The following is a 55605-nucleotide window of genomic DNA, read 5'->3' as shown; positions in this document are numbered from 1 at the left end:
CACTTAATTAATCAATAATACATGTAACCCCCCAGATCGGTCGATCCGTCTTCTTTCCACAATATCACTTCACTTAATTAATAATAACCTCATGCTGTGACCCCACACTAACACACACCACAACCCGTTATAGTCTCAGAGATGAAATAAGTACAAGTCTTTGAATCCACAATTTAAAATTATTACAACCCAAAATGATTACTTGATAATTTACAGTTAATTGCCATTATCTGCCACAAGTTATAATTATACATAATTTGATTCTCAAAAGTAGATGGTCTGAACTACAATGGATCTACCTCTGCAGCTATAGCAGCTACAACATCATCGGGAAGACGCGGGACGCTTCCCACGCGCTTGCGCTGGGTCTGCTGGAGTCTGGCCATCTCTCCTAACTGTTGTTGTGTGATGAAGAAATAAAGCAAGAGTGAGCCTTACAGCTCGCAAGATAATATGTAGTGATAACAATAATACAAGTATCTAAATGGATACTTACTAGAATCTTTATCGTGTAAGATAATTACTTACTAGATATAAGTAAAAACAAGGAATGAAGTTACCAATACTTCCCCACACTTATATCATTTATAAAGCTACTTGAACTATCACCGTTCAAAGTATTATAAGATTCACGAGGTCATCCTAGATGAGACCACAAATAAAACTTGAAAATATTTGATCTTTGAAATATTTTGAAAAGAGATGAAGTTACGAGATACTTCATTCAATGGATACACCAATAAAAATGTTTGACCCTGTCAATGCTTCGGCAACCACCCATTAGTAGCCTTTCGATCGAAATGCTACGGGTAGTGTTGCAGAATTATCCAAATGGATGATGAACTCATTACGGGAGTTTACCGCGCCAGGAAGACCACTTACGATGATCAGTCGTAGTAGTACAACCCCACCATTTTCTACATGTAGAGGAGAACCTGTCGGATTTACTTGTCAACCGAACACTGAACTCCTAAGGAATGGACCGCCTTAGCGGAACTTCCAGGCCATTTGGGCCAATATAATAAGGCTGGGCCGGCGCTACTCGACCACTTACGCCACTCCTAGTTCAGATGAAATCCATGACTCTGAAACGTAAAGCGCGTTTCCCCCCCCGTCCTTCCCAAGTAGAAACTTGTTGATACGGCTCCACCAAGAAGTCGTACCTAGTTGGAAAGGAAAACGCACCGATATTTTCCCCAGGGCGATGCCTGTTAATGGCATTAACTTGTTCCAAGAATTTTACTTCCCGAATATTGGGTAAGTATCAAAAACTCTTTTACCCAAGACAGCAACCTTGTTGCGAATATAAACACACCACCGAGCCGGATACCCCAGTTTTGAGCGAGTATTTAAATCCCCTTTTTAAAAGGAAGATATTAAATAGAAAAATAGTTTTGGGATCCGCTCTAACTTTGAAATCATTTTAAAGGACCTCGAAAACACTTTAAGAGTGTTTGGAGTAAAACTGATTTAAATGAAGTAAATCAGTCCCCAGAATATTTAGAAAAGGTCTGAATATTATTATTTAAATAATAGTCCCATAAAAAAAATAATCTTTATAAAATCATTGAAGTAGAAGTATTAAAACTTATACTTGAAATGAATAGCAAATAATCAAGATATACTCATACGAAAGTAATATCTTTATTTGAATAATCAAAATAAGTTTGATTATCGACACCTTATTCTTTAATAAATAAGAATATATCTCAGCAAATAATCCGGAGTCATAGATCCTCAAATGAATATTCAAATAATATTCAATAAATAAATAAGCTGAGTCATAATACCTCGAATGAATATTATAAATAATATTCATTAAATAAAATAAAGGAGTCATACATCCTCAAATGAATATTCAAATATATTCAATAAATAATGCAAAGGAGTCATACGCCTTCGAATAATATTCGGAATAATATTCAAATAATAAAATAAAAGGAGTCATAAGTCCTCGAATGAATATTCGTAATAATATTCATTAAATAAATAAAGTTATCGAATAAACTTATTCGGTTAATAGTTTTGGAAAAACTATAACCATATATATATATAAATATATATATATATATATCCATATCCATATATACAAAAATCTACTCGGGATCCTCGACTCCCGGTTTTAGAAAATATTTTCACCTTTGGGTCCCTATACTAAGGGTATATGCAAGTTACCGCTATCCTCTAGCATAGGTATTATCAACTGAACCAACAGATATATATTTCAAGAATATGAAACAGGCATGCATATATACCATATCACATGCTACAATATATCGCAAGAATTTGCTAAATAACCAATATGCATTTATCGCAAGATCATGCATATACAAATGTATACATCACAACAACAGTATAACGGATAGAATACTTGCCTGAGCGACTTGGGGGTGAGAAAGGCTCGGGACGAGTCTGGTAACCTATAAACAACAAGTAAGTTGGAATTAAACCAAAATCACTTGTAAATCTATACTTTAACTAACTTAGACTCTAACGCTTGTTTTGCGCTCACCGATTCGCTTAAGTCACTCGGGTACCCTCGGCTCCACCATTTTTAATAATTTAACCTTTACGAGTTTTAAAGCGATTCCTTCGCGAATGTCTTACCAACTGCCTAACACACTTACCATAAAATGTTCATACATTAATTAACCCTTTTTGGTCTTTAACCTACATTTCAAAGTAAGGTGAGGGAAAAAGTTTCGTTCGCGAACGCCGTTACTTGAAACGGTCGTTTCTCCTAAACCGTGCATCGGAATCGAACGAACTACATATCAAAACGAAGCTCGTAACATGAGCTATCTAAACATGGCAGTGGTCATAATCTAGCAGGGGGTTCTCGGGTCCTAATGCTATGCACAAAAACAGTCCAAAGAAAATCGGACGTTACGACGGCTATGTTTACGCGATTTCCAAATTTAAACCATACAAAACCAACCACAAACCAACCTCAAATCCAACACACAACAAACATCCATCCTTATCACATCATAACAACCCCAACCAATTCAATTTAATCATTCATACTTATGCTTAAACTTAACTTTAATCATACTTAAGTTCCTTTAAATCAAAACCACAACAATTACCATTCCATTTCACTACCATTCCAAATCCCAAACTCTAAATCATAACAACAAACTACAATATCAACCCACTAATCAAAATCATCTTATAATATATAGGAATCTAGGGTTTGGAGATGGTATACCTTCCTTGAAGTGGTGGGTGGAGCTAGGAAGCCTTAAGAAGCTTTGAGAAGTCTTAAGAATGCTTGGATCTTCAAGAAAAACAAGAAAAAAGTTCAAGTTAAAAACTTGAAAACACTATTCATTGTCTTCTTCTTTGATTAAATGAAGAAGATATGAGAAAGAATTAATGGCTTAAACTCATGATATAGTCCTAACTAAGCATGAAGATGATTAGGGAATTATCTTACCAATTTAGGAAGCTTGGATCTTGGATTTTGAATTTCTCTTGCCTTTTGAATAGTGAAAAGCCGTGAGCAATGAAGAACAAAGCCTTGGTTGCTTTTGATTTTTGATGAAAATGATTTTACTTGGCTTGGTTGATTGGTTTTGTGCTTGCTTTAGTCAATTACCTTCTTGCCCTTGGATTTGTGTGGTTACAAAGCCACCACACCTCCTTCCTTCCCATGTCATGCTTATGTCATCCTCATGATGTCATCCTCACTTCCTTGTCCTCTTTCTATTGGTTGGATGACATCATTCCCCCTAATCCCTTTGATTAACTTCCTAATCGTTTGCCTAATGACCGCTGATCTGTTATACGGTTCGCTTAACTTTCGTTCTCGTTTATCGTTTGAAGGATCATACCCGGGATCTTATTACTTAGGTTCCCTTAACCTTTCTCAATACATTATATTCCTTTTTATGATCCTCTATTATAATCCTTTAATTTAAATCCTTTTTATCCTGTTACCTTATACTCAATTCTCTCCGTATCTTGTGGATTTCCGGGAAAAACCAAAGTGTTCGGAATTGGATTCTGACGATCTTTACATACACTTATATACTTCATAGAGTACTAATAATATCCCAGAATATCCATAACAGAACCCCTACATAGTGTGGCATGAAAAGTTTCTTCATTCAGCTAAAACACTATTCACAAGGGTTACAAAAAGTTGAAAATTTTGGGGTTATTACAGTCTCCCCTCCTTAAAAGGATTCCGTCCCGGAATCAAACAGAAAATAAATGGGGGTACTTTTCTAGCATTGTGCTCTCTAGTTCCCAAGTTGATTCTTCCACATTATGATTCTGCCATAGTACTCTGACTAGCTTGATCACTTTGTTCCGAAGCACCTGCTCCTTCTTATCCATAATCCTTACTGGCTTCTCCACGTAAGTTAGATCTGGCTGCATATCCACCTGCTCGTACTCCACTATGTGCCTGGCATCCCGATGATACCTCCTTAGCATTGACACATGGAACACATTATGAACTTGTTGCAAATTAGGGGGTAGGGCTAGCTCGTAAGCTAACTTTCCAATCCGTCTTAATATCTCAAAAGGTCCAATGTATCTTGGGCTTAGTTTTCCTTTCTTTCCGAACCTCATTAATCCCTTCCAAGGGGATACTTTCAACAGTACTAAGTCCCCTACTTCATATTCCTTGTCCTTTCGGGCTAGGTCTGCGTATTTCTTTTGTCTGTCTTGGGCTGCTACAAGTCGCCCTCTGATAAGATCCACTATATCTTTGGTCCTTTGGACCACTTCGGGTCCGAGCATCTTCCGCTCTCCTACTTCATCCCAGTATAAGGGAGATCGACACCTTCTTCCGTACAGAGCCTCATAAGGCGGCATTCCGATGCTAGCATGAAAGCTATTATTATAAGAAAACTCGATCCAACGGCAAGTGATCATCCCAACTTCCTTTAAAGTCTATTGCACAGACTCTCAACATATCCTCTAGTGTCTGGATGGTCCTTTCACTCTGTCCATCCGTTTGGGGATGGTACGCGGTACTCATATTTAACTTGGTCCCCGCACATTCCTGAAAGCTCCTCCAAAATCTGGAGTTGAACCTGGGGTCTCGGTCTGAGACAATGGACGCTGGGACTCCATGTCGCGTCACTATTTCCTTAAGGTAAATGTCCACCAGTCTATCGACTGTGTATCTCTCATTGATAGGAATGAAATGAGCTGACTTTGTCAGTCGGTCTATAATTACCCAAATGGCGTCGTGATTGGCTTTCGTCCTTGGCAAGCCTACAACAAAATCCATCGCTATATGTTCCCATTTCCATTCGGGAATCTCCAGGGGTCGCAAAAGTCCACTGGGTCTCTGGTGCTCTGCCTTTACTCTTTGGCAAGTCAAACACTTGTTTACCCATTCTGCTACGTCCCTCTTCATGTTGGGCCACCAGTAATATTCCTTCAAATCCCTATACATCTTGGTACTTCCCGGGTGAATGGAATACCTTGAACTATGGCTTTCATCCAAAATCTCATCTTTAAGTTCTTGAACATTCGGAACCCAAATTCGGTAGGAGTACCTCATTATCCCTTTATCATCTTTCTCAGTATGGATCTCCTCTCCAGTCATTGACTCTCTGCCTTCATTCATTATTTTCTCCTGGCACAATCTGATCTTTTCCAATAACTCTGGCTGCATCGAGATCTCAAAAAGCTTTTCAGTTTCGGTTCCGGTTACCTTTACTTCTATTTCCATTCTCTCAAAATCCCTTATCAACTCTTCCGAAGTCGTTATCATTCTGAGTCTTTCCTTTCTACTAAGGGCATCAGCCACCACATTGGCTTTCCCTGGATGATAGAGAATCTCACAATCATAGTCCTTGATTAGTTCTAACCATCTCCTCTGGCGCATGTTGAGCTCTTTCTGCGTAAATATGTACTTGAGGCTCTTATGGTCTGTGAAAATCTCGCACTTCTCTCCATACAAGTAGTGCCTCCAAATTTTTAAAGCAAATACTATTGCCGCGAGCTCAAGGTCATGAGTAGGATATCTAACCTCGTATTCCTTCAGTTGTCTCGACGCATACGCAATAACTTTACCGTGCTGCATAAGCACACATCCTAATCCTTTGTGCGACGCGTCACTATATATCACAAAATCTCCTTTTCCGTCCGGCAATGCCAATACCGGAGCCGTTATCAACCTTTTCTTTAATTCCTGAAAACTGTTCTCGCATTTCTCCGTCCATTCAAACTTCTCTGTCTTACGAGTAAGTCGTGTCAAAGGGGCTGCGATCTTCGCAAAGTCCTGTACAAATCTACGATAGTAGCCGGCCAATCCTATGAAACTCCTTACCTCTGTGGGTGTGGTTGGCCTTTCCCAATTTGAGACCGCCTCTATCTTGGAGGGGTCGACCAATACTCCTTCTTTATTGATCACATGTCCTAAAAACTGTACTTCATTCCGCCAGAATTCACACTTCGAGAATTTGGCATATAACTGCTCCTCTCTGAGTATTCCTAGAGCTATCCTCAAATGCTCTGCATGTTCTGCCTCAGTCCTTGAGTAGATCAAAATATCATCGATAAAAACTATCACACACTTGTCCAAGTACTTCTTAAATACTCTATTCATTAAATCCATGAAAGCCGCTGGGGCGTTGGTTAATCCAAAGGACATTACCAAGAACTCATAATGCCCATACCTGGTACGGAACGCTGTCTTGGAAATATCTTCGGGTTTAATCTTTAGTTGGTGATATCCAGTTCTCAGGTCAATCTTGGAAAAATAAACAGCATCCTTTAGCTGGTCGAACAGATCGTCTATTCTAGGCAATGGGTACCTGTTCTTTATGGTTAGCTTGTTCAACTCTCGATAGTCTATGCACAACCTCATGCTCCCATCTTTCTTCTTAACAAATAAAACTGGTGCTCCCCACGGAGACACACTGGGTCTTATCATACCCTTATCCAAGAGTTCCTGCAATTGGATAGCTAATTCCTTCATTTCTAACGGGGCTAACCGGTAAGGTGCTTTTGAAACTGGCGCCGTCCCTGGGGCCAACTCAATAGCAAATTCAATCACTCTATCGGGTGGTAATCCCGGAAGGTCTTGGGGGAATACATCTTCAAATTCGTTGACTACTGGAATATCTTGTAAGTTGGGCACCTCCTTCTGCGTGTCCACCACATAGGCTAGGTAAGCCTCACTTCCTTTTCGTAGCATCCTTTTGGCCTGGGCCATAGTCAAAAATTTCTGCGTCTGCCTCTTTCCTCTAAATATAACTTCTTTCTTCCCTGGGACATTTAACTTAACTTTCTTCCCTTTACAGTCTATCTGAGCATCGTTGCTAGATAGCCAGTCCATTCCCAAAATCACATCAAACTCCCCTAATTTAAAAGGAATCAGATCAACACTGAAAGATTGCTCCCCTATGCCTATCTCACAGGCGGGGTGAATCTGGTTAACAGGAATAATTTCATGATTGGCTATTTCTACTTGTAAGGGTTCTATCAAGGGTTTAGCCTTAAGTCTTAACTTACGCGCAAAGTCCCTTGATATAAAAGATTTAGTTGCTCCCGAATCAAATAAAACATTTGCACTGACTGAATTTAGAGAAAGGGTACCTGCTATCACATCTGAATCTTTCATAGCATCCTGGACTTGTCATGTTGAAAGTCCTCGCAGTAGGTGGCTTATTAGAAGCAGCCCTGCTTGCTCCCGAAGCTGCTGGTTTGTTCATTGGGCATTCTCTCTTCCAATGACCTGGGCGTCCGCACTGATGACAAGTGGTGGTTGGAATGACGGCAGGGGCTGGCGAAGGGCATTTGTGAGAATAGTGGCCCACTTGCCCACACTTAAAGCAGGTTACTGGCTTTCCTTTACACTCCCCAGTGTGATTCCTTCCACATATGTTACAGGCTGGCAATGGGGGTCGAGACTGGTTGGAATAGGACATTCTTGACTTCTGACCGCCCTGGCTCACACTCACACTCATTGGTCGCTTAAACCCAGTGTTCCTTCCTGGCAGGGACACTGCTCCTCGATTAAATCTAGTTGGGAAGCTCCTTCCTGCGGAACCTCCACCCATGCTCATACTTTTCCTCTTTATTCCTTTCTTCTCTCTTTCCTTCTGCATCTGTTCACTTCCGACTTCTACAATCATTGCCTTTTGCACCAGAGTGGCATAGTCCGTAAGCTCAAGGATTGCCACCCTATTCTGAATCCATGGTTTCAGTCCCTGCTGAAACCTCCTAGCTTTCTTTTCCTCGGTGCTTACAAACTCCGGCATAAACCTTGATAACTCAGTAAATTTCGCTTCGTACTCTGCTACAGACAAGTTATTCTGCTTTAGATCCAAGAACTTGAGCTCCATCTAGTTTTCCATAAACCTCGGGAAATACTTTCCCAGAAACAACTGACTAAATCTCTCCCAGGTTATAATAGCATCTGTCTCCATGTTTTTCTTGGCCTCCCACCAGTAGTTAGCTTCTCCTTTCAGAAGGTAGGTAGCAAATACAGTTTTCTGTGCCTCATCGATACTCAAAATCTCAAAAGATTTCTCCATCTCCTTTAACCATGCCCTTGCCTCAACTGGGTCGGCTGATCCGTGGAACTCAGGGGGCTTAAGGGACTTAAAAGCCCTGAAAGAGTTTGCCACAGCATTGTTACTTCCTTGAGGGGGTGGGTTGGGTTGACGTTCCAAATTCTGCCTTAGGAGTTGCATGAACTGGCTCATGGGATCCATGCCTGGGTTTGGTACTGGTTGCTCAACCTCGGTTTCTCCTTCTTCAGCCTCTATCTCAAATCCCTCAACATCATATGTTTCCTCTTCCTCTTCATACAGGGAGTCATCCTGTTCCACATAATCCTCATCTTCCTCTTCACTGTGTTCTTGGTTTCTATTGTCCTGATTATGGCTTCCCTGGTCCTCAGATCCAGGGTTCGCCCTAGTTCCGATCTTTCTTGGCGGCATGATTCTGATAATAATAAAAACAATTATTGGGAAAATTCAACGTTAGGTCACAATCATATACAACATTGTGCCTTGCACAGCTCTTATAATGGGGAGAACGTATATCGCAATTCTATTATTTTAAGAAAGTTCTAATACGAAGTGCAGTAATAATAATGATAAAACAGTGATCCCGTCACTATGGAACTGAACCGAAAGGAAACAAATATATACATAATGCGAGAAATACATAGTTTGATCTGGTCAAAAGTACAACAGTGCTACAGTCATCTATCCCAAAAGTGATACACAAGAGTCTATCTGTCTAGTCAGAAAAAGGGATGCTATATACAAGTCAACTATCCCGGAAAATTGGCTCTTACTAAGGCCTCGGCTAACTAGACAACTAGACTATTCCATCATCAATCCTGAATCACACACCGGAGCGGGTCAGCTCCCAAACCCTTTCCATCGCACGACGGAAGATATAGTCGGCCTGCCGCCTGGAGATCCTACCATGCCTGTCCCCCTGGAGCGCTCTGAGCCTCGCTCGGGATGTGAGCTTGATCCCCGTAAGCTCCCTCCTCAAGGATCGGGGTATAGAAGCCCTGGTCTCATAAGCTCGGGTACGCCTACCCGCCCTCTCTGCATCCAACTCCCTCCTGGCCTCATCTAGTCGGCCCTCGGCAACAGCCACTCGGGTCCTCAATACATCCTGAACATATCCATGAGCTAACGAAGACTGCCTGTGGGCAGGGTCAAGAGGTGGTGAATCCGGAGCCGCTGAGGGTGCCTCCTCGGTCTGCCTAGGCTCGGAAGTATGGGTCTCTGAGCTGTCATCATCAGGAATCCAAGATAGTGGTGGAGGGGTAGGGGCTCTGACCACCGGAAGTGTGGGTAAAGGGATACCAGCATACACTACCATAGATCCAACACGCTCCTCAGCTACTGGGACCTCATCCGGGTCCTCCTCATCTGGAATAGCAATAACCTCTGTCTCTGACTCCTCTGAGGGGTCCTCCTCATCTGAAACAGCAATGACCTCCGTCTCAGGCTCCTCTGAGGGGTCCTCCTCATCCTCCTCCATCTCAGGCTCCTCCTGATCCTCAACATCTAGCAATGCCTCATCATGCTCACGCTCGAACATCTCTGGGTCCTCTATCTCAGGCGCCTACACATTAAACGAGCTAAGTTACTATCATGATACTCATAAGGGTTCCCGTAAGGGTTTTAACTGTCAGCACTACTTTAAGTAGTCCGACCATGAACTTGGCAAGAGTTCTTATTATCTTTGTGAGTTTATTATTATATCGTCGCATCATCTCTGAGGTTTATAACGCTTAGCTCTGATACCATTTCTGTAACACCCCCAGATCCGGGGTCGGGGATCCGGGTTGTCACGGTCTTTCTTTCCACAATATCACTTCACTTAATTAATAATAAATAACCTCATGCTGTGACCCCACACTAACACACACCACAACCCGTTATAGTCTCAGAGATGAAATAAGTACAAGTCTTTGAATCCACAATTTAAAATTATTACAACCCAAAATGATTACTTGATAATTTACAGTTAATTGCCATTATCTGCCACAAGTTATAATTATACATAATTTGATTCTCAAAAGTAGATGGTCTGAACTACAATGGATCTACCTCTGCAGCTATAGCAGCTACAACATCATCGGGAAGACGCGGGACGCTTCCCACGCGCTTGCGCTGGGTCTGCTGGAGTCTGGCCATCTCTCCTAACTGTTGTTGTGTGATGAAGAAATAAAGCAAGAGTGAGCCTTACAGCTCGCAAGATAATATGTAGTGATAACAATAATACAAGTATCTAAATGGATACTTACTAGAATCTTTATCGTTTGTAAGATAATTACTTACTAGATATAAGTAAAAACAAGGAATGAAGTTACCAATACTTCCCCACACTTATATCATTTATAAAGCTACTTGAACTATCACCGTTCAAAGTATTATAAGATTCACGAGGTCATCCTATAGATGAGACCACAAATAAAACTTGAAAATATTTGATCTTTGAAATATTTTGAAAAGAGATGAAGTTACGAGATACTTCATTCAATGGATACACCAATAAAAATGTTTGACCCTGTCAATGCTTCGGCAACCACCCATTAGTAGCCTTTCGATCGAAATGCTACGGGTAGTGTTGCAGAATTATCCAAATGGATGATGAACTCATTACGGGAGTTTACCGCGCCAGGAAGACCACTTACGATGATCAGTCGTAGTAGTACAACCCCACCATTTTCTACATGTAGAGGAGAACCTGTCGGATTTACTTGTCAACCGAACACTGAACTCCTAAGGAATGGACCGCCTTAGCGGAACTTCCAGGCCATTTGGGCCAATATAATAAGGCTGGGCCGGCGCTACTCGACCACTTACGCCACTCCTAGTTCAGATGAAATCCATGACTCTGAAACGTAAAGCTCGTTTCCCCCTTTCCCCAAGTAGAAACTTGTTGATACGGCTCCACCAAGAAGTCGTACCTAGTTGGAAAGGAAAACTCACCGATATTTCCCAGGCGATGCCTGTTAATGGATTAACTTGTTCCAAGAATTTTACTTCCCGAATATTGGGTAAGTAATCAAAAACTCTTTTACCAAGACAGCAACCTTGTTGCGAATATAAAACACACCACCGAGCCGGATCCCCCAGGTTTTGAGCGAGTATTTAAATCCCCTTTTTAAAAGGAAGATCTTAAATAGAAAAATAGTTTTGGGATCCGCTCTAACTTTTGAAAATCATTTTAAAGACTCGAAAACACTTTAAAGAGTGTTTGGAGTAAAACTGATTTAATGAAGTAAATCAGTCCCCAGAATATTTAGAAAATGTCTGAATATTATTATTTAAATAATATTCCCATAAAAAAAATAATCTTTATAAAATAATTGAAGTAGAAGTATTAAAACTTATACTTGAAATGAATAGCAAATAATCAAAGATATACTCATACGAAAGTAATATCTTTATTTGAATAATCAAAAATAAGTTTGATTATCGACACCTTATTCTTTAATAAAATAAAGAATATATCTCAGCAAATAATCGGAGTCATAGATCCTCAAATGAATATTCAAATAATATTCAATAAATAAAATAAGCTGAGTCATAATACCTCGAATGAATATTATAAATAATATTCATTAAATAAAATAAAGGAGTCATACATCCTCAAATGAATATTCAAATAATATTCAATAAATAATGCAAAGGAGTCATACGCCTTCGAATAATATTCGGAATAATATTCAAATAATAAAATAAAAGGAGTCATAAGTCCTCGAATGAATATTCGTAATAATATTCATTAAATAAAATAAAGTTATCGAATAAACCTTATTCGGTTAATAGTTTGGAAAAACTATAACCATATATATATATAAATATATATATATATATATCCATATCCATATATACAAAAATCTACTCGGGATCCTCGACTCCCGGTTTTAGAAAATATTTTCACCTTTGGGTCCCTATACTAAGGGTATATGCAAGTTACCGCTATCCTCTAGCATAGGTATTATCAACTGAACCAACAGATATATATTTCAAGAATATGAAACAGGCATGCATATATACCATATCACATGCTACAATATATCGCAAGAATTTGCTAAATAACCAATATGCATTTATCGCAAGATCATGCATATACAAATGTATACATCACAACAACAGTATAACGGATAGAATACTTGCCTGAGCGACTTGGGGGTGAGAAAGGCTCGGGACGAGTCTGGTAACCTATAAACAACAAGTAAGTTGGAATTAAACCAAAATCACTTGTAAATCTATACTTTAACTAACTTAGACTCTAACGCTTGTTTTGCGCTCACCGATTCGCTTAAGTCACTCGGGTACCCTCGGCTCCACCATTTTTAATAATTTAACCTTTACGAGTTTTAAAGCGATTCCTTCGCGAGTGTCTTACCAACTGCCTAACACACTTACCATAAATGTTTCATACATTAATTAACCCTTTTTGGTCTTTAACCTACATGTTCAAAGTAAGGCGAGGGAAAAAGTTTCGTTCGCGAAACGCCGTTACTTGAAACGGTCGTTTCTCCTAAACCGTGCATCGGAATCGAACGAACTACATATCAAAACGAAGCTCGTAACATGAGCTATCTAAACATGGCAGTGGTCATAATCTAGCAGGGGGTTCTCGGGTCCTAATGCTATGCACAAAAACAGTCCAAAGAAAATCGGACGTTACGACGGCTATGTTTACGCGATTTCCAAATTTTAAACCATACAAAACCAACCACAAACCAACCTCAAATCCAACACACAACAAACATCCATCCTTATCACATCATAACAACCCCAACCAATTCAATTTAAGTCATTCATACTTATGCTTAAACTTAACTTTAATCATACTTAAGTTCCTTTAAATCAAAACCACAACAATTACCATTCCATTTCACTACCATTCCAAATCCCAAACTCTAAATCATAACAACAAACTACAATATCAACCCACTAATCAAAATCATCTTATAATATATAGGAATCTAGGGTTTGGAGATGGTATACCTTCCTTGAAGTGGTGGGTGGAGCTAGGAAGCCTTAAGAAGCTTTGAGAAGTCTTAAGAATGCTTGGATCTTCAAGAAAAACAAGAAAAAGTTCAAGTTAAAAACTTGAAAACACTATTCATTGTCTTCTTCTTTGATTAAATGAAGAAGATTGAGAAAGAATTAATGGCTTAAACTCATGATATAGTCCTAACTAAGCATGAAGATGATTAGGGAATTATCTTACCAATTTAGGAAGCTTGGATCTTGGATTTTGAATTTCTCTTGCCTTTTGAATAGTGAAAAGCCGTGAGCAATGAAGAACAAAGCCTTGGTTGCTTTTGATTTTTGATGAAAATGATTTTACTTGGCTTGGTTGATTGGTTTTTGTGCTTGCTTTAGTCAATTACCTTCTTGCCCTTGGATTTGTGTGGTTATAAAGCTACCACACCTCCTTCCTTCCCATGTCATGCTTATGTCATCCTCATGATGTCATCCTCCCTTCCTTGTCCTCTTTCTATTGGTTGGATGACATCTTTCCCCCTAATCCCTTTGATTAACTTCCTAATCGTTTGCCTAATGACCGCTGATCTGTTATACGGTTTGCTTAACTTTCATTCTCGTTTATCGTTTGAAGGATCATACCCGGGATCTTATTACTTAGGTTCCCTTAACCTTTCTCAATACATTATATTCCTTTTTATGATCCTCTATTATAATCCTTTAATTTAAATCCTTTTTATCCTGTTACCTTATACTCAATTCTCTCCGTATCTTGTGGATTTCCGGGAAAAACCAAAGTGTTCGGAATTGGATTCTGACGATCTTTACATACACTTATATACTTCATAGAGTACTAATAATATCCCAGAATATCCATAACAGAACCCCTACATAGTGTGGCATGAAAAGTTTCTTCATTCAGCTAAAACACTATTCACAAGGGTTACAAAAAGTTGAAAATTTTGGGGTTATTACAGTACACACACTGTGCAAACTGGTGCTAAAGACACAGTCACTGCACCTTTACAAATTCAGCTTGATGTGACTCCAATAAATGTGGAGTCACAGCCAAAATCTCTAGTAATAGAAGCACCTCAAACACCAAACTCACCCACAAACTCACTGGATGTGGATATGATAAACACATCAATTCCTGATTCCCCTTCTTTAACTTTGTTGGGGAAGCCAAAATCTAATGCAAGTGAGCATCATCTTTTAGTTGATTTGTTGGCTCACTTGCCCATTCTTTCAGGAACCGTTGAATCATTTGTGCCCAAAATATCTTCAATCAGCACAGAGTCCACAATAGTTTCCATTCCTAGTTCATTCATTTCTACTCTCTCGATGGATATTGCTCATCCAACGAGTAGTGATTGTATCCCGACGGATAAGCTTAACAGCAGTTATCCGTCGGATAGCAAAACCACTCACCCGATGGATATCACTCATCCGTCGAGTATCTCTGCACAGCTTCAAACTTCATTTATTTCAAGTACAGAAGAATTAGTGGTTGTACAGTCACTATTAGGATTAAGACAGAAGAGTGTTTTGAGTGAGAGTCTGGGTTGCTCCTAGGAAAAAGGAGAGGAAATGAGTGAAATTATGCAATCCATTTCTTCAGGATTGGCAAAAGAAAGTGAGAGGAGTCCCACCTTAGAAGGTGAAGGTGAGGGTGTGAGGGTGGGGAGCCAGGGTGAGACCCTGATGCAATAAAAGAGCGAAAACGAGAGAAATGCAGGTACTGGAGCTATAAGGATGGATGTCATTGCTAGTGAGTTAATGAATGTCTAGGATGCAGACAGGGAGGGACTATCTCAGCAACCTAAAGCTGTTATAGATTCCACCTCCCTTGATGTTGAGGCATTTACTCACCCTGTTCCAGCTTATCAACTTCTAGCTGAACAGGACAATGACAATGCAGAAAGGATGCTCAATCTGGTACATACCACACAGTCTATGATAAGAGCTAAGGATGCCATCACAGCTTTGCCCTCTACAGCTGGTGATGTGGATTATGAGACTGGTGGCTCAGCTGATTTCTTTGGTGATGCAAGTGGGGATAGTGAAGATGAAGCAATGGACATAGGGGGAGAAGTAGGTTCCAGTTCAAGATCAGGTATGCCATCATGGGCATTTTCAAATCACTGTGATGAGCACTACTTCAAGACAACCCTGATCCAACTCATTAATCAGACCAATACTGCTCTTCAAACCACTTCAAATGCCAGCACCAAGAAGCTCCTTCAGGCACATCTAGCCTCTCTGCAACTTCAACAAATTCAAGGCTTCCAACATGCTAAGGATGTAAACACCATCAAGGGTGATATTGAGGAGATGAAGAAGGCCATTTCAGATAAAATGGACTCTAAGCTTCTAGAAGCTACAATGCTTGACATCAAGAGGCAATTAAGGAAAAATTCTGATCTTGTAACCAAGATAGATACATTGGATACAAGAATGTCAGCCATGGAAGCATCTTTAACAACCATTCATCTTAATCAAGCCCAACAGACAGATTTACTTCAAAAACTGGTGGTTGCTCAAACCCCATCCTCTACTCAACTTGATGATAACAAAAAGGGGGAGAAAGGACCAAGTGAGGGGGAGAAACTTCAAAATCTAATCAGTAAAGTAATTGTGCCTTCAATTACTATCTCAAAGCCACCAGTTACAAACAGTATAGATCTGATAAATGAAGCAGCAGCCAACATTAGAGCAGCTGAGATGAAGCAGTTGAAACCAATCAACTGGGAGAAGATTGATGAGGATATACAAAAGAAGTTTGGACTAGTCAAAGAGCCAGTAAAGTCAGCCATCCATCACTCTCAAGTCAAGCAAATTTCTGTGAATGAGATGAGCATGGACTATCTGGAAAGGGGACAGTCATCCTGCATCAAATCTCCAAAGGCTGAAATAATTTTGAAACCAAGGGTAAATTATCCAAAATTATCACTGAAGAACCCTTTGGATACTGTGTATGAGACACCTAAGCCTGATAAAAAGAAGCTTCTATCAAGGTCAATTATTTTCTACAAAGATCCAGCTGATTCAGCTTCCAAAAAGAGAATTGCTAAAATTTTCAGGAATGGGAAAGAAATTATGTGGTGGCTGGACATCCTCAATTTGCTCAAGCAAAGAGAGAAGAAAAGGCTAGATTGAAGCAGGAAAAGAAGCAAGCTGCTCTAGATGCTAAAAAGGCTAAACAAAAAAGAGCAAATTGTTATCTTGGCCAAGCTACATGCTGTAAATTCATCACAACAAATTCCTGCTCAGCCATCTGAAATCATTAAATCTCAAGATCCAAAGAAGCAAGTTGAACAACAGAAGAAGTCTCCAAGAATCAAGGAATTGGCTAAAAGAACCAAAAGGAAACTGGACATTATTTATAAGGAATTGGAGAATCAGTTTCCCAAGGAGTCCACTTCAACTACAACTCAAGCATCAAAACCCTCTATGGTATTTGAAGATATCAAGCTGGTGGATCCTTACAGGAACATTCATGGTGAACCTATTGTGCCTAAGGATGAGTCAATAGATTGGGAAAACATGCCAATTCCTGAATACAATTTATCAATCCTCGGCAAGCCAAAAAGAACAAAGTCAAGAGCAGTCAAGAAAGTGAAGTTGTCACCTCTCAAATCCAAATCTCTAGTTAAAGCTCAATCTAAAGTCAACAAAGGAGATCATATGTACTTGTGTGACATCAAGGAGATTTCTGATCTAAATCTCTTTCTAGATGAACTAGAAGAAGTGAGAGGAATTGATGCATACAGAAACCTACCTGAAAGGTTAGTGTTCAAGTACAAGGGAGGAAAGGAGATTCAGTGGCCACTTCACAGGATCCTTCAAGAAAGCCAAGTTGTACTGATTAAGGTTTATTCATCTTTCAAGAAGAACTTTGGGTTCAATGTTACTGAAAGAAGATTGGTTCTAAAGAAGATTGAAGAACTAAAGAGTGTTAGAGCTAAAAATGCACTCCCAAAGACTCTAATTATCCCTTACATAGGGAGAATAGTGCATCTAAGGCCCTACTGGCTGATGGAGTTCATGGATGACAAAGGAGTGAGAAGATTTTTCAGATTAGAAGACCAATTGAGCATCTCTAGCAATGAGACTCTCTTGGAAATGTAAGAAAGGCTAAATCTATCAGAATCTGATGAACTGGAATTCCACAGGAAGCTCCAAAATCAGATTGAAGGAAACAACAGAAAGCTTGGAAAGAGATCCAGACCTTCAAGAAACTAGATAAATCTGCCCAGGCTAGAGGAGCATCTTGAAAATGACTGTGAGCAAAACTTTGTACATTTTGTTAATTGAAGCACTTTTCAGTATTATCTACTGTCTTTTAAAGTTGTATTTTTAGGGTGTTTTGTTATCATCAAGTATCTCTTAATTTATGGCTACAATTCCAGTAGACATAAATTGGGGGAGATTGTTGTGTATATGTTGTGTACTTGATGATTTCATGAACAAAACACCTTGGTAGATTTTACTTAGTGAAAATGTAGCACTCGACGGATAAGGATTATAGTCCCGACGGATAACTCATTTCAGTCCCGACGGATGATGACTTATTATCCATCGAGTGAGTAGCTTATGTAATAATAAGTATGTAGCACATTTCTGCATACATATTGTTTAGAATCTGTAGTAGTACTAAAGTCATTTTGATTTTAACTAGATATGCAGAATAGGTTGATTAATTGTACATAGATGATGTCTTGTAATTCTGCATAAATGAAATGAAGTCAAGTGCATGGTTGCTACCCGACGGATAATCAACAACGAATTCGACGGATGATCAACAACCCGACGGATGATCAATAACTCGACAGATGATCATGAACCCGACGGATAAAGACTTCAAATATCTGTTGACAGCGACAACACGGTCACATGCGTCGAGTGGATGCAAATGGAATGTGGTAGCCTATTCAACTGGGTTTTCGAGAACAAAGAAGCATTGCCATTTCCATGCTACTATGAAGATATTCAAAGATGCTGGAATAGAGTAATGAAGTAGCATTGTAATATACTAGATAGTTTTTATTTTATTATCTTGTCTTATTACTTTGTAATCTTGGTAATATATAAACCAAGTAGTAGCAACTAAGACACTATCGATCTAAGAAAGAAAGCAGAGAAACATTTGTAAGCAGGATTCTTAGCAGTTCTCTGTAGTCTTAGAAGTTCAATTGTTGTAAGCAGCTGTGAGCATTTCTGCACACAGAGTTCTCTCGATATATAATATATATCTCTGGTGGAATCATTCAAATCCACCAGAAAGTTTTTTAAAGACTCTTGTTTTTAATTACTTGTGTTTTGATTCACTTAAGTTTTTATTCCGCATTGTGCTAATCAATACATTTATATTTATATTTGAGTTAGAACATTTTATTTCAAGAAAAAGTTTCAAGAATTCCATTCAACCCCCCTTCTGTAATTCTTGTCATATTGTTAAGGGACTAAAAATTGGTATCAGAGCAAGCTCTTAACTTACAAAGAGTTTAAAGATCAAAACAATACAGCAAGATGAACAAGAAGGATGTTGGAGTCAAGATCCCATTTCTGGATAAAGATAATTACCATCATTGGAAGGTAAAGATGCATCTTCATTTGCTTTCTCAGGATGAGGCCTATGTTGACTGCATAGAAAGAGGCCCTCATGTTCCAATGAGAGCAGCAACAGGAAACGAGCCATCAGTCCCCAAGCCAAGGCATGAATGGTCTGATCCTGACATTGAACAAGTCAGGAAGGATAAAAAGGCCATGAACATCCTGTTTAATGGAGTTGATGGATATATGTTTGACAACATTATCAACTGCAAAACTGCCAAGGATATTTGGGATACAATACAGATAATCTGTGATGGCATTGAGCAAGTTAGAGAAAACAAGATGCAGCTCTTGATTCAGCAATATAAGCATTTTCACAATGAAGAAAGTGAGTCTTTCACTGACATTTTTAGTAGGTTTTAGAAACTACTAAATGCTCTAAAGTTGCATGGAAGGATCTATCAAACAAAAGACTCCAATCTGAAATTCCTTAGATCTCTTCCAAAGGAATGGAAACCAATGACAGTCTCATTAAGAAACTCACAGGATTATAAGAGTTTACTTTGGAGAGACTGTATGGCATCCTAAAAACCTATGAGCTTGAAATAGAGCAGGATGAAAGGATGGAGAGAGGAAAGAAGAAAGGAGGATCCATTGCACTAGTTGCTGAGTTAGAAAAGGAGAAGGAAGTAAAGATGAAAGCTGTTGAATCAACTTCAAGGGTTTGTGAGAACAAGGGCAAGGGGCTTGCAGTAGAAAGTGAAGATTCTTTGAGCCAAGATGACATGGAGGACATTGATGAACTCCTAGCATTTCTTTCCAGGAGATTTTCCAAACTCAAGTTCAAGAAGAACTTTGGAGCAGCCAAGCCAAATAGAAACATGGTGGATAAATTAAAATTCAAATGTTTCAAATGTGGCTTGGCAGGGCATTTTGCCAGTGAGTGTAGGAAGTCAGATTCCAGTAAGAAAAAGTTTGAGACAGTGGATTATAAGCAAAAATACTTTGAGCTGCTCAAATAAAAAGAAAGGGCTTTCAAAACACAAGAGAATGACTGGGCAGCAGATGGTCTGGATGAAGATGAAGATGTCAGCTATGTCAATCTAGCCCTAATGGCCAAGTCTGATGAGACAAAAACAAGTTCTTCAAGTAATCAGGTAAGTTACTACAAACCTTGCACAATTATCTAAAGCTGAGTGTAATGATGCCATAAATGACATGTCTACAGAGTTATATCATTTGTGTGTTACACTTAAGTCTCTTACTAAAGAAAATGCTAAAATCAAATAAAACAATTTGTTTTTGAGTGAGAAAAATAATGTGCTTGAGTCTCAGTTTATTGATTTTGAAAAATTAAGAATTGAGTGTAAAATTGCCAAGGAGGAATTAACTGAGTCCTTGAAGAAAGAGGAAATTTTAAAGAAGCAGCTCGAGCGTGAACAAGAGGTGATTAAAGCATGGAAAACATCCAGGGATGTCCATGCTCAAATCACCAAAGTTCAAAGAATTGAGTCTTTCTGTGATGCAGCCTGGAAAAAGAACAAAGAGAAACTAAAACCTAATTTGGTAGATGGAGTGCTTACAGATGTACACTCGACGGATGATGAGGATCATTCGTCGGATAACAAAAATGTTATTCGTCGAATGATGAAAATCCTCATCCGTCGATTGTGAGCAAGCCTATCAGTAAAGCCAAACTTGTTAAGCTGAATGAGAAGTATGGGTCTGTTTCCAAGAACTTTGTTTTAGGAGAATCGAGTCAAGTTAAGAAAGGGAAAAAGGCTAATGTTGGTCACATGACTGTCAAACAGTTATGTGACAGACTTGAAAAGATTGAGGTAAAAACAGAGACCAAAAAGAAAAACAAAGGGAATGGTAAAGTAGGGATTAACAAACACAATAACTACACACCTGATAAATATGCTCCTAGAAAAATCTGTGTCAAGTGTGGTAGTGTAAATCATTTATCTGTTAATTGCAAATCTGCCATGCCTACTTCCATGTCTGTGCAACCTCAATTTCCTAACATGAATGTCATGCCTCCCATGCCTGTTAATGATATGTCTACACAGAACATGAATGCACAGTTTGCTAATATGTCATTTGCACTTAATCCTTATTATGCTGCATATAGTATGCCATAAATGCCATTTAGCATGCCTTACTGGAACAACATGTTTACACATAGCATGTTATTTCCTGTTAGTCATAATATGCATGATAATTCTGTTGCAATGGATGGTTTCAAAGGCACAACTCAAATGACTAAGGATGAATCTGAAATTCCTAAGTCAAATGAGATAAAGCCTAAGAAACAGAAAAAGAAAGCTAACAAGGCAGGATCCAAGGAAACTTGGGTACCAAAATCAACTTGATTTGATTTTGATGTGTGCAGGGAAATAGAAAGAATCTTTGGTACTTGGATAGTGGTTGTTCAAGACACATGACTGGTGATTCTACCCTGCTCACAGAGTTTAAGGAGAGAGCTGGCCCAAGTATTACTTTTGGAGATGACATCAAGGGTTATACTGTGGGATATGGCTTGATTTCAAAGGACAATGTCATCATTAAACACAACTTGTTGAGTATCAGCCAGCTTTGTGATAAAGACAACTCAGTAACCTTCAATTCAGAAGCATGTGTTGTGACTAATAAAAGAAGCAACAAAGTGGTTCTCACTGGTGTGAGAAAAGGAAATGTGTACCTAGCTGATTTTAACTCATCTAATTCAGAATCTGTAACTTGTCTTCTCAGTAAAGCAAGTCAGGATGAAAGTTGGCTATGGCACAAGAAGCTATCCCATTTAAACTTCAAGACCATGAATGAGCTAGTGAAGAAAGAACTGGTTAGAGGCATTCCTCTAGTGGAGTTTTTTAAGGATGGACTGTGTGATGCCTGCCAAAAGGGAAAGCAGATTAAAGCATCATTCAGGAAGAAACTTGATTTAACAATTGAAGAGCCTTTGCAACTGTTTCACATGGATTTGTTTGGACCAGTCAATGTGTTGTCCATCTCTAGAAAAAGATTTTGCCTAGTAATTGTAGATTATTTTTCAAAGTTCTCTTGGACATATTTCCTAAAGTCTAAAGTTGAGGCTAGTGAAATCATCATCAATCACATAAATAATCATCCTGATTTCAAGGTTAGAAGAATCAGGAGTGACAATGAAACTGAGTTCAAGAATTATGTCATGAGAGCATTTTGTGAGGAAAATGGGATTCTGCATGAGTTTTCAGCAGCAAGGACTCCACAACAGAATGGAGTGGTGGAAAGGAAGAACAGATCACTTATTGAAGCTGCAAGGATAATGCTTGAAGAATCTAAACTGCCAACATATTTCTGGGCTGAAGCTGTAAATACTGCATGCTACACTCGGAATATTTTTTTGGTTAATCAAGCCAGATGCATGACTCCCTATCAATTGTTCAAGAATAAGAAGCCAACTCTAAATTTTCTTCATGTCTTTGGCTGCAAGTGCTATATTCTGAGAAATCAAACTGATCAAAATGGAAAGTTTGATGCTAAAGCAGATGAAGGAATTTTTGTTGGATATGCTGTTGGTAAAGCATATAGAGTCTACAATCTAAGAACAAACATTATTGTGGAATCAATACATGTTGTGTTTGATGATAAAAAGATTGAAGGACTGAAAGATGGAGATTACCGTGAGAGCCTCAAATTCGACAATGTGGAGATGGTTAGTGATGACAGTGATGATGAGAGTGATCAAGAAACAGTATCTAAGGATAATGCAGATAAATCTACTACCAATGAAGCATAAAACTCAACATATGTCGAGTTGCATAATGCTTCATCCGTCGGAAGGCAATCTGCGTTATCCGTCGGGAGACAACCAGCTTCATCCGTCGGTAGTCAAAATTCGCCATCCGTCTGGTTATCAAAAGGAGCAGGAAGTCAAGATAGATCACCTATAGAAAGTTCCCATTTCTCAAATCAAAGATCCACAAACTCAGGGGGAGTTTCTAACAATCAAAACTCAATCACACATCAAGACAACAATGAGGTTTCTTCATCTAGAGCTAATCTACCTCAACAAAGGAAATGGGCATTCAGAAACAAGATGGATGAAAATGGCATAGTAGTCAAACAAAGCTAGATTAGTTGCTAAGGGCTATTGTCAGCAAGAAGGAATAGATTTTGATGAAACATTTGCTCCTGTTGCAAGACTTGAAGCCAACAGAATCTTCTTAGCCTATGCAACCCATGCCAATTTCAAGGTCTATCAAATGGATGTTAAAAGTGCCTTTCTGAATGGAGATTTGGAGGAAGAAGTTTATGTCAGTCAACCTCCTGGCTTTGAAGATACAAATTTTCCAAAACATGTCTATTATCTTTTGAAAGCACTTTATGGATTGAAGCAAGTACCTAGAGCCTGGTATGACACTTTATCAAAGTTCCTTTTAGAAAATCACTTCACAAGAGGTACTGTAGATAAAACTTTATTTTTCAGAAATGTTAATGGCTCTAGTATACTTGTTCAAATTTATGTAGATGATATTATTTTTGGCTCTACAGATGAGAAACTTTGCAAAAAGTTTGCCAAATTGATGCAAAGTAAGTATGAAATGAGTATGATGGGAGAACTAACTTACTTTCTTGGCTTACAAGTTAAGCAAGTTAGTGATGGAATATTCATTAGTCAAACTAAATATATTTTTGATCTTTTAAAGAAGTTTGATCTAATGGATTGCACATCTGCAAAAACTCCCATGGCCACTGCAACTAAAATTAAATTAAACACTACTGAAAAGTCTGTGGATATTTCAAGTTATAGGGGCATGGTTGGCTCACTTCTGTACTTAACAACTAGTAAGCCAGATATAATATTTGCTACATGTTTATGTGCTATATTTCAGGCTAATCCTAGAGAATCTCACTTAATAGCTATTAAGAGAATTTTCAGATATCTCAAGGGAACACCAAATCTTGGCATTTGGTACCCTAGAGATTCTGGTTTTGATCTAACTGGTTATTCAGATGCAGATTATACAGGTTACAGAATTGATAGAAAAAGTACAACAGGAACCTGTCAATTTTTAGAAAACAAGCTTGTGTCCTGGTTCAGTAAAAAGCAAAATTCAGTTTCTACTTCTACAGCTGAAGCTGAATATATTGTTGTTGGTAGTTGCTGTGCACAGATCTTATGGATGAAAAATCAATTGCTAGACTATGGTTTGTATGTTGAAAGGATTCCTATTTTCTGTGATAACACAAGTGCAATTGCCACCACTGAAAATCAAGTACAACATTCAAGTACAAAGCATATAGATATCAAATACCATTTCATAAGGGAACATGTAATGAATGGTACTGTGGAACTTCATTTTGTTCCAAGTGAGAATCAGCTTGCAGATATCTTTACCAAGCCACTGGATGAATCCACCTTTTCAAGGTTGGTAAGTGAGTTAGTATGCTTAATTACTCTTAAATTTATCTGAGTTAATTTGCAAGTTGAAATGCAGCCAGAAACTTAATTGATTTTTCAGTCTTAAATGAAATTTTGGCTAAGTCAAAATTTACATCTCGACGAATGATCTTTATCCATCAAGTTTGATCATCCGTCGATATACTATTTGCTAACAAAAATCAATTATGTTTCTGGATTATTTTATGTCTCGACGGATAACAGTTTATCCTCATTCGTCGAATTATCTTAATCTCAGCCGTTAATTCCCTGTACATTATCCATCGAGTATACTTACAGTTTGTAAGCATAACACGACGGATAATGGGTGGAATTTTTACAGTTTATTTTTAAACGGCTATTTTAGGCAATTCCTATTGGTTACTTTATTTTACTTTATTATTTTTATCAGTTATTTTTTAGATAGTATAAAAGCTTCTTTCATCGCAATTGCTTTTCTTTTATCATTCTCAATTCAACTGCTCTAATTTCATTCTCTCTCAAAGCACTTACTCTCTTTCTCTTCAAGCTTTTATCCTCTAACAATGGCACATGTTGTAAAGATTATGTCTCAAATTGGGTTCATTTATGAGAAGAACAATTTCACCGCACTAGTGAATAAGGGTATTCAGCAATCTGGAGACTATCACAAGATGATGGACTTTGTGAAGAGTTGCAAGCTCAACTATGCCATGCTGGAATCACCCACAATCTTCTGTGAAGTTGTTGAAGAGATGTGGACCACTGCTACCTACAGCTCTACAGATAAGACCATCACTCTAACCATTAAAGGTAAAGAATTTTGTATCAATAGTGATGTGATAAAAGCATGTTTCAAAATTCCTGATAACAATGTGACTTCACCACACACTGACACTGATATAATCAATATGCTTAATTTCATGCACTATGCACTTCCTACTTCTAAACTGAGTGATATTAGGAGAATGGGTCTTAGGAAAGAGTTGAATTTCTTATGTGATGTAGTTACAAAAGTTTTCTCAGGAAAGGTCAGTAATTTTGATTCAGTGAATATTTACATGCTCTACATGATAGTTACAGATAAATTCTACAATTTCAGTGACCTTGTCTTGTTTAAGTTAGATTTTAAACTAGAAGAGTTAAATAAAAGAGGTAAGAATGTGTATTATGCTAGATTTCTTATGTTATTAGCTAACCACCTCTGTGAAGAGATTGTTCTTGAGAACCCTAACAACAAACTAGATTGTTGGGTTCAAGAGAGAAGGCTCATTGCAGATTTGAACAGGGCCAACCATCACAAGGATGTGACAATGTTCTATTTTCCTGTAATACAAGCACTTCAGGTAAGTGAGGTAAGTTCATCTATCCCTATAACTATTCCAACCTCCACAATTTCTTTGAGTTCAATTGTGGCTATGGCAACTGTGTCAATGACCAAACAGTTGCCTACCAAAGCTGCCAAACCTTCAATTATTTCAAAATCCAAATCAAAGAAAGCCCCCTCTGGTATCTCCCAAAAGATGCTAGTTGAAAAATCCACAAAAGCCAAAGAGGGGAGTGTGAAGGAGGGTAAGTTAGGTGAGGGAAGGGGTGAACATAAAAGAAACCCCAAGAATAAGGTTGGAGAGTTGAGTGAATCCCAGCCTAGCCACACTGCAGTTTCCCAACAAACTGCAGTGCTTAAAAAGGACAAAAGCTCATTTCTAGCTGCATCCTCCCAAAAGGATGTAGCTATTGAACAAAGCTCTCAACCAAGAGCACTGGCCAAGAGGGTTAGGGACACAAGCTCACCCCAAACTTATGCCAGAAAGAAGAAATCTAAAACATTTGGGGATGCACAGGGTACACACACTGTGTAAACTGGTGCTAAAGACACAGTCACTGCTCCTTCACAAATTCAGTTTGATGTGGCTCCAACAAATGTGGAGTCACAGCCAAAATCTCTAGTTATAGAAGCACCTTAAACACCAAACTCACCAACAAATTCTCTGGATGTGGATATGATAAACACATCAATTCTCGATTCCCCTTCTTTAACTCTGTTGGGGAAGCCAAAATCTAGTACAAGTGAGCATCATCTTTTAGATGATTTGATGGCTCACTTGCCAATTTTTTATGGAACTGTTGTGACATATGTGCCTAAAATATCTTCAATCAGCACAGAGTCAACAATAGTTTTTATTCCCAGCTCATTCATTTCTATTCTCTCGACGGATATTGCTCATCCGTCGAGTAGTGATTGTATCCCGACGGATAAGCCTAACAGCAATTATTCGTCGGATAGCAAAACCACCCACTCGATGGATATCACTCATCCTTCGAGTATCTCTGCACAATTTCAAACTTTAATTATTTCAAGTGCAGAAGATTTAGTGGTTGTACAGTCACTCTTAGGATTGAGAGAAAAGAGTGTTTTGAGTTAGAGTCTAGGTTGCTCCCAGGAAAAAGGAGAGGAAATGAGTGAAAATCTGCAATCCATTTCTTCAGGATTGGCAAAAGAGAGTGAGAGGAGTCCCACCTTAGTAGGTGAAGGTGAGGGTGTGAGGGTGGGGAGCCAGGGTGAGACCCTGATGCAACAAAAGAGAGAAAATGAGAGAAATGCAGGTACTGGAGCAATAAGGATGGATGTCATTTCTAGTGAGTCAATGAATGTCCAGGATGCAGACAGGGAAGGACTATTTCAGCATCCTAAAGTTGTTATAGATTCCACTTCCCTTGATGCTGAGGCATTTACTCACCCTGTTCCAGCTTATCAACTTCTAGCTGAATATAGCAATGACAATGCAGAGAGGATGCTGAATTTGGTACATACCACACAGTCTCTAATGAGGGCTAAGGATGCCATCACAGCTTTGCCTTCTACAGCTGGTGATGAGGACTATGAGACTGGTGGTTCAGCTGATTTCTTTGGAGATGGGAGTGGGGATAGTGAAGATGAAGCAATGGACATAGGGGGAGAAGTAGGCTCAAGTTCAAGGTCAGGTATGTCATCATGGGCATTCTCAAAGCACTGTGATGAGCATTACTTCAAGACAACCCTGATCTAATTAATCAATCATACCAATACTGCTCTTCAAACCACTACCAATGTCAGCACTAAGAAGCTCCTTCAGGCACATCTAGCCTCCCTGCAACTTCAACAAATCCAGGGCTTCCAGCATGCTAGAGATGTGAATACTATGAAGAATGATATTGAGGAGATGAAAAAGGCTATTTCAGACAGGATAGATTCTAAACTTCCAGAAGCTACAATGCTTGACATCAAGAGGCAATTAAGAAAAAATTCTGATCTGTCAACCAAGATAGATGCCTTGGACACAAGAATGTCAGCCATGGAAACATCTTTAACTGCCATTCATCTCCATCAAGCCCAATAGACTGATCTACTTCAAAAACTGGTGGCTGCTCAGACCCCCTCCTCTGCTCAACTTGATGATAAAAAAAGGGGAGAAAGGATCAAGTGAGGGGGAGAGGCTTCAAATTCACATCAGTAAAGTAATTGTACCTTCAATTATTATCTCAAAGCCATCAGTTATAGATAGCATAGATCTGATCAATGCAGCAGCAGCCAACTTAAGAGCAGCTGATAAGGACAAGTTGAGTTTAGTCAACTGGGAGAAGATTGATGAGGAAATACAGAAAAAGTTTAAACTTGTCAAGGAGCCAGTTAAGTCAGCCATCCATCACTCTCAAGTCAAGCAAATCAGTGTGAATGAGATGAGCATGAATTATTTGTAAAGAGGACAACCTTCCTGCATCAAATCTCCAAAGGCTGAAACAATTCTGAAACCAAGGGTAAACTACTCAAAATCATCATTGAAGAACCCTTTGGACACTGTGTATGAGACACCCAAGCCTAATGAGAATAAGCTTTTATCAAGGTCAATAGCTTTGTACAAAGATCCAGCTGATTCAGCTTCCAAAAGGAGAATTGCCAAGATTTTCAAAAATGGGAAAGAAATTTGTGTGGTGGCTGGACATTCTCAATTTTCTCAAGCAAAGAGAGAAGAAAATGCTAGATTGAAGCAAGAAAAGAAGCAAGCTACTCTAGATGCTAAAAAGACTAAATAAAAGAAAGAGCAGATTGCTATCTTGGCCAAGCTACATGCTGTAAATTCATCACAATAAATTCCTTCTCAACCATCTTAAGCCATTGAATCAAAGAAACAAGTTGAACAACAGAAGAATTCTCCAAGAAAGAAGGAATTGGCTAAAAGAACTAAAAGGAAGCTGGATATTGTTGACAAGAAGTTGGAAGATCAATTTCCTAAGGAATCCACACCATCTACAACTCAAGCATCAAAGCCCTCAGTGGTATTTGAAGATATCAGGGTGGTGGATCCCTACAGGAATATTCATGGTGAACCTATCATGCCCAAGGATGAGCCAATAGAATGGGAGAACATACCAATTCTTGACTTCAATCTACCAATCTTCAGCAAGCCAAAAAGAACAAAGTCAAGAGCAGTCAAGAAAGTGAAGTTGTCACCCCTCAAATCCAAGTCTCAAGTCAAAGCTCAATCTAAAGTCAGTAAGGGAGACTATATGTACTTGTGTGACATCAAAGAATTTTCTAATTTAAACCTCTATATGGATTAGCTAGATGAAGTGAGAGGGATTGATGCATACAGAAACCTACCTGAAAGGTTAGTGTTCAAGTACAAAGGAGGAAAGGAGATTCAGTGGCCTCTTCACAGAATCCTTCAAGAAAGCCAAGCTGTACTGATTAAAGTTTATTCATCCTTCAAGAAGAACTTTGGGTTCAACATTACTGCAAGAAGATTGGTATTGAAGAAGATTGAAGAACTAAAGAGTGTTAGAGCTAAAGATGCACTCCCAAAGACTCTAATCATCCCTTACACAGGGAGAAGAGTGCATCTAAGGCCCTACTGGCTGATGGAGTTCATGGATGACAAAGGTGTGAGAAGATTCTTCAGATTGGAAGACCAATTGACTATCTATAGCAATGAGACTCTTTTGGAAATGCATGGAAAGCTAAATCTCTCTGAATCTGATGAACTGAAATTCCACAGGCAACTCCAAAATCAGATTGAGGAAAACAACAGAAAGCTTGGAAAGAGATCCAGACCTTCAAGAAACTAGACAAATCTGCTCAGGCTAGAGGAGCATCTTGAAAAATGACTATGAGCAAAACTTTGTATATTTTTATTAATTGAAGCACTTTTCAGTAACATCTACTTTCTCTTAAAGTTATATTTTTAGGGTGTTTTGTTATCACCAAGTATCTCTTAATTTATGGCTACAATTCCAGTAGACATAAATTGGGGGAGATTGTTGTGTATATGTTGTGTACTTGATGATTTCATGATCAAAACACCTTAGTAGATTTTACTTAGTGAAATAATGTAGCACTTGACGGATAAGATATGACTCATTATAGTTTGACGGATGATGATTTATTATCCATCGAGTGAGTAGCTTATGTAACAATAAGTCTGTAGCACATTTCTGTATTCACCATTGTATAGATTCCGTAAGTAGTATTCAAGTCATGTTGACTTTAACTAGATATGTAGAATAGGTTGATTAATTGTACATAGATGATGTCTTGTAATTCTGTATAAATGAAATGAAGTCAAGTGCCAGTTTACTACCCGATGGATAACCTACAATGAAGTCGACGGATGATCAAATAGACAACCCGGCGGATGATCAATAACTCGACGGATGATCATGAACCCGACAGATAAAGACTTCAAATATCTGTTGACAGTGACAAGACAGTCACATGCGTCGAGTGGATGCAAATGGAATGTGGTAGCCTATTCAACTGGGTTTTCGAGAACAAAGAAGCATTGTCATTTCCATGCTATTTTGAAGATATTCAAAGATGCTGGAATAGAGTAATGAAGTAGCATTGTAATAGACTAGATAGTTTTTATTTTATTATCTTGTCTTATTACTTTGTAATCTTGGTAATATATAAACCAAGTAGTAGCAACTAAGACACTATCGATCTAAGAAAGAAAGCAGAGAAACATTTGTAAGCAGGATTCTTAGCATTTCTCTGTAGTCTTAGAAGTTCAATTGTTGTAAGCAGCTGTGAGCATTTCTGCACATAGAGTTCTCTCGATATATAATATATATCTCTGGTGGAATCATTCAAATCCACCAGAAAGTTTTTTAAAGACTCTTATTTTTAATTACTTGTGTTTTGATTCACTTAAGTTTTTATTCCGCATTGTGCTAATCAGTACACTTATATTTATATTTGAGTTAAAACATTTTATTTCAAGAAAAAGTTTCAAGAATTCCATTCAACCCTCCTTCTGTAATTCTTGTCATATTGTTAAGGGACTAACACATCAGCATGCTCTCGAGAATTTAGGAGATCATTTACTCTGGGTTACACTCTTCATGATATCATTTGAATTACCCAATATGTGGGTATATATATATATACTGAGTAGTAACCTCCAATAGCAATATTCTTCACTTCTTCTCTTGTTTGTGTTTTGTGTTCATTTCATAATCATGCAATATCACTGGGTGCTACCTCCTCAAGCCACAATAAAAATTAATGTGGATGGAGATGCTCCTTTCATCCCATGTTTTAATGGAAACTTGCATGTAGGGCTGTCAAAAAAATTCGAAAAATCTGAAATTCGTCCGAAAAATCCGCATTCGTATCCGAAATAAAGAGGATATTATTCGTATCCGACACAAAGCGGATATTATCCGTATTCGAATCCGACGATTGCGGATACAGATACAGATATAGGCATATTCATATCTGATAATATCTGAATCCGAATAAATATATTTTATATTTAAATAATTAAATAATTTGAATATATATTATATTAAATTTATAGTGTGTTTATGTATACACACACACACATATATATATATATTAAATAGTATATTTATACAAATTTTATAGACATATAGAAAAAAATCATTTGAGTTCAACAATTTAAAGATAACGATTATATTGAAAAGAAAAATAAATTAATTTTTGAAAATTAAAATATAATTAAATCACTTTATCACTTATTTTAATTTTTAAAAATGAATTTTTATTTTTAAATTTTTATTTTTAATTTTTTTTTCAATTTTTTTAATTTTTAATATAAAATAAAAAAAATCTGATTGAAAATCGGATTCGGATCCGGATATTATCCGTATCCGGATAGTATCCGTCGGATCCGGATTCAGATATTATTCTTTAAATATTTCCGGATTCGGATACGGATTTTCAGATTCAGATCCGTATCCGGATATAGGCAGATCTGTATCCGAATTATCCATTTGACAGTCCTACTTGCATGGTCTAGTAATCATAATGAGAGACTGTGAAGGGGATCTCATTAAGATGCTACTTGGTTATATTCATGCATCCTAGGTGTTGCGTAAAATACTGATGTGCAAGTGTACACAATCACAAACAAGTAATATAATAGTAAATACCATATATCGTTCCTTAATAAATCACAATTAATATCCAACAATTGGGTTATATAACATAAGAATGAAGTTTTTGATTTATCTAATTAAACTATTTAATAACTAGATTGACTAATTAATAATATGCTAGCAAAGAGAGTTGGATGTTCAAATACAAGAAGCCGGGTCAAGATAATTACTTCCCCTAATATGTTCATGTCGGTAATAAAGCAGTGTAATACTATAGCAAGATCACAGCTCATTATCTAGAATTCAATGGTCGTAGGTTCCTCTCGAAATCACTACAGTATAATTCCTATAATATCAACTAACATATGTCTATGCCAATTTACTCTTCAGAATTTATTTAAGCATCAATTCACAAAGCTATGCATGACTTTAGAGAATAAACTAAATGCTATCTTGATGGGTCTTAAGAAGGGGTTTGAATGCAACTACAAGAGCATTATTCTATAGACAGATAATCTAAATGCTTTCAAGGTCATCAAGAACTTCCCTCATGGTGTTCCCTAAGAAGTAGCAAAAGTTGCTAAACAAATCCATATCAGACTTAATGATAAGAGATGGTTTTGTGTTATTGTTTTCGTCTACTCTGAGCGTAACCAGTTGGCGATCGATTTGGCTCGTTTAGGAGGAGACAAATGCAATAACCTTTTCTCATTCACCAGGCCAATTGGTGTTGTGGAGGAACTCATGAGTTTAGACTTGGGCTTTGGCCACATTGCTCCACAGTTTCAAGATGTGGAAGTGCTAAGTGATGAAGAAGATCCTGTAGACTTTGGCCCTAACTCTCTTTCTGGTGCAGGTTTTGTGAACAATGGTCTTACTTTCCATGAAGACTTCTTTGCTGTTCAAGATGAGCTAGATGGTCCGGTAGTTGTTCCAGTCCACTCCGTTGAAGTGGAAGATGCAATCTCTGGTTACAACTTTGTCCCATGGATGAATGATTTTCCATGATCACCGAGCTTCCTCTCAGCTTCAGGCATCTCTAGGCTATGTATCAGTTTACGTAAAATTAGGTCTCAGCTTGAATATCTATCATAGTTGTTGTTTAGCCCAGTTTGTTGCTAGTAGTAGCTTTCTCAGTTGGATCTTTTTGTTTGCATTAGCATGCTTAGGTTCTCTTATGTATTGGGCTTGGTCCAATTTTGATTTGTCTAATGAATAGTTGCCTTTCAAAAAAAACCCTACTATAATCGTGATATGATGAATATATTTTGTTTGGTTTTACATTTACAGTATTAAGAATTGACATTCCAATTTGATGAAAAATATTTGTATTCATAATTTTTTTTGTTTTTATAATCCCTATAAGCTAAATGGGTTAAATATCAAATAGGTCATTTACTGCGTCCAGATGTATCAAGTGAGTCACTGATTACAAAACTGACTCAAATGAGTCACTCATTTAAAAATTTATATCAAAAATATCACTCTATCGTTAGTCGAAATTCTTAAAAATATTATAAATTGAGTTTTGCACATTTTTTATGAATGATATTACATCCAAATGAAATATTTTGAGTTCTAGTATTTTAGATAATATTTATAAATTTTTAATAATTTATCTACTATTTATTTTTATTTAAATAAAATCAAAAAATTAAAAATAAATAGTTGATAAAATTTTAAAAATCTAACAATATTATCTAAAATAGTAGAACTCAGAATCTTTCATTTGGATGTAATATCATTCATAAAAAATGTGTGAAACTCAATATATGATACTTTTAAGAATTTCGACTAACGATAGAGTGATATTTTTTATATAAATTTTTAAATGAGTGACTCATTTGAGTCAGTTTTGTAATCAGTGACTCACTTGATACATTTGGACGCAGTATATGACCTATTTGATATTTAACTCTAAGCTAAATACACAACGAAATATGCTAATATTTCGTTGTATTAACATTTTGGCTACTCTCACATTTTAGTAAAATAATCATCATTTGGGGCTAAATATTTTTTTACTAAAATTTAGTGACTACGAAAGTAAAAAAAAATCATTCAAACTATGGAAACATTACACAATACTTGACTAAGTATAGACGTCATCTGATAAAATATAACTTGAAACAAGTAGCACAACATATGAAAAATCATTTAATGTGTATTAATGTTATCGGATACGAATGTCAATAATATTTAAGTCGGATTGTAGTTGATAAAATAATGACCGAGCTCAATAATAACCGGAAAAAAAATCAATTCAAAGTAGAGCAAGTCAAATAGATATCGAAATCTGTTATCGGTTCGGAAGCCATATTAAAGTTCAACAACCAACTACTTAAAATTTGGTAATCGTTGGAAAGTTGTGTGTTATTATATACACGTAATGTTATTTGAATAATCTAGAAATTTAAAACGTAATTTTTTAGAGATTAGAGCAAGTCTAACAAATATCAAAATTTGTTTAAGTCGAAAATCATATTGAAGTTTAATAGCCAATTACTTAAATTTTGGTATATGTTAGAAAGTTGTAGTAACACGTTGTTGGAAAAAATAAGCATTTTATGATATAATTTTGTTGAAGAGTATAATACAACTATCCAATCCCTTTATAAAATATTTAATTAGATACGAGTTTTTGCTAAAAACAATTAAAATGCATAATATTACCGAAAAAATTAGTTTCAAATATAATAAATCTTATAAAATAATAACAAGGACGAATGTTATTGTCTTATTTATCAACATATATTAATGATTTAAATTGAACTAACAATACTTGATTAAGTTCCATAATTCAGCAAATTATTTTTAATATGTAAGCGTGTTAGATAAAATATAATATTTGAGTTAGAGAATTTCTTGATTTAATTAAACTTATCATTTAATTAAAAAACACATAAATTGTATATAATGAAATCTCAAAATTGGAAATGAATGTATGTATAATACAAATATAAGTATGAATGTAATGTAAAATAAATTTAATACGTTATATTTAAGTCGTGTGTGTACGAATGTTTGGTAAAATAAATATAATATGTTATATCAAAGTTGTGTTTACGCCAAATTTTCCCTTTACAAATTTAATAATGCTTTTAAAGATTTTAAAAAATGACTAATTTATTATATAACTAATTTTTTATAACAAGATAAAATATTTTTTAGCTAACAACTCTTTAGTTTGACATTAAATGTTAGTTTCTTTTTTTAAAAAGAAAAATATTAGTTTCTTTAATTCTTAGTTTTGCACAAATTCTTAAATTCCTTTACTTTTAATAAAAACATAGAAGTGGACATATTTGTCCTCAATCCAAAATGATATCTCAACATTACCAGTGAACCACAGAAGTCAAGGAGGGTAATATTGTAAATTGACGAAAACCCTTTTGTATTCTTCTCCCCATCATCACCCCTCTTTTCTCTCTTCTCTCTCTTATCTGTACTCAGTTTTCTCTCTCCGCATTTTCATTAACCCTCTCTCTCTCTCTCTCTCTCTCTCTCTCCCCATCCATCCCTAGGGTTTCTTTAAATTCAAATAGCTCACAGATCTAAACCAAATCTCAACCCTCAATGGAGAACAAACCCTCAGATTCACCCAATCTCAAAAGCTCTTCGGAGATTCGTTACGGCATGAAACGCGAGTTCGCGGCGATGATGAAGAATCAATCTCAATTCGTCTCAATTGGCCGTACACGCTCCTCGAATTCCCCAATTATTAACCCTAATCTCGACAATCTCGCTGACAAGAAGGCTAAAATCTCGGCTAATTTATCGGTCCCCGAGGTGAAGGCAGTTAGGGTTGAGGTGATGAGTGAGGAGGAGGAGCCGAAGAGTGGCATTGTTGATGTGATGAGTGATGATGAGAAGAAGAGTGATGATTTGAAGGTTTTGAATGATGTGGAAGGGGATTCTGGTGAAGTTGTTTTCGATAATACGTATTCGTTGAGGCGTGTTACCAGGTCGTTATCGAGACCTGGTGCTGTTAAAGAGGGAGTTGGAGAATGTAGTGTTGTGAAGAATGTAGTGGAGGAGAATGTAGAGGATGAGAATGTAGGGGAGAAGAATGTAGTCGAGAAGAATGTAGTCGAGAAGCGTCCGATGAAGCTTAAGGAGTTGTTGGAGACTGGTTTGCTTGAAGGAGTTGGAGTGCGGTATTTAAGGGGATCGAAGGTTAAATTTCTTGTGTTTTAGTGTGTTGATGCTTTTTGCATGTTATTTGTGTTAATTATGTGGTAAATTTTGATTCAATGATTTGAATGCTGTAGGTTAGGACGGGTAATGGGCTTTACGGAATTATAAAAGGAGACGGTGTTTTGTGCTTTTGTGATGTTTGCGGAGGAACTACAGTAAGTTTTGATATTAGTGTTGTGATTTTTGTCTATGTTGTTTGTTTGAGTGGATGATGGTGTGTTTGTGTTTAATTTGGTGTGGTGTATATGTAGGTTGTGAGCCCTAATCATTTTGAGCTACATGCTGGTAGTGCGAATAAACGTCCACCTGAATATATATATTTAGAAAATGGAAGGACACTTCGTGATGTTTTGAATGCATGTAAAGATGCCCCACTGGAATCTATGAAAGCGACCATACAACATGCTATTGGTTCTAGTTCTGCAGAAAACTCCATTCCTCTTAATTGCCAGAAATGCAGTGGTAGTTAAATTATTCTGACTAGTTTATTTAGTTTTCTATCACTCACTGAATATAAATTGATTTTGTCCTGTTTTGCTGCTTTGTAGCGTTCCTACCTGATTCTGGTGATTGTAGAAGGAGGTTGTTGTGTGCCTCCTGCACTGTCACCAAAGAACTTAAAGCTAGTTCGCCCCAGCAAAGGGATATGGGTGATAGGTATGAATCACTGTAGTTAAACTACATTTGGATATTTTGAAATTTATATTTGTATGATTGTCATATGTATCATATGCTTCATTGATGCAAATTTTGCATTGCATTGTTTCACAATGTGAGATGCCATGAGGGCTTGCTTTGCTCTGGTCACTACTCTAATAATTATGACTGTAAGTGTTGAAGATTCAAGAGTTTCTTTTATAATTGACCTCTATGAACTAGCCCAGTGCCACACTTTTAGCCCCGAACTTCAGTGATTATTGAACTTTAAAAATAACAAAGGGTTTTCCATGTCAGATGCAATGAGGAGTATTCTTTTGCAGTAATTTGAACGTGGTTGATGTCATATTAGACTATATCTTGAATCAATTGATGGATTATAATTTTAATAAAGGCTGAAAGTTGTTTTTGGAGCCCCAAATAAAAAATGAATATTGTTCCTAAACTCACCTGTCATGATCAAAAGTAGTATTGTCTATTATTTTTGGTTATCTAAATGCGGTTGGTTGTGTATAGTATTTGTGCTAATTTAATCAAGCATGCTGGCAGTCTGATCAACAACATATTAAATGTTAAGGACTTATGGTAACACTGAATGGGAACAATATTAACCTATATTTAGTGTTTTATGGTTGTCTTGCTGACTTCTAGTACAATTCCTTTTGCATGGTCATGGTCTTCTGGTCAAAATGGCTTAGGTTGGCGCAGTACTTGAGTATTCCTGTAAACTATCACATGGCATGTGATTTTGTATAAAGAATGTTTATGTCAGCGTTTTAGTGACGCACTTCGTGATTAAAGCATTTTAGTGACGCACTTCGTGATTAAAGCATTTTAGTGACATGCTTTGCCATTTAATTGTAACATTCAACAACATCTAATGGATCGATACTTAGGTAACAAGAACAATAACATGTCACATGGTTGATAATTTTTTTTGATGAGTACGAGGCTGGTAATGTCATGCCGTTCAATAACATGTAGTATGGGTTGGCTTTCTTCGACTGTTATATTGGACTTCTGTTGTTATTTGTTACAATATTGTAAAAGTTAAGCTGCATGGAAAGTCTTTTTTCCTGTTTTTCCCTATATATTTATTTTTTATATATATTTTTTGCTTTCCTTGATTTGCGGTGCCTCCTTGTCAGAGATGTTCATGTTCTTATGTCATGGTCTTTGTAGGTAAAACAACTGAACTGATATTTGTGCATTATGCACACTTGCGGCCACGCAAAATGCTCTTTTAAGATTAGATTTTTTTAATTATTATACTACAAAAGACCATAAATTGTTAAAAGTTGTGAAGTTTTAGTAATTTTTCTGTAGGGACTTAAACAGCATAAGTTGGTACTTGTTCTTTTTTGGATTAAATATCATAAAATTATTCATCATTTGTTTTCATGAATTTTCAGGTCACATCAATCTCCTTCCGGTGCTAGGTCTTCTGATGGGAACAGAAATGAAACTTTGTCGAGGAGCAAGGGCAAGGGAAGATTGACCAGAAAGTTCGTACTCAATTCTCAGTATTACCATTTTTAAATATCAATCAAGTGGTGTATTGTCTTCAGCAATTTTTTTTGAAAGTCCACTTACTGTTTTTTGATTGGTTGCATCCATTCTGCTCCAGAGATACAATGATGCATAAAAAGGGATTTGAGGAACTGGTCGAGGGAGCTGAAGTGGCTTATTATGTTAGGGGGGAGGTATTTGTTAGTTGTGTTGAGCAGAATGATACTGTGTTTATCAGCACTAATTGTTTTAGTTTTTTGTCGTGATATACCAGAATTAATAAACATAAAATCTATAATTATATATAAAAAGTTTTTTTTTCATTTCTATAGGCCTAAAACTTTTACTGTTTTACAGAAATTGTTAGAGGGATATAAACAGGGGTCTGGAATTTTTTGTATGTGCTGCAACCGTGAGGTAATTTTTGATTTCTAGTTCTTAAGGTTTGGCGCAATCTTGTTCTTTTTTGACATGTTGATCTTACTTGCATTGTGTACAGGTCAGTCCGTCACAATTTGAAGCACATGCTGGTTATGCATCACGGCGCAAACCGTATGTTTTCTTTAAATTCTTTCTGAGATTTTTGAATGCCTTGCTGCACTGAAAATACTATATAACATGGAAATAATGAGCAATAGTATATGACATGGCAATGCTTAGCAAAAACTGAATATATGTTTTGACGAATCAATTTGCCTTACCTGACTAGTGACCTCTTGATCTTACAATGGAAGGTAGATAGAAAATTGCTATCCGAGCATTACATCCCAAGGACCTAAACTTCTTGTTTTCAGATATATATTATTATTGCTATTTTAATTCATTACCATTTTCTTTTTCCTGGTTATGTGGCAGCTATCTAAATATCTATACTTCCAATGGAGTCTCTCTCCATGAATGGGCAGTAAAATTATCACTGAAAAGAGAGATTTCTGCAGCTGACAACGATGATCTCTGCTCCATCTGTGCAGATGGTGGGGAACTTCTGTGTTGTGATACTTGCCCTAGAGCTTTTCACTCTGGTAAGATTTCATGGTCCTTTAACTTTGCGGTATAAAACCTCTCCTTTTAATGGCATTTTGTTACATTTTCTGTTTATATTATATCAATCATTTGTTATGCCAGTAATTATTAACTTGTTTTGTAGCCTCCCGGCTTTGATGTTTCTTTCAGTACAACAGAGTGATGGTGCACATGCCATCACTATCTGTATCTGACAGCCATTTGTTGTTCCATACCAATTATCAGTTATGTATGTAATATTTTTCCCCCAAATGCAGAATGTTTATCTATGCAAGACATCCCAAAAGGTAAGTTCCACTGTAGATACTGTAAAAATACCTTTGAAAAGGAAAAATTTGTGGAGCACAATGCCAATGCTGTTGCTGCTGGACGCGTTGCTGGAGTTGATCCAATTGAACAAATAACTACGAGGTGCATTCGAATTGTTGGTACTACTACTGATATTGGTGGATGCGCTCTCTGCAGGTTCCGTCTTTTCACCTTTTAGAAGCATAAGATTTTACTTGTCCTCATTGCCAAAAAAATTCCAGTTTTAATAAATATTAATTGCCAACTTGTTGATATTATTAATTTTTACTGCAAAAGCTATAAAAGAGCACAGTTAACATATGAACCATTAAAATCCCAAATTCTTTTTAAGTTGCCTTTTATTCAGCAATGTGTCTGCACTGTCTGGCTTGTATTATGCGCTGAATTCTTAATTCTTGCAGAGGCCATGATTTTAGCACCGGATTTAACGAGGGGACAGTAATCTATTGTGATCAGGTATAAATCACTTCTTGCATTTTTAAAATTTGCTGTTATGTCTAAGCGTTAAATGATTACTCAAAGATGATGTAATATCCTGTTTGTAGTGTGAAAGAGAATTTCATGTCAGATGTTTAAAGGAACACAACATTGCTGACCTCAAGGTATGACAAGATGTGGCCTGTTTGCTCCTGTTTCTAATTTTAAGCTTATTTAATTGGAGATTTTGAGTTACTTTGAAAATTATCACATTTTGCAGGAGTTACCAACGGAAAAATGGTTTTGCTGCACAGGGTGCAGTAACATTTACTCTGTTTTGGATAACATGGTAGCTGTAGGTGACACAAAATTGTCCGATTCTTTAATGAATCTCATTAAGAGAAAGTACGAGGAGAAAAGCTCGCAGAGTTTTGGTGATCTCGATATAAAATGGAGGCTCCTGTTGGGGAAAATGGCGTCCGATGAAACTAGGAATTTGCTTTCCAGTGCTGTGTCCATCTTTCATGTAACTAATTATGTTTATCTCTGATTCTCGATGATTTTTTGAATTATCTCATGATCATTATGATCATTGTTTGAGACAGTTTCAGTACAATTGCTAATTCTGATAGTCTTTGGTATGTAGGAACAATTTAATCCCATTGCTAATTCGAACACAAGGGATCTCGATTTCATCCCACGTATGGTCTATGGGTAAGCAATTACGTTAATATCATTTTTATCTTAAATATCGGTGTTATTAATTTCGATGCTTTGTCATATATTGTAATGTTCTCTTTCACCATATGTGATTGTTTGCAGAGGGCGGGCTGGGGACCAAGAGTTTGGAGGAATGTATTGTGCAATATTGACAGTAAAGTGAGAATGATTACTATTAAGTGATCTATATTGTTCGCGTGAATTTTTCCTATCAAGTAATCTATAGTGTATCTGTTATTATCCGGTAATCTGATTCAGCTTCATATCTGCAGTTCATCTGTTGTATCTGCTGGGTTATTTCGAATATTTGGACAGGAAGTAGCTGAATTACCTCTAGTTGCTACAGGTTCCAACTATCAAGGACTGGTAAGCCTTTGAGAGAGTTCTCGTCACCAACTTAATGTGTTTACGTGGTTGGCTGGTTGCTCTGTATATAATTTTTTTTTATATATTGCATAGAACTACTTGATATTTATGGTTGGGAGAGATGTTCTAACTTTGAAACTATTTTTTAGGGTTATTTCCAGTCGCTTTTCTCTTGCATTGAAAACCTTCTTGGATCGCTGAATGTGAAGACTTTGGTTCTTCCATCTGCTGATGAAGCAAAATCAATATGGACCAAGAAGTTTGGTTTTGAAAAGATTGATCAGGAGCAGGTTTGTACATTTCTTTTGGCACTTGAGGTGTGCGTGTACATTTGTTATATAATGAGAGTATAATCTTTTCCACATGCACATATGTTTTGTAATGAGAGTATAATCTTTTTTCCTTTCAGCTGAAAACATATAGGGAGCATCACCAGATGATGGTATTTCAAGGTACATCAATGTTGCAGAAGCCAGTATACCAGATGTGACATGAGTCGTTTCAATGAAATGTTGATAGTATACAAGAATAGTTGATCGAGATGCAATTTTTTTGGATGAAAGATATACAAGGTTTACCTTTTGTTTGTTAAATTCTCCAGCTTGCTAGCTGTTAATATCTTTTGGTAGCAACAAGAGAAAAAATGTTAAGTAGTTTCTAATTATAGATGTCGTGTACTGGATTGAACATATAGATTGATCTTTGCAACTGATAGAGATAGAGCAAAAGCTTTCATTTTTGTCTAGACTAGCCGGGTTGTGATGCCATGAATTTCTCCTCGTAAACTCTGAATTTATGAAAGCAATTTGCTTGCAAATCTAATTTGTTGTTTGTGAATTAGTCTGGGTTTTCTAAATGATAGTATTCATGGTAGGTATGAATTAATCTGTGATTTCTTATGACTTTTTGCAACTGTTGGTAGCTTATCCTGATGGCCGTCTTTGTAACTTTGTAAATTGATTGTTAAAGTCTTTTGAAAAAGCCAAAATGAAATGTGCCTAATGTTTAAACTGAATCAGCTTGTTTACAGTCTATTGTTATATTGTTGGTTGGTTGATCTTGTGAATCAAATCAATTATCTTTTCTACGGAACCTTCTGGCAGACTTTAATAAGTTGCTAATAAAGTTGTCAAATCATAACAAATTATTAAATATATTATTTTTTAATTGTCTCCCATATCCATGTCAATTTTGGTAACATTTATTAAAATTTTGCTCCTATAGTTAAGCAACTTTAAAATTTGCCCTTGTGGTCCATTTATATTAATTTTATATTTAGTTTAATATAGTGTGTTGATTAATATATACTTTATATGTTTTTTATGATTTTGCTAATTTAGGAAGTTGTCAAGGGGTTGCCGGCAATCTCGGCAATCTTGGTTGGCAATCTCCCAACTCCAATAGGTAGGCAACCAAAGGTGTTATGTGGCAACCTTCTTGACAACCCCTATCGAAGATGATCTAAGAGACATAAATGGTTTGGGGACAGGCAAGTGCTTCTTAATCCAGGTTTTTACGTTTGGTGATTTCCTAACCTGTTGGTAAGAAAAGAGAGTAAGAATCAAACAATTTGTATCCATTTGAGAAGAATACTCTGGAGTAAGTACAATGGGAAAATTAAGGGAATATAAAAAGATAATTTTTCAAATAAGTGTGTAGTAATTAAAGAAGAAAGTAATCTCTCTAGTGACTTTCCGCAGACATTTTATAACATATGGTTGCTTGATGTTGGACCTGATAACTAAACTTACTCAAAAAGCCAATCCTCCTTGCACCAAAAAACAAACAAATTGAAAAACAAAGTGGTGATATCCTTCTTCTGATGCCAATTTTCAAATGAAAAATTATTGCAAGTGTAATTTGTACCTCAGTTTCTCTTTACGGGGTTGTAATACAAATTCATCGAATAAAAAGACTTGAGAGCCAGGCAGTGACTTCAAATAGTCATCACCATTCAGTTAGATTTGAATGGAAATGCAAACACCGCGAATCCTAAAACAAAGTAGATCAATTTGTACAAATATTTGAGAAATATGGTGGGAAAATAAAAAGAACCTCAAATTACAAACCCAAAATTGAACACACGAAATCAAAAATAAAAACATAAATAGAACACAAATGTTTAATTAAAACCATGACTTCATTCATTAAAACAGCAACCGAATAACAAACTACATAACATGTCGAAACATCTTAAACTAAAAGCATAATCCCAATCCATCCTCTTTACAAAACTACTAAAGAAATCATAACAATCTTAACCGCTGGTAAACTTGGTAACAGCCTTGGTCCCCTCCGAAACAGCATGCTTGGCCAGCTCTCCAGGCAACACCAACCTCACAGCAGTCTGAATTTCCCTGGACGTAATGGTAGGCTTCTTATTATACCTGGCCAATTTGGAAGACTCCCCAGCCAATTTCTCGAAAATGTCGTTAATGAAACTGTTCATAATCCCCATTGCCTTGCTGGATATTCCGATATCAGGATGCACTTGCTTCAACACCTTAAAGATATAAATCTTGTAAGTCTCCACGCTCTTCTTGCTCCTCTTCTTCTTCTTGTCTGCTCCGCTTGCTGTTGCGTCCTTGGGGAGCTTCTTTCCGGCTTTCGGCTTCTTCTCTGCCGGGGTTTTGGTTGCCTCTGCGGGCTTCTTCTCTGCTGGCTTCTTCTCTCCTTTTGGTGCCATTTGATATTTTTGTTTGAAATTGCTTTTTGTGTTTGAGAAATGATGAGTTGAAATGAGCAAGTGTGGTTTGTTTATATAGTGTTTGGAGGTTGGTTCTGATTGGTGGAAATTTGTGGGTGCGGATCTTGGATTATGGCCGTTGGATGAGGAGAGTATTGAACGGTTTAGATTGGGGCGCCTTGGAGAATGGATTGTGATTGGTTGATCTGTGTTGGAGCGGATCGGGGTTGAGTGGGTTTGTGACGGACGGTTGGGATTTGCTCTCGTATTGCACAGCGGGAAGAGGGAGAGGGAGATTTTAATTTCGTTTTCGTTACTGCATGCGAGAGTAAGGGGTGTACCATATAATTTGAATTTTCAAATTAGCGCCATCATTCGTTCCTCACAGTAATTATTTAATAGGGATGACAAATTAAAATTTGATCCGAAACCCAAAATTTTGGATATCACGAACTCGAAATTTTGGATTTGGAATTTAACTATACTAAATCGATACCCGATCCAAAATTCAATCCAAACCCGAAACCCGATTAAAACTCGATAAATTTATTATAAATTATATGTAATTTTTTAGAAGTAATACATATAATTTATATAGTTTTCTTGTATTACTTGTGTAATAATAAATTATTATCTGTTATAAAATACTGGTTAGAGTAACAATAAAATAGCACAATAAAAGAACTACTAAAAGAACTACTATATTTTTATCGGAGAGAGCTGAGGAGAAGAAATAACAGAGAAGATACTCGGGATGATCTTTTGCTTCTTACTGAATGTGGCTATTTATAGCCAAAGGAGGGACAAGTACAATAAATGAATTGCAAATTTTCTACCCCTACATGTAACTTTACTATTTAACCTTTGAATATAACAATCAATTCATAACACCCCCCTTTGATTGTTATTATATGGTGGATCATAGATTTTCAAGTCCCACCACATAAAAAAGGTAATATACGATTTTATATGATTTTAAATAAAATTATATTATTAACCCATAGTAAAATTTAAAAAAATAAAATTAAAATTAAATGTAGTTAGTGGGATCTGTTGCATCGGGCTATAAAAATATTTCGTTGAACGACATAATGACATCGGGGTAAAACAAAATTATATATCATACTTATTTGTGCTAAAACAAAATAATGTTCACCCGAGTTAAACAAATAAAGAAGTTATTTATGATTACTTGAATTTTCTTGGGCCCATTTTTCTTGATCCTACCCTTAATCCTGGGCTTCAATAGAAAAACCTTGGGCCCATTTTTCTTGGTCCAGCTAGGTTTTGCAATTGGCTTGTGGGTGAGCCACAGAGGTGAACCGTTACTCAATTTCATTTTCTTCACAGTACTTCTTGAATTCCTCGTTGTTGAATTGTGTTCCGTTGTCGGTGACTAGGATACGGGGAATTCCATACCGGCACATAATATTTTCCCACAGGAATTGTGCAACCTGCTTAGTTGTGATTTTGGCCAAGGGTTTGGCTTCAATCCACTTGGTGAAATAATCAATGGCTACAATCAGAAACTTCCTTTGTGTCGTGGCCATGGGGAAAGGCCCCAAAATATCCATTCCACACATAACAAAGGGAATGGGCGAGTTGATAGAGGTCAGCATCTCGGGGGGTTGTCTAACAACAGGTGCATGCTTCTGACAACGATCACACTTCTTCACATATTCTTTGGCATCAGCCATCATTTCTGGCCAATAGAAGCCTAAACGAGTTATCTTATGAGCCAAGGCCCTGCCCCCCAAGTGTTGTCCACAAATACCTTCATGCACTTCTTCAAGAGCCAAGCGTGCCTCATCGGGCCTGAGACACCTTAAATAAGGAACCACGAAAGATCTTTTGTACATAATCCCATCTATCAAAGAGTACCTTAGTGCCCGAACAGTTAACTTCCGTGCTTCAGTTGCATCGCTTGGCAACCAACCGGTTTGAATGTGAGCCTTAATGAGATCAATCCATGACGTCCCCAGGCCTATAGAGCCACAAGCTTAACATCTATGCTTCGTATCTTCAAAACACGGAAGTACACACTCCCTGAACTTTCTTCTATCTCGGATGAAGCAAACTTTGATAATGCATCTGCCTTAGCATTTTCTTCCCTTGGAATGTGCTCAACATGGCATTCATTAAATTGGGTCATCACAGCCCTTACTAGGCGGACATACTTAGCCATCGTATCATCCCTTGCCTCAAATTCTCCCTTTACCTAGGATATGATCAGCTTCGAGTCTCCACGGACCTTTAAGTTTTTGACTCTAAGTGTTCCAGCTAGGCCAAGGCCAGCTATCAGGGCTTCATATTCTGCCTCATTGTTTGTGGTTGGGAAGTCTGGCTTCATAGCATACTCAATTAAGAACCTACGATCGTCTTGGTCCTCTAGGCTGGGGGTTTCGCCCCTGATCGTCTTGGTCCCTCCTACGATCCTCAAAGTTCTTCCTTCCATTATTATTCCTGTCCCCTCCTTCTCCAGTGTATTTGTTCAATCTTCCTTTTCGAATGAGGAACTCAATTTCATCTTTCAGCTGCCTACACTCATCGGTGTCGTGACCAACATCTTTGTGAAATCTGCAATACCTGCTTTTGTCTAGCTTGGCAGGATCAACCTTCAGGGGCTTAGGCCAACGAATATCTCGATCTTTCTCGATTTCCATCAAGATCTGGCTTCTAGGAGCATTCAGCTTAGCGTATTCGGTGAACTTTTGCCCAGGTCCCCCCTTCTTGGGGGTTGAATCAGGGTTTTGCTCGGTTCTAGGATACTTGTCCTTAGCGATATACTCCAGATCAGTTTTTCGCTTCTTGCCTCCAGTGGGCTCATTACTTACTATGGTCTTCCTCATGCTTTCTTCAACTTTAATATACTTCCCTGCCCTCTCCTGGAGCTGCAACATGCTTTCAGGGGGACGTTTGGCCAAGGACATCTTGAAAAACTCATCCCTAGTTCCTTGTTGCAGTGTTATCATGGCTACCTTATCCTCAAGATCTGGGACTTTTAAAGCCTCATTTATGAAACGATTCAGGTAATCTCTCAAGGATTCCTTTGCTCCCTGCACAATACTCATAAGAGATGCTGAACTTTTCTCATGGACTCTCTCACTGATGAACTGCTTAATAAAAGCCTGACTTAACTCTCTAAACGACCCAATAGAGTTTGGTGGTAAGAGACTGTACCACCTTTGAGCCATACCCGACAGGGTTTGAGGGAAGGCCCGACACTTAATAGCGTCATTCACGGGTTGCAGCAACAGTGCATTAGAGAATGTCCTAACATGATTAGCGGGATCTCCCGTGCCATCATAGGCTTTGATAGTTGGCATCTTGAACTTCCTTGAGATATGGACATTCATTATCTCTTCAGTGAAGGGCGGAGTAGGATCATCAGGATCTCCAAGGGGAAGAAGATTGCTTGGATCAGTTCTTGGGACAACAGCCCTTCTCCGTACCGGACCATCCAGGTCTATGACAGGAGGGGGATTTCTCCCCCTAGGGGGTATCTGGGGTCTGGTGGTCTGGTGCGCCTCCAACTCGCGCCTCAGCCTTTGAATCTCAGCCTCATGAGCCCTGATTCTTTCCTTCCCTTCTTGGGGATTCGCCCCTTGGGTGCTTTGAGGGCGTTGGCCTCCAACAACCATCGACTCTTTGCTTGCACGCCTCCTTCTTGGGGCCACTTCATCATCTGAAGATTCAGAATCTCTCTCAGTGTAAGGACCAGAAAATTCCCGATCCTCGGGGATAGGAGCCAAACCTCGTATATAGGGGGGAGATTGCCCTCGTACTTCACTTCGCCCAACATGTCCACTTCCTCCAACCTCGGGGTAAAGGGGCATCCCATAAGGGGGGTTAGTAGTAACAACAGTTGAATATTCATACCCGGCGAGTCGAGAATTCACAGGTACATGTATTTGTTGAACTTGAGGATTCGTACCTTGAATAGTCGGGGGAGTCGTCCCCTGTGGCTGAGGCTGAGTTGCCCCTATCTGGGCTTCCGCTTGAGTAGATGCATAAGTGGAGTGGGGAGGTATCTCCACGGTTGACGAAATCACCTGGGTTGTCCCCGATGGTGTTCCTTCCTCCAGAGCTCTAATTGTTCTCCATGTTCTCGCCATGGTTGTTGTTGTGCTTTCCCACAGACGGCGCCAAATGTTATGGATTAAAAACTAATATATATAATTGATATATTTAGTACTAAGGAACGTGAGCTTCAAGACTCGATTTGACTGCTCTTGTGTTTCGTGACTCAATCTGCCTTAACAAGATGTCTACGTACCTTGCTGATTGTCAAGGATCAAGTCAAAAAACGTAGTTCTGATTTGTGGGGTGAGGCCCCTTATATAGATGTTGGAGTCCTTGAATTGGACTTGGTATAGGAGACTTGGTGGTCAAGTCTCTGAATTAGGATAGACTTAGGAGTCCTAGGGAATAGGAAGCTGATTCCTTATCCCATGAGGTTCCTTGGAGGCCAATCTACAAGGATTTATATCCCTACTAGGACTTATCTTAATAGCTGTTTTTCTCCCTTATTTATTAATTACGAAATTAATAAATAATCAGGGTTTTTGGGCCTTTTTTGTTCCATCAGGCCTGATCTGGTCCATCAGGCCAAATCAACATGTTAACCTTTCTGGTCTGAATATCACACATCTTCTTATTAGGCCTAGCAGCCCACACCTTGTACAATTAATGCAATATTTAATTATACAATCAGGATTTATTTATTCCTATCAAATATTATAAATGAGATATATTTATACATCAGTTTTTAAAATGGGACATATTTATAAAAAAAACCCTTTTCTAATTTCACCCACTCACTATAGATCAAAATCTCACATGAAAAATGTTATAAACCCCAAATATTGTTACAAATTTTTTTCTTCCAAATATATTATAAAGAAATAATGACAAAATAACATTTTTTTGGGACTAAGTGACAAGAATACCTATTTTCAATATCCTGACCATTTTTTACCAATCAAATACCCATTCTTAGATTGGGTATCTCAAAAAAAAATTATTTTTATTTTTGTCAAAAAACATTTTTCAAAAAAAAAAACAAAAAAAAATTAGTTGAAATACTCAATCTGAGAATGAGTATTCGGGCATATACCCAATCTGAGAAAGCGTATTTTATATACTCAATCTCAGAAAGCGTATTTCAACTTTAAAAAAAAAAAATTGGTTGAAATACCCAGTCTGAGAATGGGTAATCGGGCATATATCCAATCTGAGAAAGCGTATTCCAAATATACAGCCTGAGAATGGGTAATCGGGCATATATCCAATATGAGAAAGCGTATTCCAAATACCCAATCTGAGAAAGGGTATTCCGTCGGTATTTTTGGCCGCATTTCTCAAATTTGGTATTTTGGTCACAAATTTCAAAAAAAATGGTATTTTTTGCCATCATCCTATTATAAATAATAATTTTTCTCGTAATAATATGAGATCTCACGTACCGCCCACTAATTAAAATTCAGAAAATGTCACTTCATTTTGTAACTATTTGGTACTATTAACCTAGCCTTATTCTACATTCGTTCTTATGGAGAAGAAGCAAGATATACCCTGTCATTTACTTTTCGTGAATGAAAAGCAACCAGCAAAAGGATCCTTACAATGTCAACAAGTGGATCATAATGAAAAATTGTAAGAAAATTGTAAGAAAATCGTAGGTTGAACCTCTGATGTATATAACAAGGTAAAAAAAAATCAAGATGAATCTGGTAAGTATTGGACTTGTATTGCTTGTATATGATCAATCAATCTTTATGTGTCGATCCTGGTTGTTTTTACTAGAATTGACAACCCACAAGTGTCGGGGCCTGAGAGGAATACGAGAAAATAAACTTGGAATCCATGTGATGGTCTTCTGGTGCCGGAAGGTTAAGATCTAATTCTACAACATTTCTTACGTTTTCATCAATGTTCACGATCTTACTAGTGGAGTTTGTTGTAGCGTTACTTCTGTGTCTTCTCATATGACCTCCCAGAGCCTGTCCTGATCCAAACTCCGATCCACATATCGAACACTCGTGAACTTTAACCTTCGAACTATGAAGCGAAATCATCTTAGTTATCCGTTTATTTTCATCTTCAAGATCATTACTCACGACAACTTTATGTTCTTGATCACTTTTAGGTTTCTTGTGACTTGCCCTGTGTCCACCAAGAGCTTGAAACGACGAAAAAGACTTGTTACACGTCTTGCATTCGTATAAATAAAAATCGGGGTTCTCTATGCCAATATTGGGCTGGCTAAAACTCCCACTATGAGCCAACATAATCAAACAGTTGGCCATTTCTTCATCTTCCTCCGAATTTTCAACAGAGCTACCGCGGCCGCGCGACGAACTACAAGTCAAAATAAAGGGGACCGATTGCCTAGATCGTTTCGTACGCTTGCCTCGCATAACTCGATCTTGATCTGTAGGCTCCATGTTGGACTTCATTTTAAAGACTACGAATGTAAAAGGTGAGGTGAGTTACAAGAGTACTAGAGAGAAGTGTGACAGTGGGAGGGAAGACAAGTATATATAGTAAAACCAGATAAAGCAAGCTTTGGAGAGTGATCAAACAGTTGCCAATTCTGTGTCTTGCTGTCACCAGTTTTCTACTTGCGTTTCCTACATACTAATGCCAGCCTTTAACAACTTTGCTTCTACCTTTCACGCGCTTTTCGATAATGTTCCTCGCGTGTTCTTTATTTAACTAGTTCTAACTCTTTCTTCTTTTATTTAACTAGATTTAATAACTTTATTTATTCTAACGCTATCCAACCTAATATATAAACATTCACACACACACAACTGTCTATGTAACTGATGAAGGATGTGCTACAGTGGATGAATAAATAGGCATTAAAATGTGTTGAAACTGGTTGGTAATCATTTAATTGCTCCATAATTAGATGTTAAACTTCAAATCTTAAATACAACTACAAAAATATTACCAGCATTCTCCTTTTTTTTTAAAAAATAAAATAAAATAAAAAATTCTCTGTGATCACTTCATTCCGGCCGCACCTTTTAATCCAACCTAATGCTTCCCTAATCCCAGAAAGTTCAGCAGCCTCACACTACAAATGATAGGGTATAAAACAACCTCGTTATAATCCAACCTGGACCTAAAGGGTATCATGTTTAATTGATGGACCAAGACCCCTCTCTCCCAGAATAATCAAGTGGAGAGACCAGGCCCGGGGCCGACCCATGACCCGGATCCAACCCGGGACCTGGATCACCTGCATCCAGCCCATGGCCTAGATCACCTACTCACCAGGATCCAGCCCATGACCTGGATCACCTGCATCCAGGATCCAGCCCATGACCTGGATCACCTGCTCACCAGGGTCCAGCCCATGACCTGGATCACCTGCCTACCAAGATCCAGCCCATGACCTGGATCACCTGCCTACCTGGATCCGGACCAGGACCAAGATCACCATGAGGGGGGTCCCAGCTAGCACATGCACACTCCACAACCCGCCAGGGAAGGGCACGTGGGCACGTGATGGTGACAGCTATCAACAACCAACACATCAGACAAATACGGCGCGTGTCAGAAGGCCGTTAGGACACCCTGAAGGTGGTCCTCCCCTGGACACGTGTACAATCCACCCAAGCCAGGCGTCCTCCGCCCCCAAGAACCAACGACCCTGATCTAGAGGTAACAACCCCTAAACCCTACATTTGGGCTATATATACCCCCAAAGATGAAGGGTTTAGGGGTTAGAAAAAATATTCACACTATTACACACTCACACTCTCACATTCATATACACACACAGTAACCTTCCTCTTAAATACATACATCTTCATCTTCTCCAAAACCCTATTCTTATTCTTACACCGGAGGTGCCGTGGGAGCCAAACCCCCCTTCCGGTGTTATTTTGCAGATACCCAACCAGCAGCTACACCTCATCAACACCCAGAAGGTCCAGGAACGGCGTCGGACGGAGCCGTCCCGCTCACCGGAGTTATCATTTGGCGCTAGAAGGAGGGGCGCTCCATCCTTGGGTCTCGGTGCCCCTGGATTCACCTTCATCAACAAACTCTTAAGAGAGTCCACATCTTAAACCTGTAAGAACAAAAACAACCATACCCTCTCTTGAATATGAATGTTCATTTTAGCCACTTTTGTGTGAGCTCATTACTTCAGGCCACGTTTGTGTGAGCCCGCTCTCGTTTGTTAATTTTGATTATTTGGAGTTTGATAATCTTGATAGTCTTGAAGCCTGGGGTTTGATAGTTTTGATAGTTTTAAAATCCAGATCTGCTTTAGCTTGCATATTGTCTTTATGTTCTGAAGCCTGCTGTTCTTGTTCAATAGTATTGTTAGCAAAACCCAGAAAGCTTGTTTGGTATTATTCTGGGAATTTTTTTTAATATTCAAAAAAGCAACCTTAGATCCACATTTTTAGCCTCAAATCTTGGTCAGTTGTTTGTACAATTGTGGTAATGGCAAGAGCAGGAAAAAGTACGGTTGGTAGGCCCTCCGCAAGTACCCATGTTCAGGACCAGGACCCCTCTCAAGCTCAAGTACCTGGGGGGATCAAGAGACCCTCCAGGAGCAACCATTGACATAACATACCCCGGTCCGGGATGCCAGGAATGTCATTAAGCTCAATCAGTACAAAAACACCAATGTTCCAGTTGCAGATGAGCACATGGCCAACTTAACAAGCCATGAACTGGCTGAAATAATCAGGCTCTACAGAGATGAACAAGCTCGGGCTCAGATAGAATATGAGCAAGATGATGAGCAAGAAGAGTCCGGAGATTCTCAGCAATCTAGGAGATCTGTCTTCGACTGAATCAGAACTAAGGCAAAAAAGAATAAAAAAGAGCCTAGTAAGAAGGAGACAGAAACAACCACGAAGAAAAAGTTGGAAGAAATGAGGGAATAGATAAGAAGAGAAGAAGAGGCAAAGCTTGAGCTAAAGATCCAGAAAAGAATACAGTTGGAAGAGGAGAGGCTCTTAGCAAAGACGAAAGGCAAAAGAACCCGGAGGGACCCTACCCCGAGGTCATTTCTGACGACGAAGAGGAGGGGCAGAAGACCTGAAAGACATGATTTATGAGCTCCAGAGAAAAATGGAAAAAGATTCTGGATTGGAAATTGGGGAGACCCTCACACCCTTTAGTCACTCCCTAGAAGCCATCCCTCGACAAAAAAATCTCAAATATTACAACTTTGACTCTTTTGATGGACTGGGGGATCCGGAAGAGCACCTTAACTACTTTGAACAAATCGCCCAAATATATTACTACGACGACTTAACCAAGTCCAGGTTCTTCGCCTCGACCCTCAAAGGGGGGCTCAAAGATGGTTCAAAGGATCCCATCACGAAGCATTCACTCCTGGAAAGAGTTCAAGGGGCTTCCTTAGAAGATTCAGAGCCAATAAGACACATGAAATGCACATGTGTCATCTGGAAACAATCCGCCAATATGATAAGGAAGCACTCTCAACTTATATGTGGAGATTCCAGGAAGCCATCAACAAAGTCTCGAATCTTGATGAGAGGGAGGCTCTAAGCATATTTCGGAGAAACCTGGATCCGGAACACAATGAGAGATATATTGTAGAATTGATAAACAAAGAGCCACAAAGCCTAGCCGCTGCCTACTCTATGGTAGCCAGGTTCATAAAGGAAACAGACGTTCTCCAGGCGATAAGAATGACTCGGAATGGAGGATCCAGGAACAAAACTTCTGATGACCGACCGAAAGGGGGTTACCATCAGGAGAAGAAGTTTAAGCATAGCCAACAAGCCCAGCATACCAATGTCGTGCAAAACACTTCAATATTTCAAAGACTGGGTCCTAAGACAGAATCTAAAAGCGATCCCGGTCCACCTAGGCAAGCTAGAGAGCCTAGGCAAGAGCCAGACTGGACACCACTGAACAGAACCCGGGAAAAAATACTAAAGGAGATCAAGGGAAAGCCATTCTATTACCCACCGAAGCCCATGCAGACTCCCCCAGAGAGCAGACCTTACAACATGCAATGTGACTATCATGAAACCCATGGGCATAAAACTGAAAATTATCTCTCCCTCAAATACTTCATTGAAGATCAAGTCAAGAAGGGCAACCTAAATCATTACATCTCCCGAGAGGCAAATCAGAAAGAAGAAAGGCAAAGAAAAGGAAAGAATGTAGTGAATATGGTCGTAGGAGGGTCACACTCCCCCCCTAGGAGCCCGGGCTCAGGAGATGAAGTATTCTCCATCCAATCCTACCCGGAGATGGTGATCTCATTCAGCAGCAAAGATTATGAAGGAGTCAACCCGAATCACAATGAAGCTTTGGTAGTAACACTTGACATCTTTGATAATGAAGTAAGAAGGATGCTAATAGATAATGGATCTTCAATAAACATACTTTTCAAGCATATCGTGGACCAGATGAAGCTTGGGAGCGTACGCTCCAATAAATGTCGAGAGGACCCTCTCTATGGGTTCGGGAACAACTTGGTCCCGATCCAGGGAACCTTATACTTGCTAGTGATATTTGGATCGGCCCCGAACCAAGTCAACCATATGATAAAGTTCTACGTGATCAACACTCCCTCATCCTATAACGGCATAATCGGGCGCTAAGCCCTGACAAGGATCCAAGCAATCACCTCCATATCACACTTGAAAATAAAATTCCCAACCCCAACCGGGGTAGGAGAAGTAAAGGGAGATTATGAGATCGCTGAAAGATGTTATAGCCAAGCTCTGGTAATGGCTGAAACTCATCAAGACAACAAGAGGAAGGTCGCAGTACTTCAAAAACATCAAAGTATTAAGAAACATCGCCCCCACTCAGGGGATGATACGAGAAAAGAAGTCCAGATCATAGAATCCCTCCCAGATCCAAAAGCAACCAAACCAAGCTCAAAAGAGCAAAAAAGCAACCAAGTCACAGCAGAGATTGAATTAAGCCTAGGTCTTGGCTAGGCCAATCCTACTGTGCAAGCAACCAACCCTGAAACAAGTGAAGTAGGGGAAAGCAACCAAAAAGATATGACAGCCCAGGGTCAGATCTATATGAAGAAAAATGCATATGCCCGGATCCAGAAGTTGGTATCAAATATGGATCACGCAAAGATTGAGGCCGCTGTAGAAACAGAAACAATTCTGATCAGTGCAAGCGATCCTTCCAAGAAAGTAAAGATAGGATCCAGACTCGAGACTACCTTCAAAGAAGAACTAGTATCATTACTCTGAGGGTACTCCGATATATTTGCCTGGAGCCCGAGAGATATGCCCGGGTTGGATGAATCCATAGCAATGCATAGCTTGGACGTCAACCCCGAGAGGAAGCCAGTTAAGCAAAAGAGAAGAATTTTTGCCCCAGAAAGGCAGAAAGCAATAGATGAAGAAATTGAGAAACTACTCAAAGCTGGGATCATATGCGAAGTCAAGTACTCGGAATGGTTGGCAAAAGTTGTGATGGTAAAAAAGGCAAACGGGAAATGGAGAGTGTATTGACTTCACAGACTTAAACAGTGCATGCCCCAAAGATCCTTACCCCTTGCCAAATATTGATCAATTGATTGATGCAACATACGGGCAGTCATGCTGAGTTTCATGGATGCCTACTCGGGGTACAACCAAATCAAGATGAATCCCAAAGATATCCTAAAGACAGCCTTCATTACCCACAGGGCGGTCTATGCCTATGTAATGCTTGCCTTTTGGATTGACTAACGCGGGAACAACATACCAGAGGGCAATGAATAAAATCTTCAAAGACCAGATTGGAAGGAACCTGGAATCCTATATTGACGACATGATTGCAAAGTCCACAAGCATCCCCGGTCACATAGGATACCTAAAAGAATGCTTTGACAACTTGAGTAAATACTCACTCAGACTCAATCCAGAAAAGTGCACATTCGGAGTAGGGGCATGAAAATTTCTTGG

At 38.1% G+C, this 55605-nt stretch overlaps 3 protein-coding genes across 3 annotated transcripts; 1 reads left to right on the top strand and 2 right to left on the bottom strand.

The window, feature by feature from the left end:
• Nucleotides 1-35231: 35231 nt before the first annotated feature.
• Nucleotides 35232-41832, top strand: LOC141697116 (uncharacterized). Its single transcript, XM_074501346.1, has 18 exons — nt 35232-35970; nt 36066-36146; nt 36243-36453; nt 36540-36648; nt 38061-38153; nt 38276-38351; nt 38515-38574; nt 38657-38709; nt 39013-39179; nt 39438-39645; nt 39891-39945; nt 40035-40091; nt 40187-40432; nt 40553-40620; nt 40729-40785; nt 40899-40992; nt 41142-41282; nt 41402-41832. The coding sequence occupies exons 1-18, from the start codon at nt 35371-35373 to the stop codon at nt 41480-41482; spliced, it is 2457 nt and encodes an 818-aa protein (XP_074357447.1). The 5' UTR covers nt 35232-35370; the 3' UTR covers nt 41483-41832.
• A 1281-nt stretch (nt 41833-43113) lies between these two features.
• LOC141698244 (putative histone H2B.1) lies at nt 43114-43732 on the bottom strand. Its single transcript, XM_074502915.1, has one exon. The coding sequence runs from the start codon at nt 43676-43678 to the stop codon at nt 43250-43252; it is 429 nt and encodes a 142-aa protein (XP_074359016.1). The 5' UTR covers nt 43679-43732; the 3' UTR covers nt 43114-43249.
• Nucleotides 43733-49342: 5610 nt separating this feature from the next.
• On the bottom strand, nt 49343-50299 carry LOC141697852 (zinc finger protein ZAT5-like). The gene has a single exon (XM_074502405.1). It carries the CDS (start codon nt 50134-50136, stop codon nt 49480-49482), a length of 657 nt encoding a protein of 218 aa, XP_074358506.1. The 5' UTR covers nt 50137-50299; the 3' UTR covers nt 49343-49479.
• Nucleotides 50300-55605: the final 5306 nt, after the last annotated feature.

Source organism: Apium graveolens, chromosome 11, assembly GCF_009905375.1.
Source record: "Apium graveolens cultivar Ventura chromosome 11, ASM990537v1, whole genome shotgun sequence".
Classification (NCBI taxonomy): Eukaryota; Viridiplantae; Streptophyta; class Magnoliopsida; order Apiales; family Apiaceae; genus Apium; species Apium graveolens.
The sequence above is the reverse complement of the archived record's forward strand: the minus strand, read 5'-3'. Positions and strand labels throughout refer to the sequence as shown.

Coding starts and splice junctions, on each gene's coding strand:
- LOC141697116 (XM_074501346.1), top strand. CDS start 35,371: ATGGAGAACAAACCCTCAGATTCACCCAATCTCAAAAGCTCTTCGGAG. Junction 36,147..36,242: donor ATGTTTGCGGAGGAACTACA/GTAAGTTTTGAT, acceptor GTGTATATGTAG/GTTGTGAGCCCTAATCATTT. Junction 38,352..38,514: donor CTTATTATGTTAGGGGGGAG/GTATTTGTTAGT, acceptor ACTGTTTTACAG/AAATTGTTAGAGGGATATAA.
- LOC141698244 (XM_074502915.1), bottom strand. CDS start 43,678: ATGGCACCAAAAGGAGAGAAGAAGCCAGCAGAGAAGAAGCCCGCAGAG.
- LOC141697852 (XM_074502405.1), bottom strand. CDS start 50,136: ATGAAGTCCAACATGGAGCCTACAGATCAAGATCGAGTTATGCGAGGC.